Raw genomic sequence first — 72,089 nt, 5'->3', positions numbered from 1 at the left:
TTTACAGGTAACATTATTTTTTTTAAAAAAACGCTGCCTCTAATATTTATTAATAGTAATTTATATGTTGAAATGTCTTCTATGTATTTTTCAGTGATCCAAATTACTTTTTGTAACTTGGAAAATGGTGGGAAAATCTGTTATTACAATATCATATATCATACTTAGTCTAAGAAAACTATAATGATATGTTTCTATAGCTGAGTAAAATTTAATCAATATTTTTAAACTAATTTAAAGTCATCACTTTAACTGAAGTGTTTTGTACCTCCAACTGCTATATTATACTACTTTGCATTGTAAGTGAATTTATTGCTTAAGAAAATGGTATAGAATGGATATTTAGAGCTATAGTATCTTCATAGACCAAAGTAAAAAACAAAGAAAGTAGTCAACAAATATAGAATTTTAAAATCAGATCTTATTTTACACTCTGTAGGTTTGAGTCTACCTATTTAATAGTATCAAATCCCCTTTCCATATATATGTGTTAGCATACGGTATTTGTTTTTCTCTTTCTGAATTAGTTCAAAACACATATATATGGAATCAAAAAAAAAAAAAAAAAGGTCATGTAGAACCTAGGGGCAGGATGGGAATAAAGACGCAGACCTACTAGAGAATGGACTTGAGGACACGGGGAGGGGGAAGGGTAAGCTGGGACAAAGTGAGAGAGTGGCATGGACCTATATACACTACCAAATATAAAATAGATAGCTAGTGGGAAGCAGCCACATAGCACAGGGAGATCAGCTCAGTGCTTTGTGACTACCTACAGGGGTAGGATAGGAAGGGTGGGAGGGAAGGAGACGCAAGAGGGAAGAGATATGGGGATATATGTATATATATAGCTGATTCACTTTGTTATAAAGCAGAAACTAACACACCATTGTAAAGCAATTATACTCCAAAAAAAAAAAAAATCCCCTTTCACTGCATTAAATGAGGCAGGTATGAGTGTGAGCCGACACCTAGGTTCAGAATGACTTTTAATAAAAACATGGAAAAACTGAAGTAATATAGATATGGAAAAAGGGAAAAAAGATATTTATAACATTTCTTCAAGCTTGATTATACATCAAGATTTGTTATTTTATAACTTAAGTTTCCCCAAATTTATTACCAGTAAAATCATTGAGATTAAAATAGTGTGTGCCCTAGTGTCTGGAGTAAAACAGAAGATACTCTTCAGGGACGGAATTCCAAGCGGTAACATGCATGGTGACAGATTAAAAGGAGAAAGGCAGCAGTTGAAATCCCTAGGTCAGACAGCAAGAAAGTTCTTAAAATATAAATATATAGTATGAAATACAAATAAAATATATAAATAGAGAACTACTCCTGGAGTTTTCAGAATATTAGGAATTCATAAATACTTCATATAGAAGAACAATAGAAACAGAAAATAGATATTAGACCCAAATAGTCAGCTTATATAGAAAACATTTTTAATGGAAAGCAAAATAGCAACCCCCTTCCAAAGCAAGTCAAGCATTTTATCATTGGAATCATTCAAAATTACTTCAAGAGCCAAGCTATTTGAACTTCCCATGATACTGGTGTTGGTCTCATACATTATTAGATATGAAGGGTCTTGGTCTTTGATAACCTTCATATGTCACTGGAAGAATTACAAAATACAGATAAACTGTGAAAAAATAATAATTGGAAAAAAAACAAGTCAAAAATGGAAATGGATTTTATTAAAAAGTCTTGGATGAAAGAAAAAGTACAACTGAAATATTAGATTAATGAATTCTATGAAAACAATAGAATTTATGGCATTTTAAACAATGAACAGAGGAGTATTTATAGTTCTGTGCATTTTTGTTATTAAAAATGAAAGAATGAAAATAAGTGAGTTAAATTCTGAGCTCCAAAAACCAGAAATAGAACAGCAAAGTACATGGAAAGAATGTACAAGAAAGGAAATAATAAAAAAGCAGAAATTAATAAGTTAGAGAAAGGAAAAAGAACAAATCTATATTTTAGAATCCTTTTTTTTTCCTTTTTTCTTTTACCAAATCACTATTTAATTTGATCATGAAAAGAGAGAAAGAGGGACAGAGACAGAGACAGAGACAGAATAAATAGATGGTAAAGGGAAAATGACCATTTAAACAGAGAACATTTTTTAAAAATCACAAGAGGCTACTTTGCAGGCCTGTACAAATAGTTTTGAAAACTTAGATGAAATGAATAATTCCCTAGAGAAATAGAGTTTTTAATCAAATTTTTTAATTTAATCAAAATTATCCCATAAAAAACTTATGCAGTCAAATTTGCACAGGAAAATAAATAGAGAGGATAATGAAAAAATTGCCCCACAATAAAGGATAAAGCCAAGATATTTTCACAAGGGAATGTGGTAAAACTCCGAAGACCAAAGTTCCTATAGACTCTGTGACATATCTGTCACATTGCTCTGACAAAAACAAATTTAGGGTTGGATTTTTATATTTTAAATGTTAATATTAGTTTCAGTAGGATCTTATCAAATAACTTACAAGGATTTTGTGAAATTTGCATATTAACAGAAAAAATATGCTCACACTGTAATGTTGAGGAAAACACACTACAGGACAGATAGAAAGATCAGCCCAATACAAACCAAAAGGAGATGGGAAGACCTTCTAGATCTCAGCAAGGATTATCACTGCACATGAGATCACCAGTGATATTTATTTTGTTTTTAATAGCTTCTATATTTACAAAATTGTCTCTAAAGAACATTTATCAATTATAACTTAGCAGCAAAACTTTAATATTTTCACTTCTTAATTGTGAATCAAAATGTGATATCTTTCTCCCTAGTTATAGGATCTCAAAACAATTCTTCAATTGTTAGAACAGAGAATACAAATAAATTATCCCTATGGAATAGCTGATCTTTACTAACCTTTTGATTTCTCTGGGCTTGAGGCTAATACTGACCCACATGTCTTCATCCTGTCTCAAAACTCAACATCCTATAAAAAAACAAATTAGCTCTTTTTTCTCAAAAAAGAAAAGAACCACACACATGGACACACAGAGACGCAAAATTATAAACAAAGCCGGCTTCTAAAAGAGATAGAAAATGAGAATTTAAGACTATTAAAACCTGGTTTATAATGACCTCCTTAAAATGAAAAGTGATCTAATAAGAAATTCCTCATATTCCTTTTTAATTTTGTTGGAAAGGTTTTCGCTCTGTCTTATGCCTATTTGATAAAGTGAGTGATGTCGCTTAACTTTTTTAGAACACTTTATCTTTATTTCCTCTTTCAGAAGTGTCATTTCTCTTTTCTTGGAGCTGATCAACATCCATCACACATTTCATTTCAAGCCAAAAATATATACAGAGAGTTTTGAATTTTGTGAACTCTTCTATTATTAAGTTTCGTCAATTGTCAGCATCCGTATTCCATTCTGATGATGAATAGAGGCATTATATTTCAGCATTAAAATGTAGTTTGGGTTGTAATGAGCATCATTAGGGACTCTAATGGGAATCAGAACTGTATGTCATTTTATTCAGTTTTTTTTAAAGTTTACTTGTGTTTTATAAATCTTTTAAAACGTTTCTAGCAAGCAGGTGGGAGGAGAGTAGCATTGTGATTTTAGAAGTACATATAGAAACACCATTCTAAAACATCTATTTAAAAATACTCTGTTTCTAATCCTGTCTATTTTATTGTCTTATTTTCAGCAGCCTTCAAGAGTAGAGTAATAGTCCTTCCTAATACCTATTTTTGCTTCTAAATTTTTTCTTATAAATCTAGTCTGAGTCTTTATGAAATATACATTTTTAAGTGGACATCTGTATACATAAATCAGAATAAATTAAATGATCTATAATAGAAATGAAAAAGACTTGCTTTAAAGTCTGACTCATAAAATGAGTAGTCCCTTGTTTTTGCCTTAGAAATGAGCATATACGTCTTTTTGCAGAAGTTATGGAGATATATGCTGTAGCATTTCTCAGTCTCCTATGGGATACATTGTGTGTGGATACCACGGACATTCTTATGGAAACTTATTAGGTGTGTTTTCATAATATGTGTAGCTCTGCACAGATTAAACATGGACTAATACTCATAATATGTGTAGTTCTGTACAGATTAAACATGGACTAATACTCATTGTCTCATGGACTAATACTCAATGTATTAGACTTTCTATTAACTCTTACAAATTAAGAAAACTATTCTTTTTTTCCGGTACGCGGGCCTCTCACCGTTGTGGCCTCTCCCGCTGCAGAGCACAGGATCCGGACATGCAGGCTCAGCGGCCATGGCTCACGGGCCCAGCCGCTCCGCGGCACGTGGGATCTTTCCCGACCGGGGCACGAACCCGTGTTCCCTGCATCGGCAGGCGGACTCTCAACCACTGCACCACCAGGGAAGCCCAAGAAAACTATTCTTAAAAGGAAAAATAACTTTTCAGAATTTAATCTTTGTCCCTTTATGATATAACTTTCTACAGTTTTATGTAAATATAATTTTTGAAGGTTTCTGTGAAGTAGGATGATGACGTTTTATTAATCAAAAATATTGGGTGACTCCCTTCCCGTTTCATAAGCCACATTATCTATCACAGTACTTTCCATCTCTAAATTAAAGCATTAGAGATCTGAGACTTACTCTGAAGAATTAACTCTAGTCCTCTGAAAAATGGATTTTAGTAGCAATGAAAGAATAGAACTCCCAAATGAAATATCAGACACAACTTAGACATTCCAAGTCTTACTGCTGTATTGGGAACAGAAGTGAAAATCAATGCCTGATAGAGGGCCAAATGCAAATTAAATGAAAGAGAAACATTGCTCTGGGTATAATAGCAAAACTGTGTAAGGTGACATCTGAGAGGTGCCAGACTTTTGAAGGGCACCTCTTAGATTCTCCTCTGAAGTATGCCATCTGATAAAAGGAGTTAAGGTAGAAATAAGAGATCAAATCTTGATTTTAAGCACACTCACACTCATAATTCAAAATAGATGCAAATTTAAAGACAAAGAATATTTTCTCATGTATTCTGAAACACCATAGTGAACCACATGTATTTTTCTTCATAGTTCCAGTATTGTTCACTATGAAATAACATGTCTGCAGGTTAAAAACTTTTAATGAAAATAAAGTGAAAAAATAAAACTAACATTAATTAACTATATTAATTTGATTAATTATATCTTTCTAATCATTTCACTAATATAAAATTTTCTTATAGTTTAACTTTATTGAAAACTTGTCACTGGAATAGCTATCACACATATATATCATTTTATAAAAACTGTCTAACATTAAATTTTAGAATTACTATGATTTTCCATGAATCTTAGCTGTTTTCACATCTAGCAACCCAATAGGGTGATATTTCATCTCTGTCTCTATGAATTAAGGGAAAAAAATGTCACACACACATATTCAAGCATTGTTACTGTCACTTTTAGAAGATGCAAATTTTTGAAAGTAAATGCAGGACTTCCCTGGTGGTCCAGTGGCTAAGACTCCCTGCTCCCAATGCAGGGGGCACGGGTTCAATCCCGGATCAGGGAACTAGATCCCATGTGCTGCAGTGAAGATCCTGCATGCCACGACTAAGACCCAGTGCAGCCAAATAAGTAAACAAGTAAATAAACATTTGTTTAACAAAGTAAATGCTGCAAAGTCCATCTCTATATAGCAAAGTCAACCTACTAATTCTGGGACTACAATGAGTATATTTCTGTCACTGGAGTCTTTATTAGAATTAAACAACTATGAATAATTCTATTTTCCAGGAAACTGATGAACATTAGCCCACCATGGCATTCTTTCTAATATTTTCTCTTTTCCTTTCTTCTTTTATTTTAATGCTGAGTGATAGAGCAAGCTCACAAAATTTTGGCTATATTCCCTGTGTTTTACAATATATCTTTAAGCCTATTTCACAGTAGTCTGTACCTCCTACTCTCCCCATCCCCATATTTCTCCTCCTGCCTTCCCTCTCCCCACTGGTAACCACTAGTTTGTTCTCTATATCTGTGAGTCTGCTTTTTTGTTATATTCACTAGTTTGTTGTATTTTTTAGATTCCACACATAAGTGATATCATACAGTATTTCTCTTTCTCTGTCTGCCTTATTTCACTTAGCATAATGCCCTCCAAGTCCATCCATGTTGCTGCAAAGGGCAAAATTTCATTCTTTTTCATGGCTGAATAGTATTCCATTGCATATATTTACCACTTCTTCTTTATCCATTCACCTGTTGATGGACACTTAGGTTGCTTCCATATCTTGGCAATTGTAAATAATGCTGTTATAAACATTGGGGTACATGTATCTTTTCTAATTAGTGTTTTTGTTTGTGGTTCTTTTTTGGATATATACCCAGGAATAGAATTGCTGGGTCATATGGAAGCTCTATTTTTAGTTCTTTGAGAAATCTCCACACTGTTTTCCACAGTGGCTGCACCAATTTACATTCCCACAGCAATGTAAAGGGGCTCCCTTTCTCCACATCCTCTCCAACATTTGTTTTTTGTGTTTGTTTTGATAATACCCATTCTGACAGATGTGAGGTGATACCCCATTGTGGTTTTGATTTACATTTCCCTGATGATTAGCGATGTTGAACATCTTCTCATATGCCTGTTGGCCATCTGCACTTCCTCTGCAAAAATGTCTATTTAGTTCTTCTGCTCATTTCTTAATCGGGTTGTTTGTTTTTTTGATGTTAAGTTGTATGAGCTATTTATATATGTTGGATATTAATCCCTTATCAGTCATATTATCTGCAACTATTTTCTCCCATTCATTAGGTTGTCTTTTGATTTTGGTGGTTTCCTTTGCTATGTAAAAGCTTTTAAGTTTAATTAGGTCCCATTTGCTTATTTTTGCTTTTATTTCCTTTACTTTAAAAGGCTGATCCAAAAAAATATTGCTGCAATTTATGTCAAAGAGTGTTCTGCCTTTGTTTTTCTGTAGGAGTTTTACAGTATCTGGTATTATATTTAGGCTTTTAATCAATTTTGAGTTTATTTTTGTATATGGTATTAGAGAAGCTTATGTCTTAATAACAGTGGTTTCATTTCCTTTTCAAATAATCACTTTCTTTTTAAATCCTTTTAAATACATAGTGTGTGACACATCTACAGGTGATATTAACCAAAAAAGAAAGCAACCCACATCTGTTATTTTTACTCACATGATTTGGTGTTTATCATTCCATTTATGGAAAAGTTCAGAGAATATGTTATGCCTTGATTTGGAAAGTAGGATACATGAACATGGCTGAACTAATTCAAATAATTCCTGAGCTTGGCATGAGCGTAGAGATATTTGTGTAAGCTTTTAGTTTAGTGTTACTTATTTAAAGTGGGAGGGGTTTTAAATTGGTTATCATCTATCTTAAATCACTGCATTTTTACTGGGTTTTAGATAAGTAGCTTCTTGGTCACAGTTTGTTATACCTTTTTGGTCTTGAAGGTGTGAACCTATTTTTCTTTTTTGTTTTCTTTTTCTTTTCTTTCCTTTTCTTTCCTTTTCTTCTCTTTTCCCTCATAAGCATTTATCTAGATAGTGATATTCTGTGTGATTTAGTTAAAGATGAAGATTTAATTGATTGAAAAAGCATGATCAAATTCTACATGTCACATAATTACAAACCTGATAAAAACAAATAGAAGAATCCTTGAAAATAGACTATTTTATATTAAAAACAGCCTTCCAAGAGAATAAACAGGTATGAGAAAATAAGAGAAAATAATTGAATGATGAAGGAGGAGGGTGAAAATCAAGGCAGTTGGATGTCAACTAAAAAACCCAGAAGGTTATAATGACTTTTTTTGACCTTGGGATAGACCTTTTAAGTAGGCGATAAAAACATGTACACACTACTCAGAAAGAAACCACTTACAGCTTCTGTTTTATTGCTAATCACCTCTCTCCAAAAATATATCTCGTTTCTCTCACTGTGTCCCATGTCTTACCTTCCCATATCCCAGGCCAATAATTCTATCTAGGGTTCTTTGATTTGCACAGTTTAGTTAAACTTCCTATTCCTCTTCTGAAACGCTAAAACACTGAATGAAACAGTGATTCTTGTTGTTGTTTTTTTGTTTGTTTGTTTGTATTATAGCTGTAAAGATTACAAATGCTTTTTTAGGCTTTCACCAAAAATCTTACTATTGGGGAGAAAAAAATAGAGTGTATATCCAGATTGCCCACATTTATACCTACATTGGGTAAATTAATATAAAGAAAGCAATGTTCAACAAATGTAGCCAAAAAGGTATACATTGTTTAACAGAAGTGCTGGAGACTGAAAATTTCAGGAAACTTAATTCAATCATATGTAGCATAGCAAACACACACACTATTTAAGCAATATAGAAGATACAGAAAAGCATAGCACATTCAACTTTCCCCAAAGAAGTTTGTTATCATGTGAGATAACAAATATGTATATGATAAACTATACATGATGTAAACTATTAGTGTTATAAAAATGTTACAATGGGAAATAGCACAGAGGTGGAAATATTGGAGGAGATATACAATCATGACAGGTAAACTCATTCATTGTCATGGACATAAATAACATATGAATGATAACATTGTCCTTGCAAATTAAATTCATACACATATTATACATATGTAATATATTCATACATATATACATATGCATACATATATATGTATATACCTACATATATACATACACATATATAGTGTATATGCACACACATGCATGTATATGCATTTATATGAAAGTATATATACACATAAATATGTACACACATATCTAGATCTACGTACTTAGCTATATTTAGTTCTATATACATATTCATATCCCATATCTATCTCCATATCAAGAGTTCCCTCTAAACTCAAGACCCACTCAATGCCCATTTGCTCACATGAGACATTTTCTTGGCTATCTCATAGATATCTCAGATTTAGCAGGTCCAAAGCTGAGCCTTTGATTTATTATGGCTCCAACAGATTCCCCTCCATCAGTCTTATTTTCTCACTAAATGGCACTACTAGTTATTCAGCTGCTCAAGTCAGAAACTACATATCTTTGATTCTTTCTTGTTCCTAACCCACTACACTTAAGACAACAGCAAGCACTATTGATGTCTTCAAAATGTGTGGGTCTTCTCTCCACAGTGAAGAGGTCCCGTTACACTACTACTGCTGGCCTTAACTCTCCTGCATCTGTCAATCCATGTGACTGTATGTATGAATGTGAGCAAAAGAGTAAAAATCAGATCATGTCACTTGTTAAAACACTTCACATACTTCCTATTTCAGGTTTTTTGTTTGTTTTGTTTTGTTTTTTGCGGTACGCGGGCCTCTCACCGTTGTGGCCTCTCCCGTTGTGGAGCAGAGGCTCCGGACGCGCAGGCTCAGCGGCCATGGCTCACGGGCCCAGCCGCTCCGCGGCATGTGGGATCTTCCCAGACCGTGGCACGAACCCGTGTCCCCTGCATCGGCAGGCGGACTCTCAATCACTGCGCCACCAGGGAAACCCCCCTGTTTCAGTTTTAATAAAACCCAGCTCCCTTACTTTAACCCAGCCTGTGTCCTGAACTCATCTTTTGCAGTCAGGTCATCGGAGACTTTTTAGATTCTCCTTCTTCTTCAAGGCTTCTTTGGCCTTTCACAACTCTGATTTTCAATCTTTAAATATCCTTAACTTCATATTTCAGCCAAGTCATCTTCTATGAGAAGTTGTTCCTAAAATTCTACCAAAATTAGATTAGGTCTCTACTCCCCCAAAAGAGTAAAAATAGCACGTGTCATGGTTCTTTTTTGTTTTAATCAGGCCCATCACAATTAATGATTTTATGTTTATTTGTTTATTTACTTACTTCTTGGGAAATATCTATCTTGTTAACCAATGTATGTTTATTGTTGAGAACTTGAATGTCATAGACAATCAATATTAGTTTTTGAATGAGTGGATGGATGCATGTAGAGGGATATTCCAGGAATATAGGGAGGACCAAAAAAGCAGATGCAGTAAAATACATAAAATGTTACATGGTCCACTGAGAATAGAGAGCAAGTAATGGATGCTTAATAGAGAGATAGGACAGGGAGACTATGATAATGGAAAATTAAAGTGGAACTATATTGTGAAAGCCATTGTGTTTTATGTTTTGAAAGTAGAAATTCATCTTGTAAGAAAGCACCTCATGAAAGTAACTGAAGCCAGCTTGGGAAATATGTTGGAAAGAGGTAAAAGTCTGCAGTCAGTCCATTTAGGAGGCTATTAGAATTGTTTATATAATTAAGTATTCTTGTTACTCAATAAGTAAAAAAGTAGAAAACTCCAGCTGAAGTTTCAGAATATGACTATGTTATTCATTTATTTAATGAAAATTTTCTCTTAGATACTTTTCATCTTAAGAACTGCCATATGTCTAGATAGGTTCAAGACGTGGATGACCCATTCAAAGCCTGGCCTCTCAGCTCTTTGACTTCCTTATCATCAATGAATTTTTCTTTTTCAATATCTGCCATCAACTCCCACATACCTATCCTCTACGTTGTAACCACTTTAAAGTGTACCAGCTCTGACATCTGACGTTCCCAGGTCCCAGTAGACTATTTGCTCCAAAACCCCAACGTCACCTGTCTTTGACTTTTTGGAAACATCTAGTCTATTAACCTCGGTATGCTTTTCTGACCTATTAGACACTTTTTGTCTTCAATTCTGTCATAAGACACCCTTAAACAAATTCTCACATGGAGTTTAATATCACTCACTTGACATAAATATGTAATGGTTTTTTTCTCTCTCATTCAAATGAGGTTAACTGGCTGCAGTTATTGTCAATGTATATTAGGCAAAGTTAACCAAGACATATGAATTACTTTGCTGAGAAAATCTCTGGGAAACATCTAAGTTCTTTAACTTAGATGAAGTTTTGCTTTTACAAATTGTGCTTCCCCACTTTTCAAGTTGCTATAAAATACAGGGGAAGTACACCTTAGTGTTCTAAGGAAATAAAAACTCTGCAGCATTTGAAAGGATATCACCATGGAGCCACATTTTATATACCCTGAGGGAAACTATAAAACGGATGTGAACGCTCGGCTTGTTCTTGGTTGAGAGTCTAATAGCTGACACAGAATTAGCTGAAAGGCTTAGGAAGAGAGCTGCCATGTGGCCATGTGGTTGATGGATTCACGACAACTCTGAGGCCTAGAAATATTGAGAAACTTGGAGAATCGCATTTTTATAGAAAGTACTGGAACCAGTGGTGGGAATAATACCTTGGAATTATGCAACCATGGGAGCAAAGGAAGCTTGAAGACATTTGTATGATTTGTATCATTCATTGCTCTCTAATTCCTTACTCATTTCTGGCAAAAAGAAGTCAAACACAATTTATTCCAGAGGGAAACAATATCTAGTTTTCCTACAACAAAGTCCTATAGAATTAGGCTTATATTAAGTTGTCCATGGATTCATTATTTTGTCAATGTGTCAAATCCTTGTATTCATTAGTCCATTTGTCCTTCCAATATGGTTAAAACCTAAATTCTAGAGGATTCCCTAGTTCCACTTTGTCTACACTTGTATCTAGGTTGACAAGGATTACTAAAGATTATCACTTAATCAGGGAACTAGCAAGTTAGCCTCATTATTTTTAACAAGGCCCACGAAACTGCTCAGAAATTCCACAAGATTTCTCTAAATTGGCTTATCCTCTGGTTCTGTGTACTGACTATTTTACAATATTTACTCTTTTCAAATATCTGACCCAATCACTTTGTCCTTATTCTTTTCAAATTATTGTGCTTCCTAATTTACAAAGAAAATGAAAAGCCTCCATTTTAAACAACCTTAACCTCCTACCAAATATATATATACACACACACACACACGCACACATATATATGTGTATATATATATACAATCTTCCTGCTGTAGTCTCTGAATTGGATTTTTAAAAAATCAAAACACATAAAAGAAAGGACTTGGTTATTTTTGATAGTCATTACAGTAAAGACCACCCTTGTTCAGCAGGTATTTTGTGGCAGTTCACCTTATCCATGTGCATTTAGACCCCCTCCAGTTCAGTTCTAGGCAAAACAGTCTCTCCCAGAAGGCAAAGGGAGGTGTGAGAGGCACAAGGAGCAATCATAGGAATCTAGATAGTAGGATAATACAAAGACCAAAGGATTTTAATAATAACTGTGATGGGTGTGTTTGGAGAGGGGGTGATAAAAATTGTCAAACTGCCCCATGGCCAATTAGCATAACTTGTCAAAACAAGTATTACTCCATAAGCATGAATGATGTCACATCCTATGAGAAAGGTGAGAGAGGTAGGCTTCATGAAGGGATCATATTTAAATGATGTATTATTCTTCCCCAAGCAGCTCTAACCCATTATGTTAGTTACATCTCTATTTATCAATTAATAACAGCCAAGTGGTCCTCACCTTAATTTCTTGTTTTCCCTCCTTAATATAATATGTGAATATGTTTAATTACATTTTAGAAATTAAGACTTTAATAATAAAGTGCCCTGAGACTTTTTGTAAACACTAATCTCAAATTTCATAAATCCTGTTTTGTAATTTGACTGACCTAATTTCTTTCTGGCATTCAGCTCCACTGGTTTTCCCTAAGTCTTTGATGTGAAACAAGGCCAACTTCTAATTTGGACAAGTTAATACTCATTAGATTTAGATAATATCTCTCCCAAAATTTGTATTACAAATTCTAAATATACATAAAATATCTAATTATCATAGAGAATAAGTTTGCTTGCTTATTGTTATTTTTTTCCTGAGTGTGGTTTGTCTTCTAGTAAGATAAAAAGTAGGGGAATTGGTGCTTCAAATTACTAATTGCCACCATAAATATTTTTAGGGATAATTTTGAGATTTTTCCTTTGATATAGATTTATAATATCCTGATTAATTTCTCTGGCATGAAGAAATATTACACTTTGTTTATAAACAGGTTGAAGCATAAGGAAAATATTGTCAGAGAAACTTTTATTCCATATCTAATAGTAAAAACAGTAATATTTCTTTATTAGGAATAAAGATAAATTTCCATCCTTCTTTTCATTTTCCAAGTTATAATATTTATGTTTACTGACTAGAATGAAAGGATTTTATACTCATTTTTTATCTGAAACAATATTAAGATTTGATGTAAGTTATTTGAAAATTAGCACACAATTTCCTTATTAAAAAATGTGTGAAGTACAATTTTACTATAATCTGTAACTTTAGCATTGTTGAGATCTGCTTTGTGACCCAACATATGATCAGTATTGGCCAGTGTTTTATGTTATTGTTGGCTTGGATTTAAAATTTTTCTCTTCACACTCATTGTGTTGTTATTTCTTTATAGAGCACATATTAATTTAGATGTACCCATGCATTTACCTTTCCCATTTGTCTTCAGCACATGGTGTCCTGGTCTGCCCTATCTTGCTGCTCTCTTGTATGTTGACAGCACTGTATAAAAAAATTAAAAGAAGAACTAAGAGTTCGAGAGGAGATGAGGTTCAAGACAGTGCTGTTAATAATGAACGTTTTCCTTGTCAGACCCTGGAATCTAAGTTTTGTCCCCTCAACGCAGGGAGGATATTAAAATTTTGCTTTGCTTCTCAGAGACTCTTGAACAGCTTCCCTTTCACTATGGCAACCAGGTAAGTGTCTCTAGTTGCAAGTTACCTCTAAAGCTAAGCTCACCTCTCTGGATTTTTCTCCCTCCTCGGACTTCAGATTCATAAATCCTCAGACTTAGTTGCTCTCCAAAGCCTTCAAACAAAGTCTTCAAGAAGATACTTTAAATATTTTGTCCAGCTTGTCTAGTTGTTAAATGAGGGAAGATTGGTTTGAACCACCTACTGAACCATTACCAGAAGTAGAAACATAACGGATAAATTTTAAGCATGAACCAATAACATTGTGTGGAATGCCTTTTTATTCTAAATAGGTTACACATCATCTGTGGATTATATATTACTTTTAGTAGAGTGATTTGGTTTTACCATTAATTTTCTTCTTACCTGGAGTGGTTTTTTGGTGAAAGTTTTAAGAACTGTTTTTTCACATAAAAAATTGGGTAGTACTGGTTAGAATTTTCTTACAGGAATGTCATTCAGTTATTTTTTTTTTATAACATACAGGTTTATGGTCAAAATAACATAGTGCAATGTCCTAAAAAGAGTTTTCATGATTTACCAACTGTCAACTTAATGAAATTTTAATCAATTTTGTTGAAATACCCTCTTGCATTGTAGTAGGATTTGTTACTCTGCCATTACTTTTCACAATTCCACTATTATCAATGCTGTAATTGTCTCTTATTTTTAGTATGTTGAAGTTTTTCATACCTTGGTACAATGCTCGATTTAGGATGGATAAGGGGTTTGTTTTTCTTTTCGAAAGGGAGGTAGAAAGATTGCAGCAGGGCAAATGGGAAAGTACAACTAATACTGCAAGCTTTTAGGAAGGTCAGTTTAGGAAAGAATAAGTATGAAAACTGAGGATCTGGAACTGAATTCCTGAAAAGTGTTCATGTCTGATATCCCATGGAAAATTGTTATGCACTTCCCTGAGTAATGGTTATCTGATTTTTAAAAAAGCTGACATATCTCAATATCCTGGATGTGAGCAGCTCCAATCCAGGCTAGGCACTTTATACCTAAAGATATAAATAGGTTTGTTAGGCCTAAATGCCTTTGAAATGGGCAGAATTTCTAAGATTTTTCTTTTTCATGCACTTCCTATTTTAAGCCACACAACTCATAAGGATATTCACATGCTATCTCATTAGATGTAAGATTACTGTTATGACTTTTTGTGACTTGCATTCACAACTTACATGTTTATTATAGTTAACCCCTGATGCACAACTATCATCCTGTGAGGGCTGATTTTCAATATATTTCACAAATTTTAAAACATTGTTTCTTTTCCTCTCATGTTTCTCCCATCCTCCCTCTTTCCCTCCCTCCCTTCATCCATTCTTTCCCTCTTTCTCCCTCACTCCATCCCTCCCTCCCTTCCTTTCTTCTTTCCTTCCTTCCCTCCTTCCTTCTCTCTCCTCTCTCTGACTGCCTCCTTGCCTTTCTTCCTTCCTATTTATTTCTCTTTTTAGGTGTTTTATTAATTCTCTATTTAAAAACCAATAAGATATGGCCACTTTTTGCTTCACTTTTATTTTGGATCTCTGTTAACTCAATCTCATATTTCTCTCTTTCTTCTCTTACCCCCACCCCCACCCCCCTGCCTGAAACACACAGGATTTTTGGTGAACACTTTTTTTTAATTAATTAATTTGATTAGCTGTTTTTGGCTGCACTGGGTCTTCATTGCTGTGCACAGGCTTTCTCTAGTTGTGGCAAGCAGGGGCTACTCTTCTTTACGGTGCGCGGGCTTCTCACTGTGGTGGCTTCTCTTGTTGCGGAGCATGGGCTCTAGGTACATGGGCTTCAGTAGTTGTGGCTCGCAGGCTTTGTTGCTCCACGGCATGTGGGATCTTCCCGGACCAGGGCTTGAACCTGTGTCCCCTGCATTGGCAGGCAGATTCTTAACCACTGCACCATCAGGGAAGTACCTTGGTGAGTACTTTCTATAGGAACTTCCTGAGGAAGAGTATATGGAGGATACATTTTTTAAAGCCTTCCCGATCTATGTGTAGATATAAGTATATATTAAAATTTTACACGTCTTCAAAGACATATGGATGTATATATCTCAATATACTTATAAATAGATAATTTTGATTGATGCTATTCTTCTTACAGGACATGTTTTTCCTTTCCTCTTTCTACCCTTCTCTCTTCATTTCTTTCTTTTTCTCTTTATTTTTAAAAATTTTTTTCTTCTGAAAACTTTTAGAATTCCAGGGTTTCTCTTTATTCCAGGGTTTTGATTTCATAATGGTTTATGACGTGACTTTGGAGTGAACTTTGAAATTCATTGATCTGCTGATTCTGTAAGTCCTTTTGCATAAAAATGCATCTTGAGTCCTGAGAAATTTTCTTGAATTATTTCTTTGATCATTTCTTCCTCCATTTTTGTGCTTTTTTTAGACTTCTATTAGAAATTAGAAGTCTTATTTTTAAATTATTTTATTTTCTTATGTTTTCTTTCTTTTTTTATCTCTTTTTCATTTGCACTATGTTTCTGCTGACTTCCTGTATTTTCTCTTTGAACTGTTCTATTGGATTTTGTTAAAATTTCCCTATCACATTTTTTTTTAATTTTCATGAACTCTTTCTAGTTGATTGTTCTTAATTTTATGGTATCTTTTTCATATATCATGGCTACAATAAGTTCTATTATCTTTCTGAAGATAATAATATTTAAATATGTACACATAAATGTACATATACATTCTCTTTCTGATAATAATTATAATACAATGTATATGTATTTGCATATATATGTATACAGTTTCTGCTCCCTGAATTGTTTCTGCTTTTACTGATTATAATTTTTCTTTCTGTTTATTTCTTTCCTCCTTGACTTTTATGGTAAAAGGCTTTACTCAATTTTCTTGTGAGTTTTTAAGTATAATTTGGAGCTTTATATACATGAACAAGGCTAGATGTAAATGAGGCTTCCTTTTAGGCAATCTGGTAGGAATATGACAATGTTTGGTGTAAATCATAAAATATTCTCTTAGATTGGAGACTGGCAATTGCTTGGATATTCTGGGAGAGAATAGGAATTCTAGAATAGACTAGTATAGACTTTTTTTTTTCCTGTGCCATACAGTAGGCCCTCACCAGCCATCAGTTTCATACACAGTAGTGTACATACATCAATTCCAATCTCCCAGTCCATCATACTGCACCCCCCTTGGTGTCCATACATTTGTTCTCTATGTCTGTGTCTCTATTTCTGCTTTACAAATAGGTTCATCTGTACCATTATTCTAGATTCCACATATACGTGTTAATATACAATATTTGTTTTTCTCTTTCTGACTTACTTCACTCTGTATGACAGTCTCTAGTCCCTCCACATCTCTACAAATGACCCAATTTCACCCTTTTTTATGGCTGAGTAATATTCCATTGTATATATGTACCACATCTTCTTTATCCATTCATCCATCAATGGACATTTAGGTTGCTTCCATGTCCTGGCTAGCTGTCCTGCTTCCAACCCTACCATTTACCCCTTTCTCTTGAAGTGTTTGTTCTCTCCAAGAACTGAAACTTTCTGGCTTTTCACAGGGCAGTTCAGCTTGATTCTTTCTGGCTTCACCTTTAGCACTTAGGTTTCAACATTCCCTGTTCATCTAAATTACTTACCATTCTAAACTTCTTTACTCTACTATAATTTCACTGACATCTCCCTTCTACTGTCATCCTCTCTCCTATTCTTTTTGTCTTTTTTGGTTTAAAAAACAGTGTGTCTTTAGTGCCAATATGCTGGAGTTTCACAAAGAAAACAAGTAAACATGTCTCTCAATTCAATATATTTTTCTATCAGGAGAATTACATTTGATTTCAAGAACAAAGGTGTTTATCTGCTATTGATGTGAGGAGTAAACATTTCATTTTTCAGAATATAAAGAAGTAAATTTTAAACCTAAATGAATAAATCTATCCTGGCTTCACAGGATGTCATATTACCAAACTCTTTAAATGATGCACCATAATATAAAGAGACTGAGAAATAGGCTATACATTCATTGAGTTGTTTCAGTAACTCAAATTGTGTGTGTGTGCACGTGTGTGCATGTATGTTTCCTATCTCTAACATCTTTAAAGCTCAAGGTACACCTTTTTTTTTTAACATACTGAAATATGACATATCTTTTGAAGCAAATATCCTAGTTTATCATAAGGAGTGCTTATTAATTTTCCAGTATGTATTTGCAAAACTGTGTTTAGAGAAGAATATAAAAGTAAAAGAATAAGATTTTCTATTTTTGAATAGATTTTGGAAAAATAGCAAATCTCTTTTGCTTACTGTTTTTCTCAGTTCATCTCACTGCTATCTTCAAAGTTCTGTATTTTGTCTTCCCTTTCTTGCTCTCTATTTTTTTCTTAGCCAATCTCTTGTCATTTCTACAGTTGACCAATTAACAGTATGCAAATAGCTTTCAGATTAAAATGTCCAGTCCAGTTCCTTTGTCTGAGCAGCATAATTACATATCTATTCCTTGCTACATACTTGGATGCTAATATTTTTCATCACCTCAACTTATACCAGAAAATACTGTTTTTTCACAAGCTGGACGTGATTATAAATAATGAGATACTATCTTTCTGTGTCTCATAAAGGAGCTTGAATTTACTCCCCAAAAAGGAAACTCAGTTTTTCTGCTTCCAGTATGAGTAGGCATACTTTTCCCAATTGCTTTCAAAAAGTGTAAGCAAAGTATAACTAAACAAGTGTAATCCTAATATATAAAACAAACATTAGAAAACTCTAAAAGGTGGAGAGAGGACAGTTGGGCTAGAGATCTTGTGATATAAGAAATGACATAGGGAACAAGGAGTTCCACAAGTTTTACTTTTGCTTCATATATCTCAGGCTTGTAGCTAAAAAAGCCAGCAACCCAAAAATGTCAGCAGATGTAGACAAAAAGAAATTAAACTGAACCCTCTTTTTTAGCCAAAGGACCATGAAAGGGGCATCCTAGCAAAACATAAACTTTTAGATAATAACCACTATACTCCAGAAAAACACAGCAGAAAATACTGTGACACAACCCACCCATGCCAGCATAGGCCAAGTTGGAAGGGCAGACATCCAACGTTGCCAAATTGTACCATGCCACCTCTAATGCCCTAAGGTGGTATCAGAGAAGGCTGAGTAAGGAGGCTGGACTTCCTTCCTCAACTGGCAGAGACAAGGCACTCCTCTCCCTTACCACTGGTTACAGGAGGTCTAGCCAGTAGATAAGACTTTCATCATAGCCCAATAATGAAGATGCCATCAGCATCTTCCCCCTGGTGTCAGTGGAAACCATATGGAGAACAGTGTCAGTGGAAACCATATGGAGAACAGTAATAAGACCCTCCTACTCCTTCCCATCAACTGACAATGAAGACTTAGTGGGGAGTCAGCACTCTCACCTCTACCTAGCACTGACAAGGAGCCCACTCCTTAAGCCGTCAAAAGTGGCAGATGGGGAAGGTGGACTTTTACACCATATGCCATTGAGGAGGTGGCACCACTCCTCACCCTGCTGAAGCAGTTCAACCAAAATAATAAAAAAACATTTAAACAAGATCCAGAGTATGATAATATAATACACATAATATGCAGATTTCAATAGAAAATCACTTGTTATAACAAGAGCCAGGAAGATTTCAAACCCAATGAAAAAATATAATCAGTAGATGCCAAATTGGGATGACAGACATAATAAAGGGGCAGGACAGCAATAAAGACACAGACATAGAGAATGGACTTGAGGACACGGTGAGGGGGAAGGGTAAGCTGGGACGAAGTGAGAGAGTAGCTCTGACATATATATATATATACTACCAAATGTAAAATAGATAGCTAGTGGGAAGCAGCTGCATAGCACAGGGAGATCAGCTCGGTGCTTTGTGACCACCTAGAGGAGTGGGATAGGGAGGGTGGGAGGGAGACACAAGAGGGAGGGGATGTGGGGATATATGTATGCATATATCTGATTCACTTTGTTGTATAGCAGAAACTAACACAACATTGTAAAGCAATTATACTCCAATAAAGATGTTAAAAAAACAAGACAAAGAGCAGTTACCAACACATTTAAAACACAAAAATATAAAATCTCAGTAAAAAATAGAAACTATTAGTAATAAAATAAAAGACATGCAGAAGAACCAAATGGAATCTTAAGAACCAAACAATACAGTAACTGATATGAGAAACCCAGTGGATGAGGTCAGTAGAATAGAAAGGACCGAGGAAGAATTAATGAGTCAGAAGTTAGAACGATAGAAATTACCATTTAAATTTCAGAGACCAAAATAAACTGAAAAAAAAAAAGCCTCAGGGGCCTCTGTTACTATAACAAAAGTTCTCACATTAGTATCATTATAGTCACAGAGGAAGAAAAGAGAGCAGAAAGAAAATTTACATGACCATATCACTCAATGCAGAAAAAAAGCACTTGACATGCATTCAATACCTACTCATAATAAATACTCTCAGAAAAATAAGAAAAGAGGGCAACTAGCTCATTTTGATAAAGAAAATCTATTAAAAATACTAAAGTTAATATTACATATACAAATGATGAAAGATTTGATGCCTTTTCTCTAAGACTGAGCAAAAGGCCAGAATAACAGCTCTCATCACTCTTACTCAACATTAGACTGGAAGTTTTTGCCAATCCAATAATGCAAGAAAGAGAAACTAAAAGTCATAAAGATAAGAAAGGAAAGAGCAAAACTATCCCTATTGCAGATGACATGATTGTGCATGTAGGAAATACCAAGAAACCTATTTAAAAACTCCTAGAACTGACAAGCAAGTTCAACAACTATGCAGGATGCAAGATAAAAGTTCAAAAATCAACTGTATTTCTATATACTAGCAATGAGCACATGAATTCCAAAATTAAAAATGTAATACTATCATTCAAAAAAAATACTTAGGTATAAATCTCACAAAAATCTATAAGACTTGTATGCTGAAAACGTGAAGCCATTGATGAAAGAAATCAAAGAAGACATAAATTCATGGAGAGAAATACCATGCTCATGGATTGCAAGACACAACATAGTACAGAATGTCAGTTCTCCTCAAACTGATATGGAGGTGTGACATAATAACAAATAAATATTTGGTCTCCATCCCTGGTTCCTGGCACAGAGCTCATAAACCCTTGGAACCTCCTAAGTGGTAGGGGTTTGAGGAGCATCTTTTGTTATTCATAATAAGCTCCTTTCAGCCACACCTGACTTTATATTAATGAGGTGACTTTTAGAGGTTGAGGCCTGGTTGCCATGGGAGCCAACCATGTAATTAGAGGGTTGGAAATTTCAGCCCTATCCTCATGACTTTGGGAGAGAGTTGGGGCTAGAAATTAAGTTTAATCACCAATGGCCAATGATTTACTCAGCCTTGCCTGTGGAATGGAACCTTCATTAAAATCCTAAAAAAAAGGGTTAGGAGGGCTTCTGGGTTGGTGACCATATGGAAGTGATGGGAGCATAGTGCATCTGAAGAGGGCATGTGACCTCTGCACTCCTTCCTACATACCTTGCTCTATTCATCTCTTCCAGTTGGCAGTTCCTGAATTATATCCTTTATAATAAACCAGTAATAGTAAGTAAAGTGTTTTCCTGAGTTTTGTGAGTCCTAGCAAATTATCAAACCCAAGAAGAGGGTCATGGAAATATCCAATTTATAGCCAGTTAGGAGTATCAGAGGCGTGAACTTGTGATTGGCATCTGAAGTTGGAGGCAGTCTTGTAGGACTGAGCCCTTAACCTGTGGGATCTGCACTAACTCTGGGCAAATAGTGTCAGAATTGAGTTAAATTGTAGGACACCAGTCAATTTCCATCAAGAAGACAATTGCTTGGTATAGAAAAACTTCTGGTGTCAGAAGTAGGGTGAGTATAAAAAAAAATAGGTTTGACACTTTTCCTATCAAAATCACAGAAATATTTTTGTAGATCCAGACAAGATTATTCTAATATTTATATAGAAGTGCCAAGGATCTTCAATCACTAAAACAATTTTGAAAAAAAAAAAGAATAAAAATGGTATAATTGTGTACCAAAGATTGTACTATTGATATAGATACTGTGTAGTATTGGTCAGATAAGCACACAGATCAATGAAACAATAGAGAACCCAGAAAAAGCTCCCATAACTATGCCCAAGTGATGTTTGACAAAGGTTTAATAGCAATCCAGTGAGGGTAATATAGCCTTTTCCACAAATAGTGCTAGAACAAATTGGACATCTATGGGTAAAAAGAGGAAACTCAACCTAAGTCTTATATGTTATGCAAAAAGTAACTAAAAATGGATCACAGGTTTACATATGAAATGCAAAGATATAAAACTTTTAGGAAAAACGTGGGGAAAATCTTCAGAACTAGGGCTTAGGCAAAGAGTACTTAGGCTTGACACTAAAAGCAGGGTCCATACAAGGAAAAATTGATAAATTAGACTACCTTAATATTAAACTTTTCTCTGCCAAACACTCTGTTAAGAGAATGGAAAGACAAGATACAGACTTGGAGAAAATATTGCAAACCACAAATGTAATAAAGCACTAGTATCTAGAGTATATAAAAACTCTCAAAACTCAACATTAAAAATATCATCAATCCAATTAGAAAATGGAAACAACATGTGAAGAAACATTTCACTAAAGAATATATTTGAATAGGTTATGTATTAATCCCCTAGGGCTGCCATAACAAAAAATATATATTTTTTCCCTCAGGTTTCTGGAGGCTAGAAGTCTAATATCAAGGTGCTGTCAGGATTGGTTTCTGGTGAGGACTCTCTTGCTGGCTTGTAGATGGCCTCCTTACCCTCATGTCCTCACATGGCCCTTCCTCTGTGTGCTTGCAGAGAGAGAGCTCTCTTGTGTCTCTTCCCCTTCTTATATGAGAACTTCCACATTATTAGCCAACAGGGCTTTTAACTTTTTTTTTTTTTTTTTTTTTTGCGGTACGCGGGCCTCTCACTGTTGTGGCCTCTCCCGTTGCGGAGCACAGGCTCCGGATGCGCAGGCTCAGCGGCCATGGCTCACGGGCCCAGCTGCTCCGCGGCATGTGGGATCTTCCCGGACCGGGGCACGAACCCGTGTCCCCTGCATCGGCAGCCAGACTCTCAACCACTGCGCCACCAGGGAAGCCCAGGGCTTTTAACTTTTAGTGAGATAGGAATAGATATAATTGTCTTAGATTTACTGTAGACAATTAAGGGGCTCTTTAAAAAAAAAAAAAAAATCCAAGACAATATTATGGATGAAGGCAATATAGTTGAAACAAGGCTTCAAGATGACCAGCTTAAACTTGTAAATTTCTTTGGAGCAACATCTCTCTTATTTTTCTTACAGTATATTACTTGTTTAGAGGTAAATCTAGCACTTAATTTATATGCATAATTAATTTATATCCACTGCTTGCTTGTCACTGTAGAGATATGTCATAGATAGCTAAAGGGAATTAATGTACAGTTTTGTTTTGTTTTTTTCTTTATGAAATTCTGGGGTTCACTACTGGGATTTTGTGTTTTGGGTTCTTTGCATGGGTATAATCATTCTACTAGAAATGTAAGAGTGAGATAGAAGCATCAGAGCCTGTTTTATAGATGTACAGACACTGAATGAATATATTGTCACATATTTTTCATATTGATATATCACAGAACAAGAATAAACTCAGTATTCTGAACTTCAAGTCCTTTATTCTAGTGATTAAAAGTGAATAATATTTTTTTAAAATGGCTAGTCTCTATTTCGCCTAAGCTCTTTACCAATTCTCTCTTAATAAGTTCTGGGTATATATACACAAATCATAATTTGAAATAATATCCCTGTCTTTAAGGCAAGGATGGTGGGGTGAGGAGTAGATGTAATTTAATTACGGTTTGGGACAAATATTGGGAACTGGGTGAATTTATTGTGTGTGTGTGTTTTTTTAATCCCAAATTTTCCCTAAATATTTTATGTGTTACACTGCTTTTTCCAGATAATTATCTCTGTTCTCTACTGGGTAGTTACTATGGACTTAGCCCTGTATTTGTTGATTTTACCTACCTTGCTTTGCATGCCTGTAAAGGAGGTATTGTGACTACTGAAGCATTAATGGCCCACAGGTAATGATTCACTTATGTTACCCAGTGAGAAGACCCTACTCTCTACCAGTAAACAAGGTACCCATCCACACTCAGTGGCTCTTGGCAACTTGGGTAATCAAAGCAATGGCTTGAGGTTGTGCATATAAAACTAATTTTAAAATGTACCAAGTTCATTTCTGAAAACTATTACAGATTCAAGGCTGATTAAATTGTATGTTTTTTTTCCTAGAGGCTTTAAGAAAGAATTTGTTGAAGTTGAACTAAGTGAGAAACACAGTTGTTTCTATTTAGTGTGGTCAAGCTCTAATTTGCACCTAGTATTTTAAGGAAACATGGCCCTAATTGGTGGGTCCATAATATATATTATTTAGCTATTGCAGAGTATGGTTGTAGATTGTTGAGGCAACAGGATTTTTAAAAATAAAGGAAAATTATTACTGCCATGATTGCAATTAAAATAATTTAATTACTATGTGTCTGCATAGTTTTTACACCAGAACACAAAAAATTGAATTATTTGTGAGTATAGCATATGAGAAGACAATATAAAAGTTAACTATATGTGTATTTATATGTAAAAACTAAAGATGAATTTATTAAAATAGATGATATTAACAGGAAGTATTTGATGAAACCCGGTTAACTGATACGATCAAATTACTTTTTAAATATGAGGAAGAAAATATTAAAAATATATCTTTGCTGCATATACGTTCAAACCTCATACAAATGTGCTAAAAATAATGAAAGGTTTTAGTGGTAAATTAAAACTTTAATTTAGAATATTCTGAAGGCTACTGTTATTATGACATTCACATATTTTAATATAAGTATTTGTGGCAATGAACAGACTACTTTGAAATCAACCCTAGGAGATAGTATATTCCATGGTTCTCAAGATCTTTAGGTACCTCGTCTCCAATGGCCACTTCCAGACACATCTTGTAATCAGCTAGTACTTTGTATCCACAGTGCCACAGCCAAGCATCTTCTGTGTAGTCTGGCAGAAAATAGCAATGACTCTTGCTTCTCTTTTTTCTATAACAAACCTTACTTATTACTTGTCTAAAATACTTTACATAAAATGAAAGGGTAAACTAGCGCCAATTTATACCCAATTCTTAAACCCATTTTTATTGTCTCAGGTTATGGACACATATAACATCTGAAAACATATATAAACGTTAAGCATTTCCCTGGGTTCATGAAAAGTCAGCAAAATAGTTTACACCAGCTAAGAAAATTAAATTATGACTTCACATTTAAAGGTGATATTTCCTTTGTTCCAGAGAGGCCACAAAATTCTATACTATAGCGACAATCAATCTAAACTTCAGACATGGAATTTTGCTGCTTCAGTTCTTTTCAGGCTGTGTCATTAGTTGAAATAACTCCCCAAGGCTTATTTACACTTTAAAGATTTTTTTTCAGTGCTTGAAAAGAACATTTTCTAATAAAATTCCTTACTCTTAAAGCTAAAATAATCAGTGTATCTAAATTTGTTTTGACTACACCCATTATTTAAAGCACTTTTACCCGGAATTCCTGACTGGCAGTGGGAATTCTCTGCATTGCAAGCTGACCCTGTCTTGGACTTAAAACCTACTGTGGCATCACTCATATTGTGGTTACAGTGTTAGCTAAAGGATTCTGAAAACTGTTAGTAATATCACTTTGACAGAATCTCTTCCTATACAGTGTGATCAGAACAATTATAGCCTAAGTTTAAATGGACAGGAGTAGTGTTGATGAGCAAATAAACTATTAGGGCTTTCAATTATTTTAATTTTATTGACATTTTGATGTAATATTTGTCTTACTTTTCACCTTGTCACTGACTCTCCTTCCTATTCCACTCATAAAAGAGATACTCCATATAGAGAAATGGATATAGCATTTTCAAATTTGGGTTTTATAACATATTGATACTTCATGTATAATTTATTATTTTATGAACTTTAATGGAGAGTAGGATTTAGCAAAAATATGGAAGTATGGATTTGTCATTCTCATAATTACATTTCATGATATTGTATTGGTAATCTTTTACAATTATAGCTTTTATTATATGTTATCCAAGAAAGCAAAATGGTTTTGAATACAAAATAAAACAATTAATCAAAATATATTAAACAACACAACATCTAGCACTGGCTGAGGAGCAGTTATTGCTATCCTGTAAACTGTTTTCCAAATATGAGCACATAGAGGAAAAATTGGGCCAACAGAGCCGTTCTAAGGTAAATTGGCAGCCCACAGCCGTAATTTTTCTACACATAGCTTATAATTCAATAAAACTTGATATCTGAGATTTTTACAATATAGTTATGAAATTGTTTCATATATTTATCCATACACATTGTGGTCCTCTTTTGTATGTTGTGTGGCATTCTTCAATGCTCTAAATATGGCAGGAATTAATTGATGTGTCATGATATTATTTCATTTTCATTCATAAAAAATATGTGGAATGATTTCAAATAAAGCCTATGATTGTCTCAAGTTATTCAATACTTAAAGTGAGAAATATATGAGCATCCCTGAGGTCTCTTAATTAAATGACCTTCCAACCTGTCCCTAACTTTCCCTATTTAAATATCAAACCTATGATTTTGAAAAGAGTTTTAGAACATAATGTTCTTTAATTTCCTACATTTTTGTTAACCTTCTCCACTTATAAAATAATTTTAGCGCTATACTTCATCTAGTCTTAAGAGTGCACATCACTTAATCACAACATATCAAACTCTTTAATTAAATTTATCTGCAAGACACAGATCAGATGAGCCTGGTCCCACTGGTGAACAGAGATCAAAATGCTGACATCTTACAACTACACTAATTTTTAGAATATTAGGGTGACTTCTCTGCCTTTATGAAATGAGATTCTTTGTATTTTACAGTTTAAATTGTCATAGGTGAGAAGAACTAAGTTAGACTCATTTACCATTTTCAGTTTAGATAACTGAATATCAGATAATTCTGGTAATGGTATAATATATTGATTAATTTGCAAATTAACAAAATCTTTAAAAAAATCAATGTCAAATATTCTTAAGGAGATACACGATTCTGATCTGACAATAGGAGGTAAGGTAAGATGTAACAAATAGCACAGGTAGTAACAAGTAGCACCACCAGGTAGGCAGCTCCTGCTATAGGCTGAATCTTTCTCTTCCCCCCAAATTCATATGTTGAAACCTAAACCCCAATGTGATAGTGTTAGGAGGTGAAGACTTTGGGGGGTAATTAAGTCATAAGGATAAAGCCCTATGAATGGGTTAGTATCCTTATGAAAGAGGCCCCAGAGTGCTCCCTTGCCCTTTCTGCCAAATGAGAACTCAGGGGGAAGATGGCCATCTATGAACCAGGAAGTGGGCCTCCACCAGACACTGAATCTGCCTACACCTTGATCTTGGACTTCCCAGACTCCAGAATTTATTCTTTGAGTCTATGGTATTTTTGTTATAGCAGCTGGAATGGACTATGACAGCTCCACTGTAGCTATTTTCAACAGGTGCATGTTGAATTGCCAGTTACTCTGGAGATTGGTCTTTATTAAAACTGACAAAGTTGTACGTATAATCACTGCTTAAATTTAAACTTATTGTATTAGTATGTTTTGGCACAGTACGAAGATAATTCAGCACAAATAATAAAATGGGAGATACCCAGGTATTATGTTTGCCCATAGCCAGACTTTTTCTTGATTGTATACTTTACAAAAAAAAAAAAATTTTGTTTTTTTGGCTAACATGGTAATATCCATTTAAATGACCTAAAAAAAAAAAAAAGAGAAAAGGCACATGTATCTCTGAAACTTGTTTATTTTTCTCATTCACTAAGTTACTGTGAACAGTATGACTTTTTCAAATAATTTGTAGAATCTCTTTGTCATTTCCTCAAAATAATCTCTTTGGTTCAGTGTAGTGTTGATGCTAATTTTTTGTTTTCATCCAAAAGCATTAGTTGTTCAACTCTTAAAGCATTAATTAATATCTTATCAAATGGGTAACTGGAGAGTTTAGGACCAGATACTAGTGGCACTTAGTTATAATTTCTTCATGTAGACTTGGATTGTGATGTAAATCCTTTCTATTGCAGTGGAAACATTTAATAATGGGATTATGACCTAGAAATCCTAAATGCTGTATGTTATACTTGAATCTAGAATTTAACCATATTTTTACATAATTGTTCACACAGGGGAAAAAGAGAATCAGGAAAAGCTTTAAAATTTAGGAATTTGAGAGGTATAGAAATATTTTTCTCCTCAAAATGTGCACTCTCCCGCCCTGGTACAATATTTAACATTCTTATCTCAGCATTAAATAATTCATGTGGAATCTCACATAATTAAAGGGTTGTGATGATAACATTGATACAAATTGTTGATTTTTATTTAATCATATTGTAAACAATTCAAGATCAAAAGGAAATGAAAACAGTAAAATATGACTTTAGCCATAGCCCCAGCATTATTATTATATCTCTAAATAAGAAAGACAATGAAAAGGCAGGAAATAAATAGATAAAGAACCCCAAGTATAAAAATTGTATTTTAATAGTCTGTATAATTGACACCCAGCATAATTAGGTAAATGCGATATAATGTACTGTTTCTTCCACTGTCACCTGTGAAGAATGACCTCAAAGGCACAAGCTCGGTAATTGCTCTAATTACCAGAGATTCTCCAACACAGGTAGGTTAAAATGAAAAATATAAATTCATCCAATCTCCCTTAGACACCTTCAAATAGTCTGGGTATATTACTGCATTACACGTTGAAACAAAATTTCAACTGGGATGGATTTTTATAATGGTTATGATTCTACTGGTCCAAAGAAATGCCTGGGCTGTTCTTAAACTTTAACCTCAGATTTAGATGATTGCAAAGAATTCTTTTAAGCAGATATTCTTAGTTTATTTTACATTGATATATATATATATATACACACACACACACACACACACACACACACACACACACAGAATATATATGTATATCTTCAAGTTTACAAAATCTAATGAAATCATTTTAAAGAGAGAAAGAATCTTGAAATGTTGTTAATCTTATCTGTTGCCTTCAGGAAGACCTATAAATAGAGTCGTTGTTTCTGATTTTTTAATAAAATGAAACTTTTGGAAAAAAGCATATTTTGTAATGTTTTCTGAAAGCTTATTTCAAGGTTTAGCCAACTATGCTATCAGAAAATTTCAAAATTAATGTAGCAGTTTCACAGCATAGTAAAGTCTGCAGATCTAATCTCCTTCCTCAAGCCCCTTAAATACAGAAGGAGACATTTTATACATCCTGGCACATCCTAAGCATCACTGTGTCAGAAACAACCCCAGGTGAAACTGTAGGGAAACAAATCAGAATTGCATGCAGACTCACTGAAGTCTGCTTACCTCAGGCACCTTCGTTCCTCAAACTTCAATCACAACCCTCAGAAGGTCAGCCTTCACCGTGGAGTCCTTTGTAGACCTTCCATTTCCATGCAGCACCGTGTTTGGGATATTTTCAATTTCCTCAAGCAAAACAGACATTTTTTTCTTTTATTTGCAGAACGCTGAGAGCACCATTTTTTTAAATTTGATAATGTAAACTGTGACAGTGTGTTAATGAGGGCTGAACCATTTGTATATTTTAATAGCAATTTTCTGGAGATAATTATTTCACCTCGATTCAGAGAAGTGCCTCTAGCGATGGGAATTTCATTCCAGATGTAAACAGAGCAGGGCCCCGTGGCAACCTGGAACTCTCTTTTCTGTCTTCTCTTTCTGTGTTATTTGCACTCTGTGTTTTTAGTTCACGGCTGGAGATAGTAGGCTTGGGGATTGGAAAGGGATCTGATATTACCCAAAGCACTTCCAACTCTGTGGGGAAGATGCTTACCTTGAATTGGGAACTCGAGCAGTGACCTTTACTTCTTTTCCTGAGCTATGGTTACAATATGAAAGAAACTCAAATTTAAAGCCTAATCTCACCTTTCATTCATTTACCAGTCTCCTTTGTCTCTCTCAAGAGGATGCATGGTCATGCTTTTGGCCAACTTTGATTCCAAACAGCAAATGATGGTGGAATGAAGGAAGACATGCTTGTTGGCAGAGACTCTGCTTTTAATTCTGTCCCAGACTGTCACATAATTAGAAGCTAGTCAATTTTGTTTTTATATTTAAGAGTTAAAATAACAAAGATTTATGAATTTAGTGAAAATCGTCATAAGGGAGTTTGGATTCTCATTAAATTCTCTGATACACACAATTTTAGATTTTATAGAGAACATGGCATGAAAATTGTATTCCAGCCTGATCTCTCAGAAAAGATTGACAGTAATCTACATAATAGCAGTGCCAACTACACAGTATGCTTGTGTTGAAGGGGAAAAGTATCAGGGAAGGAGGTGGGGTTAAGTTCAAAAGGATAGAGCAGAACAGTAATTAGGACAGCAGCGGTAAGATCACAGGACCATGGACACTTCAGCAAAGGACATAGTTTCTGGAAACCTAACTTACAGGAATGGGAGTAAATCCCACACTGCTGGCGAGAAGACAAGCAGAGCCTATCTAGTCCCTGTCTGTTCTGAAGCTCTATGCACTTCCCCCATGGTTTCAAATTCATGTATTATTTGGACATTTCCAATTCTCATATTTATATTCCACTAAGTCTAGAAGAAAAGAAAGCATTGGTATTCTAATTTTCCCAGCAAAAGATCTAAAGATCCTTGAGTTATACCCTATACAAACCCAAACCAATCTCTAGGGCCAAGAGATATTGCTAGTCCCACTTTATAGATGAGAAAACTAGTTATGAAAAAGTAATGAGTAAAGTGTTTATGGTTGTAAACAACTATGAAGGCTGTTTTGCATGAGGAAGGGAAAGCTTCCTTCAGGATTAGTATTCAGAAATATTGATACTTCTCTGAAAATTTTAAAATTATTCACTTTTATGTAAATTTTTAATTTCAGCTTAATATTTCAGAGGATAACAATAATAAAAATGCATAATGTTGTTAACAGAACGTAAAGTTCATATGTGCTATTCCTTTACACCTTTTTTTTTTACTGTTGGTTTGACTTTAAAAAAAATTTTTATTTTTTACTAAAGTATAGTTGATATACAGTATTATGTAATTTACAGGTATACCTTATAGTGATTCAAAATTTTTAAAGATTATACTCCATTTATACTTATTATAAAATATTTACTATAATACCCATGTTGTACAAAATGCCTTTGTAGCTTATTTAGTAGTCAGTACCTCTTACTCCCCTACCCCTATATTGCCCCTCCCACCTTGCTTCTCCCCACTGGTAACCACTAGTTTGTTGTCTATATCTGTGAGTCAGCTTTGTTTTATTATATTCACTGGTTTGTTGTATTTTTTAGATTTCACATACAAATAATATCATACAGTGTTTGTCTTTCTCTGTCTGACTTATTTCACTTAGCATAATGTCCTCTAAGTCCATCCATGTGGCTGCAAATGCAAAATTTCATCCTTTTCTATGGCTGAGTAGTATATATATACCATGTCTTTATCCACCCATCTATTGATGGATGCTTAGGTTGCTTCCGTATCTTGGCAATTGTAAATAATGCTGCTATGAACACTAGGGTGCCTATATCTTTTAGAATTTGAGTTTTTGTGTCTTCTTCAGATATATACCCAGGAGTGGAATTGCTATGTCCTGTGGTAGTTCTATTTTTAGTTTTTTGAGAAACCTCCATACTGTTTTCCACAGTGGCTGCACCAATTTACATTCCCACCAACAGTGTACGAGGGTTTGCCTTTCTCCACATCATCACTGACATTTGTTATTTGTGTTCTTTTTGATGACAGCCATTCTGACAAGTGTGAGGTGATATCTCATTGCGGTTCTGATTTGCATTTTCCTGATGATTAGCGATGTTGAGCATCTTTTCGTGTTCCTGTTGGCCATCTGCATTTCCTCTTTGGAAAAATGTTTATTCAGTTCTTCTGCCCCTCTTTTAATCAGGTTGTTTGGTTTTTTGATGTTGAGTTCTATGAGCTGTTTATATATGTTGGATGTTAACCCCTTATCAGTCATACCATTTGCAAATATTTTCTCCCATTCAGTAGGTTGTCTTTTCATTTTGTTGATGGTTTCCTTTGATGTGCAAAAGCTTTTAAGTTTAATTAGGTCCCCTTTGTTTATTTTTGCTTTTATTTCCTTTGTTTTAGGAGATAGATCAAAAAAACAGTGCTATGATTTATGTCAAGGAGTGTTCCATCTATGTTTTCCTCTAGGAGTTTCATAGTGTCTGGTCTTACATTTAGGTCTTTAATCCATTTTGAGTTTATTTTTGTATATGGTGTTAGGTATTCCTTTATACTTTCTTTTTTATTTTCCTCTTATGATCAATGAATAAAATAAAACCATTTTTGGAAGACAGACAAAGTTATAAATACCAACTTTAAACTCACTATGAAGAGACTAAATGTTAGACAATATTTGATTTGAAGGATACATTGCTTTACTCATGATGTCTTGTATGGGGAATCATCTCATCGCTTTAGTTCTTTCTGTCAAAATAAAATAAGAAATGATATGATATTATGTGAGAATCATAATGCTGCACAAACAGTAAGGCATGGAATAAAGATAGAAGATGATATGCTATTAAACATAACTTTTATAATTCTGATGCTGAGGCATAAATGCACAATATCAATGTATGTTGAGAATGCCTGCTAGCATTGTGTTCACATTAATAAGCATTATACACCTCTGTGTTCTTTACTCTGACTTTCTAGAATTTAGTTGTATTGCATGTCTAACATATGACATGCATGACTGAAGAAAGACATGCAGTGTGTCTAAAATTAGTGCTGGTGAAACTCATCTCAATATTTATAAAATATATTAAATGAGATACATACATACATAGTATATTTGGGTGGGACTATCTATCAAAACACCTTGATCCTAATAATGTTTGTCATTTATGTAAATTAAGATTTACATTTAATTTTGTTTGTTCTCATTCAGAAATCAGCATTATATATATATATATACACTATTTTCAGATTTTCACAAACAGCAAGTGTGCTTTTAATAGTCATTAAAATTGCCTAATTTACAGATGTATCTGTTATATTTCATTTTTTTCTTTTAAAACAAGTACATTACTGGCCAGTTTTAATGCTCCAGTATTTTCTAGCTATGACATATTTGATTGGTAAAAGTAACTTTGGCTCCTGTTTCCCATCTGTATTCTGGTCAAAATCTTTGGTTTACAAAATTTTCCAAAACCAACTGAGTTGGTGAACTTTTCAATATTGTTTCATTTTAGAAACAAATATTTTATTAAACCTACAAATATTTGTTGAGCATCTATTATTCCAGGCATTCTCCTAGTCACTAGGGACAAAGTAATGACAGATAAAACCCCAGCCCTCATATAGCTTACATTTTAGAGAAACAAAAGAATCAATAAACAAACATCAAATTAAATCAATAATATCAATTTATCTACTGGTTATTACCAAGGAGAAAATACAATATGACTTCAGAAAATAAAATAGAGCTTGTGCTATGATGTGGGATAGGGTGTGGCAGAGTGGTTTAGGAAGCGTTTTCCCTTGGCCATGAGAGCTGGAAGGAAGCCATTTCATCCCTTGGTGAGGAGGAAGACAAAAAAGTTTTCATGGGGGCTTCCCTGGTGGCAAAGTGGTTGAGAGTCCGCCTGCCAATGCAGGGGACACCGGTTCGTGCCCTGGTCTGGGAAGATCCCACATGCTGCAGAGCGGCTGGGCTCGTGAGCCATGGCCACTGAGCCTGCACGTCCGGAGCCTGTGCTCCGCAACGGGAGAGGCCACAACAGTGAGAGGCCCACGTACCACACACACACACACACACACACACAAATCCCATGCCAAAAAAGTTTTCATGGAATTAACACTGAGAAATCTGAACATTTTACAGACATTCTAGGATCAAGAGATTTACAAACAATCTATAAACAAAAGAGGAATAACCCTCATTTTCTGGTGAATAATTGATGACTGAAAGAGGTCCATGAGTCATAGAAGTCCAAGCTTTCCATTTTAATGACAGCAAAAATAGGAAGTGGGCTGTGGTACCTAGAATCCTCCAGGACAAGATATGACTGCATTCCTTCTAAGTTCTATAAAATGGCTTTTATTCTGTTTCTCTCCTTCACCTGACTTACTTCAAAATGAAAGCTACATAATTTTGTCTTCACTGTTGTTTGTTTTTATGTATCTCTTTTGCTGTATGTCTTGTGTTGGTTAGAATCAGACAAAGCTAATTAAAAATCCCTATTCCAGCTCTGAAAATACTCCACTTATACAGACTACAAGTACAGATTTGCTGTGAGCAGTCCAATTCAAGCCCGCTTTTGGCAAAATTATCAATAATGTTCTTTTCAGTCTCAAACCGTACTCATTTAGACACTAAATTCAATGTCATTCCAGCTATAGAAGATTTCATCCTTACTTTGCTGGAATTATTGATAGAATGTAAATACCCTTCATCTAAATTTATGCAGTTAAGAAAATTGAATTTTTTAAAATAAAGAACAGTTTGTAAGAAATGTAAAAGTATTTACAGTATTAGATTCTTCAAGAATGCAACAATATAAAATCATATCTTTTCTTAAATTCTCTTATTTATCCACTGTTTAAAAGTACCCTGAAGCCACTTTTATTTGAAACTCACAGCTTATTTGTAGTTCTCAAAGCACTTAACATAGTTTTGACAGGTGATTTGCAGTCAATAAATCTTGAGTGAATAAATAAATGTGGAGGAGGTCATTTCTTGAGGAACTTAAATCTAACTTTAAGATATTACCCAAAGTAAATAGTATATAACTATAGGTTTATTAGTTTGCAGACTAAACAATGTAAAAAATAAAAGAAATAGTGACAAAAGGCAAAATGCTACATGGACAAAGTTTTTCTTGTTCCATATAATTTTCTTCATCCTGAATAAAACCAAAGAGCTTACATTCTGAGAAATAAGTAGTTGTTCCTAGGCACAGTTGTAACTCACTGTTAGTAAATGGGTTTTTAGTAGCCGAACTTCATAAACACAAGCAAGTTGACGGAGAGATTGAGTTAATGAAGATAATTATAATATTATGGCATTAAGGGGACAGTATAATTTTAAAAAGACCACTTTAGGAAATGAGTACAAAAAAGACAAATCAACAAACAACTGGGAAATCTATCAGGGGAGGAAAAATAAAATCAAGCAGATGAATGAAAGTATATTAAAAACATGATATGTGTTATGCAGATGTCTTTGACTATTTCAACCATAGTATAAAAATGAGCTCATGTTAGTAACTGGGCTTTCATCCCTGAGGTATCATATCCGAAAATGACTAGGGCCTGATGACTGTTCCTCAATATATTTGTATTTTTTATGACTCTGAAAATAACTGGGAAATTAGGAATCTTTCTGGTTTATTGAGGCCAATGACTAAGGGCAAATCTGATTAAACATCATACCCTATTCTCCCCCCGGAACGTCATATACCATAGATTATCATAGAACTTCAAACATAAAGCATGACTATTTTATAGCATGAATTTAAACCAATACAAGACTTTTACAATTATTATAATTTGATAAAAGAAAATAACTTTAACTTATTTCATTTGAATAATCAAAGTATCACTACAAAATAAATTTACTAAATATCAAAGATGAGTTACATGTCCATTTAAAATATAACATTTAATTAGAAATTAATGAAATTAATTTCATTCTCAGTACTTATTGTTGGTTCATTTATTTAGTCATTCAGGAAAAATATCACAGCTAGTAATGGGCAAAGCATAACATTTCACAGCACAGAATCTTATAGTAAAAATAACATCACCTTGATCATTACTATTTTCTAGCAAAATTATGGAAATTTTCATTCTTATAGTTTGATTTTCTTTGTCATGTTGGATGTTACGTAGTTCTTTATTCCCTTTGTGACCCATTGTTATTAAGTACAGATCACCCTGTATTATGTAACTTATGTATCAAACATTCCAGACTTCATCTTCTTTTCCTAAACTTTTTTCTTTTGCTTTCTTCTTCTAATTACATTTCACATTGTTACAGTGTGTGCATAATTGTAAGTTACCTTTCATTATTTTAGAACAAGTTTCTAAGCAATGTTTTGCCAACAAATAAATGATATTAAATATATGATTGTAGAGAACAAGAAAAAAATAATTGGTAAAATGTCTTTCTATATCAGGTTCTTCTTCCTGTGTTTCCTCACACCCTCAGAATCTCAAGGAATAAGACTTGAGATCACAGTTTACTTCCTACCTCCCAAAACCTTGCTTTCTTGGTGGAATTCATAAACCTTAGTTGACTTGATAAGTATAGCTAAAGAAATGTATCTTATGCTAAAACTAAACCTGCTTAATCTTAAGTAGAACATACATTATATGGTTGAGTCTTTTTAAACCATCAAAACAAGTAACAAGAATGGCCCATCTGAAGGAATTGTGCTTTTACTATACTATCAAACAGGGATGCTTTGTGTCAAAGCATTATCAACATATACCTTTTCCTCCCCTTCATCATCTATCTCTTCATCATCTATCTCTGAATGTTTGGTTTTGAGGAAGACATTGTCATCTTATATTTGTCCACACCAACAATAGATATCAAATGGAATTAAGTAAACCAAAGTGATGAATATTAAGACAAAACATGTGATTAGAGAGAAATAGATTTGTATTTTGAAAACTTTCTTCAAAAAATGCCTCTATTAATATAAACAAAAATTAGTTTTTGAGTACATATACATTTCTTACAAAAAAATTTCTCCCCACAATGTCTGAAATTTGAGTATATTTCTTAGAAATATTGTGTATTCATTAAACAATTTGTTGAGGATCTGCTCTATTGCAGACCAATTTTAGGGGGTTAGGGACTACTGTTCTATGCCCACATACTGTGTCTACTTTTTTCTGGCAGAGGCTGACCAACTAGAGTCTACATCCTCCAGCCTCCTAAGGAGTTATGTGTGGCTGAGGAACTAACCTCTTTCATGGCAGGAAATGTGTTCTTGTCTTAACTCACTCCTGAAGTTCACAGAACTAGGCTGAAGGGCTACCAATGGCCAGTGTGAACAAATATTGTCACTGTTCTGAGCACATCCTTCTCAAGACTCTGTTTCAGCAGGTCACTTTGACCCCTCCCCTGAATGGGCCCAGACCACCCTGAACCTGCAATCTGGGAAGAAAAATCCATGCTTGGTATAGCGTGTCTTCTTGGACTTGCTGGGGCATGACGTCAGGTGTCCATTCTGATTTCTTGTTGTCTATAGCATACCAATTATTAAAAATGTTGAAAATAACCCCTGAAAATAATTGTTACTCAAATATGTGCTATATAATTATCTTAACATAATTATAAAATTTGTGTATAAAGCATAAAGCATGCAAATGTAGTTATTATTAAATAAAAATCCTCAAATATTATTTAATCCATCTATAAGGAATCAATTTAATAAGTTATGCCATACAGTGTAGAACTATGCAGCCATTAAAAAGAATGAGAAGAAATATATCTGTATGGGTAAATCAATATGGATAAATCTCTAAGCTTTTTTAATTTCCTATTTTGCCTTCCATATATATTTTTAAATTTTTATTTTATATTGGAGTATAGTTGATTTACAATATTGTGTTAGTTTCAGGTGTACAGCAAAGTGATTCAGTTATACATGTACATATATCTATTCTTTTTCAGATTCTTTTCCCATATAGGTTATTACAGAGTATTGAGTAGAGTTCTCTGTGCTATACGGTAGGCCCTTGTTGATTATATAATTTATACTTAGTAGTGTTGGTTAATCCCAACATCCTAATTTATCCTCCCACCCCACCTTTCCCCTTTGGTAACCATAAGTTTGTTTTCTAACTCTATGAGTCTGTTTCTGTTTTGTAAATAAGTTCATTTGTATCATTTTTTAGATTCCACCTGTAAGTGATACCATATGATATTTATCTTTGTCTGATTTACTTCACTTAGTATGATAATCTCTAGGTCCATCCATTTTGCTGCAAATGGTATTATTTCATTCTTTTTTATGGCTGAGTAATATTCCACTGTATATATGTACCACATCTTCTTTCTCCGTTCCTCACATCCATCACCTCACATATTTATCTTCTTTTTTTTTTTTGATGAGAACATTCAAATTCTCCTCTCTTTGCAAATTTCACTTATACAATACAGCATTATCAACTATAGTCACCATGTTATACATTAGCTGCTCCGATCTTATTCATCTTATAGCTAAAAGTCTGTACGCATTTTTTTAAATTAATCTTTATCAGAGTATAGTTGCTTTACAATGTTGTGTTAGTTTCTACTGTACAACAAAATGAATCAGCTATACATATATGTATATCCCCTCTTTGTTGGATTTCCTTCCGATTTAGGTCACAGCAGTGCATTAAGTAAAATTCCCTGTACTATACAATATGTTCTCATTTGTTATCACTTTTATACATAGTATCAATAGTGTATATATGTCAACCCCAATATCCCAATTCCTCCCAACCCCACTTTCCCCCTTGGTATCCATACCTTTGTTCTCTATGTCTGTGTCTAATTCTGTTTTGCAGATAAGATCATCTATACCATTTTTCTAGATTCCACATATATGTGTTAATATACAATATATGTTTTTCTCTTTCTGACTTACTTCACTCTGTATGACACTCTCTAGGTCCATCCACATCTCTATAAATGACCCACTTTTGTTCATTTTTATGGCTGAGTAATATTCCATTGTGTATATGTACCACACCTTCTTTATCCATTCATCCATCGATGGACATTTAGGTAGCTCCATGTCTTGGCTATTGTAAATAGTGCTGCAATGAACACTAAAACTATTTTTAGTTTTCTAAGAAACCTCCATACTGTTCTCCATAGTGGCTGTATCAATTTACATTCCCACCAACAGTACAAGAGGGTTCTCTTTTCTCCACACCCTCTCCAGCATTTATTGTTTGTAGACTTTTTGATGACAGCCATTCTGACTGCCGTGAGGTGATAACTCATTGTAGTTTTGATTTGCATTTCTCTAATAATTAGTGATGTTGAGCATCTTTTCATGGGTTTTTTGGCCATCTGTACATCTTCTTTGGAGAGATGTCTATTTAGATCTTCTGCCCATTTTTTTGACTGGGTTGTGTTTTTTTTTATATTGAGCTGCATGAGCTGTTTGTATGTTTTGCAGATTAATTCCTAGTCGATTTCATCATTTGCAAATATTTTCTCCCATTCTGAGGGTTATCTTTTTTGTTGTTGTTTATGGTTTCCTTTGCTGTTCAAAAGCTTTAAGTTTAATTTGGTCCCATTTGTTTATTTTGGTTTTTATTTTAATTACTATAGGAGGGAGGATTCAAAAAGATATATTGCTGCAATTTATGGCAATATACAGATTCAATGTGATCTCTATCAAATTGCCAATGGCGTTTTTTGTGGTTCTAAAACAAAAATCTTAAAATTTGTTTGGAAACACAAAAACCTCGAATAGCCAAAGCAATCTGGAGAAAGAAAAACAAAGCTGGAAGAATCAAGCGCCCTGACTTCAGACTATACTATAAAGCTCCAGTAATCAAAACAGTATGGTACTTGTACAAATACAGACTTATACATCAATAGAACAAGATAGAAAGCCCAGAGGCGAAAAAAAACCCCACACACACCTATGGTCAATTAATCAATGACAAAGAAGGCAAGAATATACAATGGAGAAAAAACGGTCTCTTCAATAAGTGGTGCTGGGAAAACTGGACAGCTGCATGTAAAAGAATGAGTCTAGGATATTCTCTTACATCATACACAAAATTAAACTCAAAATGGATTAAAGACCTAAATATAAGACTGGATCCTATAAAACTCTTAGAGGAAAACATAGGAAGAACCCTCCTCAAAAATTTTTAAAGCACCCTTCTTGTAAAATATTGTTACTTTGTAATTAGAAAGATGTCAGCTTGAAGGTTCAAAATACATTCCATGTTTGAACAGGTTTCATTGCTTTTGGAAAAGGTGTGATAAGCATAAAATAGAGACAAAAATAAATTTTGCTTTAAACTAAAACTTGCAGACTAACCTTATCACTGTCATTTCCAAAGCTGTATTAAATAAGATTACTGGCTAATTATATATGCCCGTACAAAGTGTCCTAAGAAGAGTTTACACAAATATTACACTCTGTTGAAAAATCAGTTTCCTACTCGTCATCTTGCACACTGTTTCACTAATAATATTCCTACTCTAATAGAGTTTACAGTCTATTGTGGGAAGAGGCATAATGCTAAATGATTACACAAACACGTGTACAGTTTCAACTGTGACGTGATTTACAAAACAGGTACATAGCACACTGAAGTCCTATTAACAGGAAAGTTGGCCTAGTCAAGAAACTCAGCAAAGTCTCCCATGAGGAAGTAAAGTTTAGCTGAGATATAAAGGTTAATAAGAAGAGTGGAAAAGAAAAATGAAAAGAAATTCAGAGGAGGCAGTGGCTTTTGCATGGACTTGTGGGGAGCAGAACATGTAGGAAACGGGCTGAAGGAAGCCCGGCTGGAGCATTTGACTCATGGCAAGATTTAGCAGTGGGGGGCACTGAAAGGCAGGTACTGGGCAGCTGAGACAAGTACCTGTAGGCCACGTTAAAGTCTATTTCTTGCCTGCAGTTAGTCTCCATAAAGTTAAAGTGTAGAGAGGATTTATTGAGAAAGCATTTAAAGTGCTTCTCAAACTGGCATGTGCATCAGAATCACCTTTGGTCTGTTTAAACATAAACTGTGGAGAATTAGCCCTGAATTTTATGATTCAGGCCTGAGAATTTGCACTTTTAAAAAGTTCTTGGTGATATACATGCTGCTGATCTGGTGAGAACACTTTGAGAATCACCAAAACTCAAAAATAACTGAAGAACTGTAGTATCCCACGTATCTATTGCTACATAACAAACCCTTAAAAACTTAGTGACCTAAAACAATTTTTTAATAAGATCTTACGGCTCTGTGGGTTGATAAACTTGGCTGGGTTGCTTCCTCTTGAGGGCAGTGGGAAGAATCTGTTCTCTGCTTCTGGTAGTTTTTGGCAATCTTTGGAGTCCCTTGGCTTGTAGATCTCTGCTTTCTTCCAGTGTGTATCTTTCCTTCAAATTTCCCCATTTTAAAAGGACACTAGTCATATGGGATTAGAACCCAGCCTAATGATCACATTTTAACTTAATTATCTCTGTAAAGATCTTATCTCCAAATAAAGACACATTCTGAGATACTGGGGGTTAAAACATTAACATTTGAACTGGTGGGTGGAAAACATAATTCAACCCATAACATAAGAGTAGCCCTGATTCAAAGGGAGGGACTCTAGGAGGATGTGGATACTGGCAGTTTTGGTTCATTTATTGGGCTGGATTTGCATATTATTTCCATATTTCCTTATTTTGAGAAAATACCAAGTAACAGGGAAGTACGGAAGAAACTGCCAATTTTTTAAAAATACAGATAGTAAATGCTTCCACTATTCCTGTATTAACCTCACTCATTCATTCATTCTTCTTTTCATAGTCAAGTAATATTTACTGCCAAGAATAGTCAAATGCCAGGTGACTGACACAGCAAAAGGCTGTTTTGTTTCTACATTGAAAGGAAAAATATGAACTTTAATCTTTAAAAAATTCACCACTGGCATTATCAACTATTAAAATTGAAATAAATAGAGGACAGAATTTATTGCTTTTAATTGTGTACAATTATGGTTAAAATATCTTCTTTCCCAATTGGTTCTCAAATATCATGTCCTCCTATAGTTTTACTTCAGATGCAGGTGCAAAATTATTGTTAGAATGATAAATAAATTAGGAAAAATATCCTCTTATCCTTTACAAGACTTCAATGTCACAGTTTTCATGATGTAGTAAAATTCAGGAATATGTTACTACAATAAATTTTTACTCTCAATCACTTGAAATTTTTTTAAAAAGAGACATTCTAACTCAAAACTCAAAACTTTTACTTGTACAAAAGAGGTTTTAAAATATATATTTAATTTAGTTGTGGTGCATATGAATTTAATCATTTTCTTTAAGGAAAGAAATAGAAGAAACATAATCCTCCAACTCATATTACTGAAAATAATTTTATTTTTTGCTGTTATTTTTGTTAACATGATTTAATTCAATGTATTAGAGAACTATACGCTGATGACTTACAATATAAAATTCTTGTGCTAGAAACTGGTGCTCTAACACTGAACAAAATAGGCATATCCTCCCTTCTTGGAGTAGATTTTCTATTGGGAAGGCACGTATCAAAAAGCTAGCCTAGCTCTCCACCCAACTGCTGCCAGGCCATCACAGACACGAGCTGTGTTCAGCCCATCATCGCCAGGGTCACCAAGGTGCTGCGCAGGACCGGTTCGCAGGGACAGTGCACACAGGTGCGCATAGAATTCATGAAGGACAGGAGCCGCTCACTGATGGGAAACGTGAAAGGCCCCATGCGCGAGGGCAACGTGCTCACCCTGCTGGTGTCAGAGCCAGAGGCTTAGAGGCTGCGCGGAACATGTGACTGTGTCCTGGATGTCTGGGTCGACCACTTGGCCCACGAGGATGATCTGCTGTTAAAAAATGATCTGCTGTTATATTGTATGTTAAAAAAACAAAAAGCTGACCTATTACAAATACGAGAATTTATTAAAATGTATCTGTTTCAAAAAATGATAATTTAATCTGAAAATTAAAACAAAAAGGATATAAATGAGGAAAGACGGGTTATGTTGTGGTGTTTAGGGAGAGTTTTCCAGAGAGAATTGATAGCATATGTAAACATTCAGATATGACATAATCTTCAATATAATATGTCTTTATGATTGATCAGAAATGTGTTGAAATTAATAGATTTTTTTAATTTATGAGATTTTTTAGATTGATGAGTCCTTTTTATTTTTTTATGTCCTTTTTAGGACCTCTGAAATCTGCATCAAAAGTTCCTTCTGCTACTTAATGCAAGTGAAATATAAATTTGAAAAATAATTCATTTACTCATATAGGCACAAAGTTTACAGGAGTATTTATGAATTCTCACTATTTTTCTAAAAAACTATTCTTCACTACACTTTTTATCTGGGGTAAGGATGAAACAAAGCAATGCATCATTCTGCATGTTAGAAAGCAAAACAAATCCAATCCTCTAAACCAAACTTCCTCTTATGTTTCTTAATTTTCAGGGTTTTTTTTTTTTTGTATCTTTAAAAATACAATTAGTAATACTGACTTTTCAAAAAGCCTAAACAAATAAGCAGCCAGGAAATTTTAATGGGGAATGAATTAAGAAATATAAAAATCGTAAGTATTTTCATTTAAGAGGAAATATAGAATAACTAGAGCAACTCTACATTTGGAATTATGTAATCTAGAGATGAATATGAGGACACTTTATGTCCTTCTGTAACAGTAAGTGATACCACCTGCTTATAATTCCTACTGAGAAGCAAAATTGGATTAGACTATACTGTAAAGATTGTAGATGATATGCCAGGAAGAATTCCTTGTTGTGGGGAATATAGCCACTGAATGGCTTCTTTCAGTGTAATTGTTTCAATAACACTACTTTATTGTTCTGTCATTACATCTGCTTTAAAAATACTTTCCATTTTTCTCTATGTTCTGCAGTCAACAATTTTAAATAAGCGTAATATATTCAATAAAATCACTATCTCCTTAATAGTAGGACGGATCTTGTAGAAGGGAATCCTCCTACCAAGTGCAGCATCTGGTCTACTAAAGCTTGTATTATTAGAAATGTTTTATGAAAGTCCCATTACGATAATTTAGATTCTGTTTGAAGTAAGTGATAGAAACCATCGTTTTTAGCTTAAGCCAAACAAGGGAAAGGATTGGCAGGATATTGTAGAAATGACAAATTTAAGGAACAGAATTTAAGGAGCAGAGCTCCAGACAAGAACCTCAATAATAGGAATTTTTGGATTTTCTCTATGGAAACACTGCTGATTCTGAAAATTAGCCCACACACTCCCAGCTTCCCTGATTAACAGTTTCAAATTCCAATTCCTAGAGAGAGAATTTCTAGTTTGGGTTGAATGTCAAATAGTTATAGGTATTTGGGTAGGAAAATTCATAACTATTTGGAACAATATCAACTCCTAAAAAATTAGTTTTTTTTTAATTTAAATATATTCTTAAAATTAATTATTTATTTATTTATTTTTAACATCTTTATTGGGGTATAATTGCTTTACAATGGTGTGTTAGTTTCTGCTTTATAACAAAGTGAATCAGTTATACATACACACATGCTCTCATATCTCTTCCCTCTTGCGTCTCCCTCCCTCCCACCCTCCCTATCCCACCCCTCCAGGTGGTCACAAAGCACCGAGCTGATATCCCTGTGCCATGCGGCTGCTTCCCACTAGCTATCTACCTTACGTTTGTTAGTGTATATATGTCCATGCCTCTCTCTCGCCCTGTCACAGCTCACCCTTCCCCCTCCCCATATCCTCAAGTCCGTTCTCCAGTAGGTCTGTGTCTTTATTCCTCTCTTACCCCTAAGTTCTTAATGACATTTTTTTTCTTAAATTCCATATATATGTGTTAGTATACGGTATTTGTCTTTCTCTTTCTGACTTACTTCACTCTGTGTAACAGACTCTAGGTCTATCCACCTCATTACAAATAGCTCAATTTCATTTCTTTTTATGGCTGAGTAATATTCCATTGTATATATGTGCGACATCTGTATCCATTCATCCGATAATGGACACTTAAGTTATTTCCATCTCCGGGCTATTGTAAATAGAGCTGCAATGAACATTTTGGTACATGACTCTTTTTGAATTATGGTTTTCTCAGGGTATATGCCCAGTAGTGGGATTGCTGGGTTATATGGTAGTTCTATTTTTAGTTTTTTAAGGAACCTCCATACTGTTCTCCATAGTGGCTGAACCAATTCACATTCCCACCAGCAGTGCAAGAGTGTTCCCTTTTCTCCACACCCTCTCCGGCATTTATTGTTTCTAGATTTTTTGATGATGGCCATTCTGACTGGTGTGAGATGATATCTCATTGTAGTTTTGATTTGCATTTCTCTAATGATTAATGATGTTGAGCATTCTTTCATGTGTTTGTTGGCAGTCTGTATATCTTCTTTGGAGAAATGTCTATTTAGGTCTTCTGCCCATTATTGTATTGGGTTGTTTATTTTTTTGTTATTGAGCTGCATGAGCTGCTTGTAAATTTTGGAAATTAATCCTTTGTCAGCTGCTTCATTTTCAAATATTTTCTCCCATTCTGAGGATTGTCTTTTTGTCTTGTTTATGGTTTCCTTTGCTGTGCAAAAACTTTGAAGTTTCATTAGGTCCCATTTGTTTATTTTTGTTTTTATTTCCATTTCTCTAGGAGGTGGGTCAAAAAGGATCTTGCTGTGATTTATGTCATAGAATGCTCTGCCTATGTTTTCCTCTAAGAGTTTGATAGTTTCTGGCCTTACATTTAGGTCTTTAATCCATTTTGAGCTTATTTTTGTGTATGGTGTTAGGGAGTGATCTAATCTCATACTTTTACATGTACCTGTCCAGTTTTCCCAGCACCACTTATTGAAGAGGCTGTCCTTTCTCCACTGTACATTCCTGCCACCTTTATCAAAGATAAGGTGTCCATATGTGCGTGGGTTTATCTCTGGGCTTTCTATCCTGTTCCATTGATCTATCTGTTTTTGTGCCAGTACCATACTGTCTTGATTACTGTAGCTTTGTAGTATAGTCTGAAGTCAGGGAGCCTGATTCTTCCAGCTCCGTTTTTCATTCTCAAGATTGCTTTGGCTATTTGGGGTCTTTTGTGTTTCCATACAAATTGTGAGATTTTTTGTTCTAGTTCTGTGAAAAATGACATTGGTAGTTTGATAGGGATTGCATTGAATCTATAGATTGCTTTGGGTAGTAGAGTCATTTTCACAATGTTGATTCTTCCAATCCAAGAACATGGTATATCTCTCCATCTATTTGTATCATCTTTAATTTCTTCCATCACTGTCTTATAATTTTCTGCATACAGGTCTTTTGTCTCCTTAGGTAGGTTTATTCCTAGATATTTTATTCTTTTTGTTGCAGTGGTAATTGGGAGTGTTTTCTTGATTTCACTTTCAGATTTTTCATCACTAGTATATAGGAATGCCAGAGATTTCTGTGCATTAATTTTGTATCCTGCCACTTTACCAAATTCATTGATTAGCTCTAGTAGTTTTCTGGTAGTATCTTTAGGATTCTCTATGTATAGTATCATGTCATCTGCAAACAGTGACAGTTTTACTTCTTTTCTGATTTGGATTCCTTTTATTTCCTTTTCTTCTCTGATTGCTGTGGCTAAAACTTCCAAAACTATGTTTAATAAGAGTGGTGAGAGTGGGCAACCTTGTCTTGTTCCTGATCTTAGTGGAAATGCTTTCAGTTTTTCACCATTGAGTATGATGTTGGCTGTGGGCTTGTCATATATGGCCTTTAATACGTTGAGGAAAGTTCCCTCTATGCCTACTTTCTGCAGTGTTTTTTTTTATCATAAATGGGTGTTGAATTTTGTCAAAAGCTTTCTCTGCATCTATTGAGAAGATCATATGGTTTTTCTCCTTCAATTTGTTAATATGGTTTATCACATTGATAGATTTGTGTATATTGAAGAATCCTTGCATTCCTGGAATAAACCCCACTTGATCATGGTGTATGATCCTTTTAATGTGCTGTTGGATTCTGTTTGCTAGTATTTTGTTGAGGATTTTTGCATCTATGGTCATCAGTGATATTGGCCTGTAGTTTTCTTTCTTTGTGACATCCTTGTCTGGTTTTGGTATCAAGGTGATGGTGGCCTCGTAGAAGGAATTTGGGAGTGTTCCTCCCTCTGCTATATTTTGGAAGAGTTTGAGAAGGATAGGTGCTAGCTCTTCTCTAAATATTTGATAGAATTCGCCTGTGAAGCCATCTGGTCCTGGGCTTTTGTTTGTTGGAAGATTTTTAATCACAGTTTCAATTTCAGTGTTTGTGATTGGTCTGTTCATATTTTCTATTTCTTCCTGATTCAGTCTTGGCAGGTTGTGCATTTCTAAGAATTTGTCCATTTCTTCCAGATTGTCCATTTTATTGGCATAGAGTTGCTTGTAGTAATCTCTCATGATCTTTTTTATTTCTGCAGTGTCAGTTGTTACTTCTCCTTTTTCATTTCTAATTGTATTGATTTGAGTCTTCTCCCTTTTTTTCTTGATGAGTCTGGCTAGTGGTTTATCTATTTTGTTTATCTTCTCAAAGAACCAGCTTTTAGTTTTATTGATCTTTGCTATTGTTTCCTTCATTTCTTTTTCATTTATTTCTGATCTGATTTTTATGATTTCTTTCCTTCTGCTAACTTTGGGGTGTTTTTGTTCTTCTTTCTCTAATTGCTTGAGGTGCAAGTTTAGGTTGTTTATTCGAGATTTTTCCTGCTTCTTAAGGTGGGCTTGTATTGCTATAAACTTCCCTCTTAGAACTGTTTTTGCTGCATCCCGTAGGTTTTGGGTCATTGTGTCTCCATTGTCATTTGTTTCTAGGTATTTTTTTTATTTCCTCTTTGATTTCTTCAGTGATCACTTCGTTATTAAGTAGTGTATTGTTTAGCCTCCATGTGTTTGTATTTTTTTACAGATCTTTTCCTGTAATTGATATCTAGTCTCATGGCGTTGTGGTCAGAAAAGATACTTGATACAATTTCAATTTTCTTAAATTTACCAAGGCTTGATTTGTGACCTAAGATATGATCTATCCTGGAGAATGTTCCATGAGCACTTGAGAAAAATGTGTATTCTGTTGTTTTTGGATGTCCTATAAATATCAATTAAGTCCATCTTGTTTAATGTATCATTTAAAGCTTGTGTTTCCTTATTTATTTTCATTTTGGATGATCTGTCCATTGGTGAAAGTGGGGTGTTGAAGTTCCTTACTATGAATGTGTTACTGTCGATTTCCCCTTTTATGGCTGTTAGTTTTTGCCTTATGTATTGAGGTGCTCCTATGTTGGGTGCATAAATAATTACAATTGTTATATCTTCTTCTTGGATCGATCCCTTGATCATTATGTAGTGTCCTTCTTTGTCTCTTCTAATAGTCTTTATTTTACAGTCTATTTTGTCTGATATGAGAATTGCTACTCCAGCTTTCTTTTGGTTTCCATTTGCATGGAATATCTTTTTCCATCCCCTTACTTTCAGTCTGTATATGTCTCTAGGTCTGAAGTGGGTCTCTTTTAGAGAGCATATATATGGGTCTCGTTTTTGTATCCATTCAGCCAATCTGTGTGTTTTGGTGGGAACATTTAGTCCATTTACATTTAAGGTAATTATCGATATATATGTTCTTATTCCCATTTTCTAAATTGTTTTGGGTTCGTTATTATAGGTGTTTTCCTTCTCTTGTGTTTCTTGTCTAGAGAATTTCCTGTAGCATTTGTTGTAAAGCTGGTTTGGTGGTGCTGAACTCTCTCAGCTTTTGCTTGTCTGTAAAGGTTTTAATTTCTCCATCAAATCTGAATGAGATCCTTGCTGCGTAAAGTAATCTTGGTTGCAGGTTTTTCTCCATCACTTTCAGTATGTCCTGCCACTCCCTTCTGGCTTGCAGAGTTTCTGCTGAGAGATCAGCTGTTAACCTTATGGGGATTCCCTTGTGTGTTATTTGTTGTTTTTCCCTTGCTGCTTTTAATATGTTTTCTTTGTATTTAATTTTTGACAGTTTGATTAATATGTGTCTTGGTGTATTTCTCCTTGGATTTATCCTGTATGGGACTCTCTGTGCTTCCTGGACTTGATTAACTATTTCCTTTCCCATATTAGGGGAGTTTTCAACTAAATCTCTTCAAATATTTTCTCAGTCCCTTTCTTTTTCTCTTCTTCTGGAACCCCTATAATTCGAATGTTGGTGCGTTTAATGTTGTCCCAGCGGTCTCTGAGACTGTCCTCAGTTCTTTTCATTCTTTTTTCTTTATTCTGCTCTGCAGTAGTTATTTCCACTATTTATTCTGCTCTGCAGTAGTTATTTCCACTATTTTATCTTCCAGGTCACTTATCCGTTCTTCTGCCTCAGTTATTCTGCTATTGATCCCATCTAGAGTATTTTTAATTTCATTTATTGTGTTGTTCATCATTGCTTGTTTCATCTTTAGTTCTTCTACGTCCTTGTTAAATGTTTCTTGCATTTTGTCCATTCTATTTCCAAGATTTTGCATCATCTTTACTATCATTATTCTGATTTCTTTTTCAGGTAGACTGCCTATTTCCTCTTCATTTGTTAGGTCTGGTGGGTTTTTTATCTTGCTTCTTCATCTGCTGTGTGTTTTTCTGTCTTCTCATTTTGCTTATCTTACTGTGTTTGGAGTCTCCTTTTTGCAGGCTGCAGGTTCGTAGTTCCCGTTGTTTTTGATGTCTGTCTCCAGTGGCTAAGGTTGGTTCAGTGGGTTGTGTAGGCTTCCTGGTGGAGGGGACTAGTGCCTGTGTTGTGGTGGATGAGGCTAGATCTTGTCTCTCTAGTGGGCAGGTCCATGTCTGGTGCTGTGTTTTGGGGTGTCTGTGGACTTATTATGATTTTTGGCAGCCTCTGTGCTAATGGGTGGGGTTGTGCTCCTGTTTTGCTAGTTGTTTGGCATAGGTTGTCCAGCACTGTAGCTTGCTGGTCGTTGAGTGAAGCTGGGTGCTGGTGTTAAGATGGAGGTCTCTGGGAGATTTTCACCATTTGATATTATGTGGAGCTGGGAGGTCTCTTGTTGGCCAGTGTCCTGAAGTTGGCTCTCCCACCTCAGAGGCAGAGCCCTGCCTCCTGGCTGGAGCACCATGAGCCTTTCATCCACATGGCTCAGAATAAAAGGGAGAAAAATTAGAGAGAATTAGTAGAAGTAGGAAGAAAGAAAGAAAGAAAGAAAGAAGGAATGGAGGGAAGGAAGAAAGGAAGAAGAAAAGCAAAGAAGGAAAGAAAGGAGGGAGGGAGGGAGGAAGGAAGGAAGGGAGGAAGGAGGGAAGGAAGGAAAAAAGACAGAAAGAAGATACAGTAAAATAAAATAAAGTATAATAAAGTTATTGAATTAAAAAATAATTATTTAGAGAAAAAAAAAAAAGGGACAGATAGAACCTTAGGACAAATGGTGGAAGGAAAGCTATACAGACAAAATCTTACACAGAGGCATACACATACACCCTCATAAAAAGAGGTAAAGGGGAAAAAAATCATAAATCTTGCTCTCAAAGTCCACCTCCTCAATTTGGGATGATTCATTGTCTAAAGGAGGGAAGGAAGGAAAGAAAGAAAGAAAGAAGGTAAAGTATAATAAAGTTATTAAAATTAAATATTAAGAAAAAAAATTTTTAAAAACAATGGATGGATAGAACCCTAGGACAGATGGTAGAAGCAAAGCTATACAGACAAGATCTCACACAGAAGCATACACATACACATTCACAAAAAGAGGAAAAGGGGAAAAAATCATGGATCTTGCTCTCGAAGCCCACCTCCTCAATTTGGGATGATTCGTTGTCTATTCATGTATTCCACAGATGCAGGGTACATCAAGTTGATTGTGGAGATTTAATCCGCTGCTTCTGAGGCTGCTGGGAGAGATTTCCCTTTCTCTTCTTTGTTCTCACAGCTCACAGGGGCTCAGCTTTGGATTTGGCCCTGCCTCTGCGTGTAGGTCGCTGGAGGGCGTCTGTTTTTTGCTCAGACAGGACGGGGTTAAAGGAGCCGCTGATTCGGGGGCTCTGGCGCACTCAGGCCGGGGGGAAGGGAGGGGCACGGCGTGCGGGGCGGGCCTGCAGCGGCAGAGGCCGGGGTGACATTGCACGAGCCTGAGGCCCGCTGTGCGTTCTGCCGGGGAAGTTGTCCCTGGATCCCGGGAACCTGGCAGTGGCGGGCTGCACAGGCTCCGCGGAAGAGGGGTGTGGATAGTGACCTGTGCTCGCACACAGGCCCCTTGGTGGCGGCAGCAGCAGCCTTAGTGTCTCTCGCCCGTCTCTGGGGTCCGTGCTTTTAGCCACGGCTTCCGTCCGTCTCTGGGGTCCGCGCTTTTAGCCGTGGCTCGTGCCCGTCCCTGGGGTCCGCGCTTTTAGCCGCGGCTCGCGTCCGTCTCTGGAGTTCCTCTAAGCAGCGTTCTTAAACCCCTCTCCTCGCGCACCAGGAAACAAGGAGGGAAGAAAAAGTCTCTTGCCTCTTCGGCAGGTGCAGACTTTTCCCCGGACTCCCTCCCGGCTAGCCGTGGTGTACTAACCCCTTCAGGCTGTGTTCAAGCCGCCAACTCCAGTCCTCTCCCTGCGATCCTACCGAAACCGAAACCCGAGCCTCAGAGCCTCAGCTCGCAGCCCCGCCCGCCCCGGCGGGTGAGCAGACAAGCCTCTCGGGCTGGTGAGTGCCAGTCGGCACCGATCCTCTGTGCGGGAATCTCCCCGCTTTGCCCTCCGCACCCCTGTTTGCTGTGCTCTCCTCCGCGGCCCCGAAGCTCCCGCCTCCACCTCCCGCAGTCTCCGCCCCCGAAGGGGCTTACTAGTGTGTGGAAACCTCTCCTCCTTCACAGCTCCCTCCCATTGGTGCAGGTGCCGTCCCTATTGTTTTGTCTCTGTTTTTTCTTTTGCTCTACCCAGGTACATGGGGAGTTTCTTGCCTTTTGGGAGGTCTGAGGTCTTCTGCCAACATTCAGTAGGTGTTCTGTAGGAGTTGTTCCACGTGTAGATGTATTTCTGGTGTATCTGTGGGGAGGAAGGTGATCTCCGCGTCTTACTCTTCCGCCATCTTCCCAGCCCACCACCTTAAATACTGTTTTTAAAAATTAAAATATGAGTTATTCTTACATGTTTCTTGTATGTTTCTGAGACTCTGGGAGGACAACACAGCTCTGCTTTGTTTTTCCCTTTTAAAATTTTACCTCTTCCAGCCACAGGTGCATTATGAATGATTTTCTGCAGTTTTAAATACTTAATGTAAAATAAATAGTAAAAAACACCTTGAGCGTACTTCAGAATTAAGAGATTCACAATATGTGGAGTTATTTAATACACACTACACATATATATGTATTCAGTTAATGTTGTTATTTGATGTACTAATATTATAAGTATGTTTGCTATGCTATTTTATGCCTATTTTCGAGCAATAAAAACAAAGAAAAAGAACATAGTCCACCACTCGGTAAGAGTGTTAAGATTTAGTTAATAGGCTTGCAGACATCCATGTCTTGATAAATAAATACATACACACTTATATTTTACATAAACAGTCCACATAGCTTTATAAGAATAAAGTTGTATTATTTAAAGACAAATACTTTAATTTTACTTTAATTTAGGAGAAGGAGAAACAATCATGTGAAATGGAAGAAATTCCTATATTTCCAATAATTATACCTTCAACATGATATATTAGTGACTAAAAGATCACTTTAAGTGTGATAAGAAGGTCATTAAAAATCATCAAGAAGTTGTAATTTTGTAAGCCACAGGTTAGTTAAAAAGAGGAGCTGATTTGCACTTTTCTTCTCTATCTTATATGTTTATATGTTTATAACATATCTTATATGTTTATATATAAAACAATTTTCATTGTTTTATATATTGTTCTTTAACCATAAGTCTTCTCACTCTTTCATCTCAAGTTTTATAATAAATAAACTCATTGTCCCAAACCAGTCCTTTTACCATGCCTTCTGTAACTTAGAGTTGGTATTTCAACACATGTTTTTCAACCTTAATCATTTAGCTTTTAAGAGAAATTCTTGTGGAGGACTCACTTCCTTGATTCATTGATATTTGAGAATTTCTGCCTTTTATCTTTATTTTAGAAGACCAAATTACCTGATTTTAATACTCTGGATCTTTTCCTTATTCTTATACTATATTTCCTTATAGTATTTCATGGCCAGTTTGTATTTGTCCTCTGATTCTAATGTTAGTTTCTATATGCTTTTTTTTTTTTTTTTTCTTATTTGGGCCCCTTAAAAGAATTATCTTTACAGTTGAATAATGTAATATAAATGTGCCTTGATGCTAGTAATTTCGTATCAAATTTTTCCCTTATAATTTTCATTTCAATCAAAATATCCTTTATTCTTTCATTTCATAGAAAGCTTCTCTTATGTGTTTGAATTTCTATTCCATTTATTGATTTATTTTTTTTACCACTAGTTACTAATTATCTTTATGTTGAACCAGTGATATCTATTCTCCTTATATATAATTTTTTCTCAACTTTAATAATTTTGGGGATTTTTCCTCTGTTTTCTCTATGGCATTAATATGATTTTATTCTTTTGAGGCCGGATGGCATGGTGATATTTTGTTAAGCAGGCTCTCTGGAGGCACACAGCAAGTGTCTGCATCCTAGCTTTACAGAGTACTAGCCTTGTGACCTTAGACAAGTTGCTTAGCCAATCTGTCTAAAGTTTATTACTTTTTAAATGTAGAAACTTGAATTTTCTACCTAAAAATGTTTTTGTGAGTATTAAAAGAGATAACACAAGTAATGGGAGTATGAGTTTCTGGCATATAGTAGTTAATAAATATTAGATATTATTGTTATTTATCAAATTTGTTTAGAAGGTAAGCAATGATTCAGTATATTGTTCTCAGTCTATTTCTCTAGTTCAACTACTTTATTATCTCATTCTATTGTTTTATCATCTCCTTGTTGAGCTTATGTATGATAGGATTACTATTAGTACTAAATTCTTCAAAGCACGAATAGGTAATCAATTTCAATCCTTTAGAAAATGTTTTCTTCCAACCTGAATTTTTCATCTGCCTTTTGCATGCTATTTATTATCTTTTGGTGGTTTTCCTATTGTGTTTGCACAATAGAACAATTTTCAGGCCATTTATTTCAGTTTAATTTAACCTAATGTGGATAAATTTGTCTAGATATTATGCTTACTTTTGGATGACATGGGAAAATTTATTCTGAATTTTTCCCACCTTCTCTGGGATTACTTTGTGTTGGCTTAGGCAATTTGAATGGGATGTGAGAAACCAAGATGGCTTCACTCACATATCCAGTGCCTCATCTGGGGAAAGTAGTAGAATGACAGGGAGCTCGTCGGACTTCTCATCTCCGCTCTTGTCTCTTATTTTCCAAAGCCTCTCTGTATCCACCTGGCATCTTTCTCCACCAGAGGAGTGTGCTTTTTTTAAATGGCAGCTGGCTTCCAAGAGAAAAAATCATAAGCTGCCTCAGTCTGGAAACACATAGTACCACTTTGATTTTATTCTATTGGCTCAACAAGTCATAAGGCCAACCCAATCATGGGTAGTGGACATAGATGCCACTTTGTGTTCAGAAGCAGCATATTTGTACAGAGATAGAAATAAATGTCTTTCACTGTTATATATTCTCCAGGGTCTAGAACAGTGCTGTCACATTGTAACTGGCACATATCTGTTGGATGGATGAATGAATATCACTTTCATCACTGCATATAGTTTAAGAATATATTTTGGAACAGAAATGGTCCTCTTTCCTTCTCTTTATCCTCTCCCTTCCCTTACTCTTCGTCTTCTCCTTCTTTTTCTTCTTTTACCACAGACTATCTATGATCATGATAGAGCATCTTAGAACATATTTTGGGAAATATTACCAAATATCATTCTTCTGAAATATATTGGCTTTCAAATAATGATATGTAACACAGCATTAAAAACTCAGGTTAGTAGCAAGAAACTAAGCAAATGTTCTGATTTGTGTTCTTGTGTGTTTACAAATTGATAAATATTTTATAAGCATGAGGCTGTGGATTCAGAAGATGTTTAATTGGGAAAGTCAAGGAACTTGATTTTTTTTTTTTTTCCTCTGAGAGCCTCTTGAGGAATCGCAAGGCTTTCCCTTCTTTTCTGCGAACGCTTATTGTACATATAATCAAGAACAAAGTCCTTCGCTGTACCATAGCTTTTGCAATGTGGTCTATTTTTCTGTATGGAATTTGTTTAAGACTTATTTCTTCAAATGAGCCTGGATACATAAATGAGCTTATTTGTTGCTTCTGTAGAGGAGACCTTGGCCCACACACTTTCTTTCTTTCTCCCTCCCTTCCTCCCTCCCTCCCCCCTTTTCTTTCTTTTTTCTTTTTCTTTCTTTCTTTCTTTCTTTCTTTCTTTTTTCTTTCTTCTTTCTTCCTTCCTTCCTTCCTTCCTTTCTTTCTTCTTTCTTTCTTTCCTTTCTTTCTTTCTTTCTTTCTTTCTTTCTTTCTTTCTTTCTTTCTTTCTTTCTTTCTTTCTTTCTTCCTTCCTTCCTTCCTTCCTTCCTTCCTTCCTTCCTTCCTTCCTTTCTTTCTTTCTTTTTATTTCTTCTTTATTTCTCCCTTCCTTCCCCCCTCCCTTCCTCCCTCCCTCTCTCTCTCTCTCTCTCTTTCTTTCTTTCTTTCTTTTCCTCTTATTTCCTGTCTTTGGACTTCCCTTGTACAACGAAATGGAGAAGGAGTAAACAACTTGGATGCTGTCTCTTTCTACCTCTGGATAGTTCTTCCATTCTTTCTTTCATTTTCTTTTCATTGACAGGTGAAACAGGCTTGTGATGCTACCATTTGGTGGTTACCCACCCTGAGAGGGTGGTGTTTCTGTCCTGCATTCTCCATTCAGACTCTTTTACTTCACAGTTAGCAAAGCAACATACAGGTAGGCCTTGTGCTTCTCCCTTCATGCAATTACCTTCCTCTGAGAAATTTACTCAAAAGGTCTTGCTTTGGCATTATCTAAGCATTGTAGAAAATACCATTCTTTTTGCATAACTTATTCATGCTTATTACCAAAGTAATAAAATACAAATGTTTAAGTATCAGCTGTTCCTTTTGGAGTTCCTGAGAGGGATCTTTGTTTCACAAGAAGGCAGAGGGAAGGGAAACGTATTGGTTGCCAAAATCAGTGTGAACTTCTATTAATTTAGGATTAAATATATGAAAACAGCTAGGCAAAAGATAAAAGATGTTACTATGATTTCTTTGTAATTTTACACTAAGGCATCCCTGAAATTTAGCTGTATATATTTAACAGTGTTTAAGAGATGATAAATATCTTTTTCATAATTCTTATGTTGGGGTTCTTCAGAGAAAGAGAACCAACAGGAGATCTAATATATATGTATATTAATGTTATATGTTATATACATGTAATATATATTAATATATTTGATATTATGTAATACATATTAATATTATATCTACATTATTTCTATAATATAGGAGAGATGATAATTTATTATATAGGAGATCTAATATATATGTATATTAATAGTGTATATTATATGCATATATTATTATACTTGATATCATTTAATATATGCATATATTACATTATGTCTAATTATATATAATACATATATTTATATAGGAGAGGTTTGTTTTAAGGAATCGGCACATGCAAATATGGAGTCTGGCAAGTCTAAAGTTTATATGGCAAGTTGACAGGGTACAGATTCAGGTAAGAGCTTGCAGTCCTAAGTCTGAAAACTGAAAACTCAGGATTTCTATGCTGCAGTTTGGAAGCAGAATTCCTTCCTTGAGAAACCTCATTCTTTGTTCTTAAGTTCTTCACTGATTGAGTAAGGCTCATCCACATTATGGAGGATAATCTGCTTTACTCAAGTCAACTGATTAAAAATGCTAATCATATCTAAAAGGTATCTTTACAGGAACATTTAGACTATTGTTTGACCAAATAAATAATTACCAATCCAGACAAGTTGACACACAAAATTAACCATCACAGTCTCCTTCCATTTTGACTTTGACTTCATAAAATGCACTTCCATTTCACTCATGATATTCACATTTTTTCATTATGATGTTTCTGACAAAGAAAGTTATCAAAATAGATGCATTGGTTTGTTTGTGGAAATCTTGCTCTATGTTAAAATAAGTTATTTGTTAAACATATGGAATGAATCCAGTAGAAAAACAGTATAGTAACTTTAAATGAGATTTGATAGAACAAAAATAATTATTAACAAAGAAGAAATAGTGATAATTCTCTATCATTTTGAAATCTATTGGGTTAGAAATATATTATTTCTTAATTTACATGTTGCCTTTTCAAAAAAAATTTTAGTAAAAAAGGAGTTAGAATTGATGATTTGCATTAGTGATTATTTGGTTTATTTTTTAAAAGATAGTTATGTATGAATACCTAATAATATATTGAAGATTGTACCTCAGATCTTTATCCAATTTGTTAAACATTTTGTTCATTGCATATTATTGTATAACAGTAGTTGGTATGTCAAAATTACCTAAAGGATATTTTCAAATATGTTAAAGAAGTTAGGACTTCTGAAATGATAGCATAAGGAGCTTAGTAAATTCTCTTTTCCTAAAAATTAATGATGAAACTGGACAGCATTGTCAAAAAAAATCCCTGTCGGGATCCTGGAAATCACCCAAAGGCACGGAGCAAATTGAGAAGTGATTATTCAAGGAAAGTTACTAAAGAGTGGTAGAAACAGTGGCAATCTGTGGCGTTTTATTGCAGTCAAGTTCCCCTCCCTCCCAGCTACATCGACATTGTAGGGTTTTTTTTCTAATTTTTTTAACATCTTTATTGAATTATAATTGCTTTACAATGTGCTGTATAACAAAGTGAATCAGCTGTACGTATACATATATCCCCATATCTCATTCATCTTGCATCTCCCTCCCACCCACCCTCCCTATCCCACCCCTCTAGGTGGTCATAAAGTACCTAGCTGATCTCCCTGTGCTATGCGGCTGCTTCCCACTAGCTATCTATTTTACATTTGGTAGTGTATATCTGTCCATGCCACTCTCTCACTTCGTCCCAGTTTACCCTTCCCCCTCCCCGTGTCCTCAAGTCCATTCTCTACACCTGCGTCTTTATGCTTCTCCTGCCCCTAGGTTCATCAGAACCTTTTTTTTTTTTTTTTAGATTCCATATATATGTGTTAGCATATGGTATTGTTTTTCTCTTTCTCACTTACTTCACTTTACATGACAGACTCTAGGTCAATCTACATCACTACAAATAACTCAGTTTCATTTCTTTTTATGGCTGAGTAATATTTCATTGTATATATGTGCCGCATCTTCTTTATCCATTCATCTGTCCATGGACACTTAGGTTACTTCCATGTCCTGGCTATTGTAAATAGTGCTGCAGTGAACATTGTGCTACATGTCTCACTTTGATTTATGGTTTTTTCAGGGTATATGCCCACTAGTGGGATTGCTGGGATTATGGTAGTTCTATTTTTAGTTTTTTAAGGAATCTTCATACTGTTCTCCATAGTGGCTGTATCAATTTACATTCCCACCAACAGGGCAAGAGGATTCCCTTTTCTCTACACCCTCTCCAGCATTTATTGTTTGTAGATTTTTTGATGATGGCCATTCTGACCGGTGTGAGGAGATACCTCATTGTGGTTTTGATTTGCATTTCTCTAATGATTAGTGATACTGAGCATCCTTCATGTGTTTGTTGGCAATCTGTATGTCCTCTTTGGAGAAATATCTATTTAGGTCTTCTGCCCATTTTTGGATTGGGTTGTTTGTTTTTTTGATATTGAGCTACATGAGCTGCTTATAGATTTTGGAGATTAATCCTTTGTTAGTTGCTTCGTTTGCAAATATTTTCTCCCATTCTGAGGGTTGTCTTTTCATCTTGTTTACGGTTTCCTTTGCTGTGCAAAAGCTTTTGAGTTTCATTAGGTCCCATTTGTTTATTTTTGGTTTTATTTCCATTTCTCTAGGAGGTGGATCAAAAAAGGTCTTGCTGCTATTTATGTCTAAGAGTGTTCTGCCTATGTTTTCCTCTAAGAGTTTTATAGTGTCTGGCCTTACATTTAGGTCTTTAATCCACTTTGAGTTTATTTTTGTGTATGGTGTTAGGGAGTGTTCTAGTTTCATTCTGTTACATGTAGCTGTCCAATTTTCCCAGCACCACTTACTGAAGTGGCTATCTTTTCTCCATTGTATATTCTTGCCTCCTTTATCAAAGATAAGGTGACCATATGTGCATGGGTTTATCTCTTGGATTTCTATCCAGTTCCATTGATCTAAATTGTGTTTTTGTGCCAGTACCATACTGTCTTGATTACTGTAGCTTTGTAGTATAGTCTGAAGTCAGGGAGCCTGATTTTTCCAGCTCTGTTTTTCTTAATCAAGATTGCTTTGCCTATTCGAGGTCTTCCGTGTTTCCATACAAATTATAAATTTTTTTATTCTAGTTCTGTGAAAAATGCATTGGTAGTTTGATAGGGATTGCATTGAATCTGTAGATTGCTTTGGGTAGTAGAGTCATTTTCACAATGTTGATTCTTCCAATCCAAGAACATGGTGTATGTTTCCATCTGTTTGTATCATCTTTAATTTCTTTCATCAGTGTCTTATACTTTTCCGCATAGCAGAAAAGACAGGTCTTTTGTCTCCTTAGGTAGGCTTATTCCTAGGTATTTTATTCTTTTTGTTGCAATGGTAAATGGGAGTGTTTCCTTAATGTGTTTTTTGATTTTTCATCATTAGTGTATAAGAATGCGAGAGATTTCTGTGCATTAATTTTGTATCCTGCTACTTTACCAAATTCATTGATTAGCTCTAGTAGTTTTCTGGTAGCATCTTTAGGTTTCTCTATGTACAGTATCATGTCATCTGCAAACAGTGATAACTTTACTTCTTCTTTTCTGATTTGGATTCCTTTTATTTCTTTTTCTTCTCTGATTGCTGTGGCTAAAACTTCCAAAACTATGTTGAATAATAGTGGTGAGAGTGGGCAGCCTTGTCTTTTTCCTGATCTTAGAGGAAATGGTTTCGGTTTTTCACCATTGAGAACGATGTTGGCTGTGCGTTTGTAATATATGGCCTTTATTATGTTGAGGTAAGTTCCCTCTATGCCTACTTTCTGGAGGGTTTTTATCATTAATGGGTGTTGAATTTTGTCAAAAGCTTTCTCTGCATCTATTGAGATGATCATATGGTTTTTATACTTGAATTTGTTAATATGGTTTATCACATTATTGATTTGTGTGTATGGAAGAATCCTGGCATTCCTGGGATAAACCCCACTTGATCATGGTGTGTGATCCTTTTAATGTGCTGCTGTTGGATTCTGTTTGCTAGTATTTTGTTGAGGATTTTTGCCTCTATGGTCATCAGTGTTTTATTGGCCTGCAGTTTCCTTTTTTGTGACATCTTTGTCTGGCTTTGGTGTCAGCGTGATGGTGGCCTTGTAGAATGAGTTTGGGAGTGTTCCTTCTTCTGCTATATTTTGGATGAGTTTGAGAAAGAAAGGTTTTAGCCGTTCTCTAAATATTTGATAAAATTTGCCTGTGAAGCCATCTGGTCCTGGGCTTTTGTTTGTTGGAAGATTTTTAATCACAGTTTCAATTTCAGTGCTTGTGATTGGTCTGTTCATATTTTATATTTCTTCATGGTTCAGTGTTGGAAGGTTATACTTTTCTAAGAATTTGTCTATTTCTTCCAGGTTGTCCATTTTATTGGCATAGATTGCTTGTAGTAATCTCTCATGATCTTTCCTATTTCTGCAATGTCAGTTGTTACTTCTCCTTTTTCATTTCTAATTCTGTTGATTTGAGTCTTCTCCCTTTTTTCTCTTGATGAGTCTGGCTAATGGTTTATCAATTTTGTTTATCTTCTCAAAGAACAAGCTTTTAGTTTTATTGATCTTTGCTATTGTTTCCTTCATCTCTTTCTGATCCAATCTTTATGATTTATTTCCTTCTGCTAACTTTGGGGATTTTTTGTTCTTTCTGTAATTGCTTTAGGTGCAAGGTTCGGTTTCTTTATTTGGGATTTTTCATGTTTCTTGAGGTAGGATTTTATTGCTATAAACCCCCATTCTTAGAACTGCTTTTGGTGCATCCCATAGGTTTTGGGTCATTGTGTTTTCACTGTCATTTGTTTCTAGGTAGTTTTTGATTTCCTCTTCGATTTCTTCAGTGATCTCTTGGTTATTAAATAGTGTATTGTTTAGCCTCCATGTGATTGTATTTTTTACAGATTTTTTCCTGTAATTGATATCTACTCTCATAGCATTGTGGTCAGAAGAGATACTTGATACAATTTCAGTTTTCTTAAATTTACCAAGGCTTGATTTGTGACCCAAGAAATGATCTATCCTGGAGAATGTTCCATGAACACTTGATAAGATAGTGTATTCTGTTGTTTTTGGATGGAATGTCCTATAAATATCAGTTAAGTCCAACTGGTCTAATGTGTCATTTAAAGCTTGTGTTTCCTTATTTATTTTCATTTTGAATGATCTAACCATTGGTGAAATTGGGGTCTTAAGGTCCCCTACTATTATTGTGTTTTTGTCAATTTCCCCTTTTATAGCTGTTAGCATTTGCCTTATGTATTGAGGTGCTCCTATGTTTGGTGCATAAATATTTACAACTGTTGTATCTTCTCCTTGGGTTGATCCCTTGATCTTTATGTAGTGTCCTTCTTTGTCTCTTTTAATAGTCTTTATTTTAAATTCTATTTTGTCTGATATGAGAATTGCTACTGCAGCTTTCTTTTCATTTCCATTTGCATGGAATATCTTTTTCTATCCCCTCACTTTCAGTCTGTATGTGTCCCTAGGCCTGAATTGGGTCTTTGTAGACAGCATATATACAAGTCTTTTTTTTTTTTGTATCCATTCAGCCAGTCTATGCCTTTTGGTTGGAGCATTTAATCCCTTTATATTTATGGTAATTATCTATACATATGTTCCTATTACCATTTTCTTAATTGTTTTGGGTTTGTTATTGTAGGTCTTTTATGTCTCTTGTGTTTCCTGCCTAGAGAAGTTCCTTTAGCATTTGTTGTAAAGCTGGTTTGGTGGTTCTGAATTTTCTTAACTTTTGCTAGTCTGTAAAGCTGTTGATTTCTCCATCGAATCTGAATAAGATCCTTGCTGGGTAAAGTAATCTTGGTTGTAGGTTTTTCCCTTTCATCACTTTAAATATGTCCTGCCACTCCCTTCTGGCTTGCAGGGTTTCTGCGGAAAGATCAGCCGTTAACCTTATGGGGATTCCCTTGTATGTCATTTGTTGCTTTTCCCTTGCTGCTTTTAATTTTTCTTTGTATTTAATTTTTGGTAGTTTGATTAATATGTGTCTTGGTGTGTTTTTCCTTGGATTTATCCTGTATGGGACTCTCTGTGCTTCCTGGACTTGATTGACTATTTCCTTTCCTATGTTAGGGTAGTTTTCAACTATAATCTCTTCAAATATTTTCTCAGACCCTTTCCTTTTCTCTTCTTCTTCTGGAACTCCTATAATTTGAATATTGGTGCATTTAATATTTCCCCAGAGGTCTCTGAGACTGTCCTCAATTCTTTTCATTGGTTTTTTTTTTATTCTGCTCTTCAGCACTTATTTCCACTATTTTATCATCCAGGTTACTAATCTGTTCTTCTGCCCCAGTTATTCTGCTATTGATTCCTTCCAGAGAATTTTTATTTTCATTTATTGGTCATCGTTGTTTGTTTGCTCTTTAGTTCTTCTAGGTGCTTGTTAAACGTTTCTTGTATTTTCTCCATTCTATTTCCAAGATTTTGGATCATCTTTATTATCATTACTCTGAATTCTTTTTTAGGTAGACTGCCTATTTCCTCTTCATTTGTTTTGTCTGGTGGGTTTTTACCTTGCTCCTTCATCTGTTCCATATTTCTCTGTCTTCTCATTTTGTTTAACTTACTGTGTTTGGGGTCTCCTTTTTGCAGGTTGCAGGTTTGTAGTTCCCATTGTTTTGGTGTCTGCCCCCCGTGGGTAAGGCTGGTTCAGTTTGTTGTGTATAGGCTTCCTGGTGGAGGGGTCTGGTGCCTGTGTTCTGGTGGATGAGGCTGGATCTTGTCCTTCTGGTGGGCAGGGTTGCATCCAGTGGTGTGTTTTGAGGTGTCTGTGGACTTAGTATGGCTTTAGGCAGCCTGTCTGCTATTGGGTGGGGTTGTGTTCCTGTCTTGCTAGTTGTTTGGCATGGGGCGTCCAGCACTGGAGTTTGCTGGTCGTTGGGTGGAGCTGGGTCTTAGCATTGAGTTGGAGATCTCTGGGAGAGCTCTCACTGATTGATATTACATGGGGCCAGAAGGTCTCTGGTGGTCCAATATCCTGGACTCAGATCTCTCACCTCAGGGCTCAGGCCTGACACCTCGAGCACCATGACCCTGCCAGCCACACGACTTGGAAGAAAAAAAAGAAAAAAAAATGAGCAGATAGAACCCCAAATCAAATGGTAAAAGCAAAACTAAATAGACAAAAATCACACGAGGAAACATACACATACACACTCACAAAAAGAGCAAAGAGGAAGAAAATTTAAAAATATATATAAAAATAAAATAAAAAAAAAGAAGAGAGCAACCAAACCAATAAACAAATCCACCAATGATAACAAGCACAAAAACTAAAGTAATACAAACATAAAAACCAGAAACAAATCAGATGCAGTCAGAACCCCAAGTCTACACTTGCTCCCACAGTACATTGCCTCAATTTTGGGTTGATTCGTTGTCTATTCAGGTATTCCACAGATTCAGAGTTCCTCAAGTTAATTGTGGGGATTTAATCTGCTGCTCCTGAGGCTACACGAAGAAGTTTCCCTTTCTCTTCTTTGTTCGTACGGCTCCTGGGGTTCAGCTTTGGTTTTGGCCCTGCCTCTGCGTGCAGGTCACCCTCAGGCATCTGTTCCCACCCAAACAGGACAGGGTTAAAGCAGTGGTTGATTAGGGGGCTCTGGCTCACTCAGGCCAGGGGGATGGAGGGGTATGGTAGTCATAATTGGAATGTGGGGTGAGCCTGTGGTGGCAGAGGCTGATGTAACATTGCAACAGCCTGAGGTGAGCGGTGTGTTCTCCCGGGGAAGTTGTCCCTGGATCTCGGGACCCTGGCAGTGGCGGGCTGCACAGGCTCCTGGGGGCGGGGGTGTGGGTAGTGACCTGTGCTTGCACAAAGGATTCTTGGTGCCAGTGGTGGCAGCATTAGCATTTCATGCCCATCTCTGGAGTCCAGGCTGATAACCACGGGTCGTGCCCATCTCTGGATCTCACTTAGGCAGTGCTCTGCCTTCTGTGGGCTCATAGAGCAGGAATCCCCTCTCCTCGTGCACCCCGAAACAATGGTCTCTTGCCTCTTCGGCAGCTCCAGACTTTTTCTCAGACTCCCTCCTGGCTAGCTGTGGCACACTAGCCCCCTTCAGGCTGTGTTCACGCAGCCAACCCCAGTCCTCTCCTTGGGATCCGACCTCCAAAGCCCGACCCTCAGCTCCCAGCCCCCGCCTGCCCCGGCAGGTGAGCAGACAAGCCTCTCGGGCTGGTGAGTGCAGGTCGGCACCGATCCTCTGTGCGGGAATCTCTCTGCTTTGCCCTCTGCACCTCTGTTGCTACACTCTCCTCCGTGGCTGTGAAGTTTCATCACCGCCCACCTCCTGTCTCTACCTGTGAAGGGGTTTCCTAGCATGTGGAAACTTTTCCTCCTTCACAGCTCCCTCCCAGAGCTGCAGGTCCCATCCCTATTCTTTTGTCTCTGTTTTTTCTTCTTTACTTTTGCCCTGCCCAGGTACGTGGGGAGTTTCTTGCCTTTTGGGAGGTCTGAGGTCTTCTGCCAGCGTTCAGTAGGTGTTCTGTAGGAGCTGTTCCACATGTAGATGTATTTCTGATGTATTTGTGGGGAGGAAGGTGATCTCCACATCTTACTCCTCCGCCATCTTGAAGGTCTCCCAAGTTTTCTGATGTTGACATCATAGTTTTATGAAGGCCGGGCAAGGCATAAAAACTAGAAGCTTTTCTGGGGCTACCTGATTTGGAGCAGTGTGTACAAAATTTCCATGTCCAAGAGTGATATTGAAAAGAACCCTCAACTCAGTGACAAATATTTGAGGAAGGCCAACATCACAGCTAATCTATGGTTGTGATACTGTTGGAACAGACAACAAACCAACAGACTAGCCAGATATTTAACAGAAAGATCTGAAGAATGATATAGCTATTGTGGGCATTGATAAGTTTCCATACATACATGGATGTCTGGAAAGCTGCATACATACTCAAGTCTATGTTTACTACAGCAGAAACTAAAGATGACTCTAGCTATCTACCTACCCTAGGCTGAACACAAAGCCTTGAACACCTACAGATGAGAAACAAAAAAGCCCAGCAGAAAGAAAAATCTGAGATAGACTTGTAAGCTGTCTAAGCATTGAATGGATCACCCAGTTTTCACATAGATCCATTAGTAATGGGTAGAAACTTTATTGACTCAAGATGTTCAAGAACAACCTCAGACCAATCACTGACTGACAGCTGTGCTCTGATGGCACAGAGGTGACACCTAGGAAGCCAGGCTTAACACAGAAAAAAAAAGCATTCGTGGAAAAAAGGCAGTACTATAGAGGCAGAAAAAATAATGATAACTAGCCTGGGGCTGGTGACAGACATTGGATTTCCTGTTGTTTGTGTTCCCCCAGAATTCATATATTGAAATTCTAATGCCCAGGAGATGGTATTAGGAGATGTGCCTTTGGAAGGGGCCTAGGTCGTGAGGGTGGAACTGTCATGAATGGGATTATTATTCTTATAAAAGAGACCACACAGAGTTCCCTAGCCCCTTCCACCCTGTGAGATTATAGTGAAAAGATGGCCATTTAAGAAACATACCCTCATCAGACACCAAATCTGTCTTCACCTTGATCTTAGATTTCCTAGCCTCCAGAACTTTGAAAAATAAATGTTTGTCGTTATTAAGCCACATAGTTTATGGTATTGCTATAGCAGCTCGAATGGACTAAGACAGGACTGACCACAAAGTTCTAAAACTAGATTGTGCTGAAGGTTGCACAGCTCTGTACATTTACTAAAAACATTGAATTTCACTGAAATGGGTAAATTTTATGGTATGTAAATTGTACTTCAGTATAGTTTCTTTAAAACAGTTATATGAATGGCCCTCATCCTTAATAGTTATTTGAACTCCATCCCCACCCACCCATACACACAGCTAAAGATTTTGAGCTAAAGATTCTGCCAGAACTAAGATAAAATATTGTGTCTTTAATACTTAGAATTAATAAAGGTCAAGAATAAAGGTGCCTGAGATTAAGCCACTTAGAAATCACAGAAGATAATCGTTTCACGTCAGCAAAAAAAATCATCAGTTGTATACCTAATCTGTGATGTGCTAAAGAAGTGATACATGTCATAAAGGTGAATAGAGAAAAGTGAACATTTCAGAGTAAACCACCATGAGAAATAGAAAAGGGAAACAGGAAACAGGAAAGGCAAAGCAAATGCATCAATATTGCAATTTTTATAAAACTTTTGAGACCCACAAATTACCTTGCTTTTTCTACTTTATGATTCAAGTGTACATTTCCCTAGGGGAGAGTGACACTTGTTATTTGGCAATATTACAGTTAGTTACGTCACATGCTGGATAACAAATAATGACTCTTTATGCTCAAATAAATTTGAGAGGAAAGGAAACTTGTAATCATGTAGTTCAAATCCTGACGGATTTAGAATTTCCTGTATCTATGTCAAGAGGGGTCTCATAAGGTTCCTAATCCATGTTTTTTACTACAAAAGTAAAGGGTAATTTCTGCAATCCTAAAAATACCATATTTAAAAAGAATCACAGTGTGTCACAAATAAAACACATCCTTCAAGAGACCCCTCCTTGAGCCCTGATAAGGACCAAAAACATTAATGTCAGTAGAATAAAAGATGTAGTACACAACCTTTTCATGTAACTTGTTTCAAGGGAAAGATTTGGTTGATAATTACTGTAATATCCTGATCAACTAAATTTTAGTTCTTTAAATATACTCTATGCTTAAAATTATTAGGTGCTCAAATTCATCTAACCCTATATGTTCCTATTTCAATTAAGTAGAAGTTGTATTGGAGTACTGAAATTCCATAACTATTTCATGTAAAGTACCAATAATTATAGTAATGACAATATTTATTATTCAATAAACATTCAGTGCTTACAAATGCCACACAGAAAGAAGGAGAAAAACATTGTGCTAAGGGAAATTACACTGTAGTGGCAGGAAAGAAATGATTTAAGTCAAACCACTGAATAATAATAAGAAGAATATATTAGATAGTAATAAGTGTCATGAAGAAAATAAGAGAGTGTAATGATATTGGGGAAGGGGAATGGAGAATCACAGCTTTAGCTTGGTGTCTAGGGCAGGACTCCCTGAGGGCTAATATTTGAGCTGATGCTTTTCTAGGGAGAAGACATGCAAGTATCTGGAGCAAAAACTTTGAAGGCAGGAGAGCAAGCAATTTCAAACACCCGGGGGTAACACAAGCCACAGTTGAAGACTCAGAACGTTCACTGAACTGGATGAGTGCTGAGTTAGGGAAGCCTGCAACCAGATGATGTTGGGAATGTGAACAGGCGTTACAATGGAGGACATTTTAGCTTACCATATGGAGCCTGTATGCATTCTAAAGGCAATAATATATTATTAACAATTAACAAAAATATATTATTTAATAATCATGAAAGTATTTAACTGAAAAATATGGTATAACTAGAAAAAATTATTTCCCTTCCTAATCTTAACAGGGTAAGGAACCTCAGCAAATAATTTGTTGAAATGCTTCCTGGAAGTGAGATTTAGTCTTTGGCCAGATCTTTGTATAGGTGAGTAGAGGTTATTATATTTTACCTGTAATGATAGTCCTTTATAACTTTTAGAGCAGACCAACAGGTGCATAATTTGAAAACAGGTAATGAAGAAAAAAAAAACAAAATTAATAATTGAAAAAAGGACTTATCAATAAAAGAAGAACCTTGTCAATTATGAGCTAGAAGGAAAATATTTATCTTCTATGAATTTTGGGGCTTCTGTGTGTGTGTGTGTGTGTGTGTGTGTGTGTATCTTCAAGGACCTCAAGCTTCGAGATTCATTCCTCCTAAATATATTTGTTGTGTCATTGCCCAACACTGAAGGTCTTTAAGATGTTATTCAAAGCTGAATGTGTAAAATTTAGGGAACTATGTTAAGTATATTTGTGTATTGAGTATATGAAAATTATATATATTAGGAAATTGGATCTTGGGGGCAATATCAGTATCACCACTGGTAGGTGGAAATCTGAAAAACAGTGATTAGAATGAGTAGAATCTGGGAAAGAGACCTAGGTTAAGGAAGCCTGGTTAGCACCATTGGTAACCTGGCAATAACAACCTGTTAAAGTTTCTGGAGGTTTTTTCCCCTAGATTTGGAAAATGTTATACTTAGCACACAGCTATAACATTTTGACTCCTATATTGTAATTGTTTTTCTTTGTTGTTTTGTTTTGTTTTAATTATCTCTAATCATTCAGTTAAGTTTGATGCAATTGCCTGTTAGTATGGTGAAGAATAAAGAGAGCAGGCAAGGAAAGTCCAGCTTGTTCTACATCAACCTCTTCACTCACACTGAAGGAGTAGCAATAGCTAACACTAATAGTGGTCCTTAACTGGATACATCACATATCCTGCCCCAGATCACTTCAGATCACCTTCTACATGAATCACTTTTGAGAATACCAGCTTGGAACATTTGTAATTTGACTGAAGAGCCCTTCAAAAATATTGCTTTATGTTTGACTTTCTGCCCAGGGCCTCTCTGATTGACAGACTTTGGGACACTGCCTCAGCATCCATGGGAGGGCAAACCTGAAAGTGCATGGTATTAACACATCCCTGGCAACTGTTGACCAATGGAGGGTGGGAGGATTGTTGGGTTAATTTCCGCTTGACTCATTCATTCCTCAGAACTTAATTCTGTAACACATTCTTAAAAGAGACATATAAGCCACAGACTGCCACAGCTGCTGCATTCCTAGTTCAAGTCACCCAGAACAAAAAGCTTATGACATTTTTAATGGATTCTTGTGTATTGAAATCAACTATTTAGAAAGGACTGGTAAAACAGCCATATGCTACATGGTTCTCAATTATATATAACTATATTTACTAATGTGTACATTTACCCGAACCCTTTTCTTTGGTCTGTCTTTAAATTCTACTACCAGATTCCCACCCAGTATCTCGTATGGTCTGTTTGATCTCATGGATAATTTCAGGATGCTGAATTGCATCTCTACCTTTGTATTAACATTGCATTGTTATATAGGAGCGGGTTGGTGTTGAAGGCTACCTGTTTGGAGCATGTTGTGGTGGTAGCTAGTACTGATTCAAAAAATATTTCAGCTCTTAATCTCAAGGACAAAGTAGATTTGTACATTCTGGTCACTTTTTAGATGGGTAGGATGGGAGGAGGGCACAAAATTAGTTCTGGTTGTTTGTTACATGTAAGTCAAACATTTATTTGCAAGTGTGAGAACCTTCAGCTCTACTCTTCTCTGGTATAGTAATTGGCACCCACAGTGGCTCTTTCATCAGCCTTGAGTCCTGAGTGATTATGATAAGCAGAAACCCCTTACCATCTGAAAACCTGTGATAAACATGTAGACTAGTTGAGAAATTAATTGTTGTTTAAAATTATGAAGATTCTGGTGCTACTACCATAGTACAACCAAGACTGATACACCTATGCAGTTGTTCCTTAGTGATAAACTCTATTAGTATTCTTTCATATTGTTAGTAACTGTTAGTAGGTTTTTATAATAACAGCTATAAAAATCAGATTTATATTGTTTTAACTTATAAATACCAGATGTCATTTAAATGACTTTTAGTATTGTTTGTTTTTTCTTTTCCCTATAGTGCTCTGCTATATTGTTGCTAATTCAATTCTCCAATTAATGAGATTTTAAATACCTCATTTTTTATTTGGGGGAAACCAGTTCACTGCTCTATTCAAATAAACAAGCAGGTAGTTGTGGAGAAGCATTTTTACATTTTCTAATATCTGAACCCAAAAAGAGGCACCAAAATATTTTCTGGAATTTGGTTATTCATTTCATGTTATTGTGTGTTGTCACTTTACTGATATTATTTTCTAAAATATAAATCCTTTCAACTTATCTCCAATTATTTAGCAGCTCAAGTCCAATGAATACTAATGCCCAGTATTAAAATTATGAGTTAGGCTGACAAAGAGATTCCTTCTCTCATTTTTTATTCGGTTTCATTCATATGACAATAATTATTCCCCAAGCCATATTTCTCTAATTTTTACTTAAATGTTGTTTCCATGAAAGGATACTTGCATTTAAATTATTTATGCATACTAATCAAATCATTTTAAATCCAAGCAATTACATTTCTTTACAAAGACCAGCAACAAATCACACTTGGAAGAGAAATAGCAGAAAAAGATGTCAGGATTGATTCAAACATTTTATAAAATATCAAAAGAAAGATTATGCCCTTCATTTAGTCATTTCCTCAAAATTCACTAAGAAATCAAACCAGAGTTACTTTAAGAATAAATTCAAAGCCATCTGTTGTTTCGTTCACAGCTTTACACTTTTTATTCATAAAAATCAATTGGTAAGTAAATATATTTTAATCTATATGGGGAAATATTTTCTGGAAATTGAAAATTATTTTATATGATCACCAATGAAAAATTACCTTAAAATAAAATTCCAACACCATAAATTTTGTTTGAATAAATGTAATAGAATAACACAGCAAAAGTGAAAAATAAAATCTTCAAAAGTGAATATATACACAAATATTTAACAGTGTATACAAATATTTAAAAGAAGGGCGATAGTAAAATATTTGTAGTAATACTTATGGAAAATATGTTAAATAATATCTCTATATTTAGAAACTACCTACCACACTTTCTAATTAATTTTTACCTATATATTAAATAAATATGAAGTTTAGGAAAAGAGAATATTAAGATGATTTTTCTCTACAAACAATTTGTTATTCTTTTTCTGCATTTAGTTTGAAAATTATTGGTATATACAAAATATTCTAATAATATATTCTTGGAATTTTTTAGCATAATATAACAGTATAATACCAGCATGCTCATTATTTTACTTTATACGATTTTCAAAATGAAAATGAGAATGCATTGTTTTCTAATTTCCTGATAGTATTCATCAATAAAAATTAGCATTATATCTCTGGGAGGCTGATGCTACTTATTTTGGAAATCAGTGTAAAGAGATTTGGGGAATTTCTAATATGAATTGATGGTGACTTTTGTATGCATCTCGTTAGAGTCATAAAGTGAGTTGAAATTTAAATCAAGGGTAAATAACACATTTGAACAAAATGTAGAAAGCTCATTAAAATTTAAAGTTTAAGAACTATTCAAAGGAATACATTATTTTGTATCTGAAGGAATAGATTTTTGTTACAACTTTAAGTGCCAATGAAAAGTAAAATAGAAGTTTAAATTTAATTGGTTTAACAATAAAAAGCATACAGTTCCTCAAGTTTAGAATCACATGATGTATACACATTTTAATTTCCTCATGAATGCTATTATAAGGCTGCAAATCACATATCTGATAAGGAGTTAATATCTGAAATATATAAAGAACTCATACAACTCAATAGCCAAAAAACAATCCAATTAAAAAATGGGCAGAGGAACTGAACCGACATTTTTCCAAAGAAGACATACAAATGGGCAAGTACAGGAAAAGGTGCTCATCATCACCAATCATCAGGGAAATACAAATCAAAACCATAGTGAGATATCACCTTACACTTGTTAGGTTGGCTGTCATCAAAAATACGAGAACAATTGTTGGTGAAGATGTAGAGAAAAGGGAACCCTTGTACCCTGTTGGTAGGAATGTAAATTGGTGCAGCCACTATGAAAAACAGTATGGAGTTTCCTCAAAAAATTAAAAATAGAACTACATATGATTCAACAATTCCATTTCTGGATATAAATCCAAAGGAAATGAGAACAACTCAAAGAGAAATGTACACTTTTATGTTCGTGGCAGCATTATTCACAATAGCCAAGATATGGAAACAGCCTAAGTGTCTGTCAGTGTATGAATGGATAAAGAAAACACACACACACACAGCCATGATAAAGAAGGATATCCTGCCATTTACAACACCATGAATGGACCTGAGGCATTATGCTAAGTGAAGTAAGTCAGACAGGAAAATATAGATACTGTGTGATATCACTTATCTGTGGAATCTAAAAAAGCCAAAGCCACAGAAACAGAGAGCAGAATGGTGTTACCAGGGGCTAGGGGATTGGGGGAAGGGCAGATGTTGATCAAAGGGTATAAACATCCAGTTATAAGATGAACAAATTCTGGGGATCCAATTTACAGCATGGTTATTATAGTTCATAATATTGTATTATATACTTCAAAGTTGCTATGAAAATGCATCTTAAAAT

General features: G+C 35.3%; 1 pseudogene across 1 annotated transcript; it reads left to right on the top strand.

The window, feature by feature from the left end:
• The first annotated feature begins 28,340 nt into the window (after nt 1-28,340).
• On the top strand, nt 28,341-42,818 carry LOC117199531 (uncharacterized; annotated as a pseudogene). Its single transcript, XR_004480769.1, has 3 exons — nt 28,341-28,442; nt 42,107-42,405; nt 42,749-42,818. The product of XR_004480769.1 is annotated as an uncharacterized LOC117199531 (transcript).
• Nucleotides 42,819-72,089: the final 29,271 nt, after the last annotated feature.

This window comes from Orcinus orca, chromosome 4 (assembly GCF_937001465.1).
Source record: "Orcinus orca chromosome 4, mOrcOrc1.1, whole genome shotgun sequence".
NCBI lineage: Eukaryota > Metazoa > Chordata > Mammalia > Artiodactyla > Delphinidae > Orcinus > Orcinus orca.
This window is presented reverse-complemented; position numbering and strand designations above follow the sequence as displayed.